The 71,421-nt window shown below is 46.6% G+C and overlaps 1 protein-coding gene across 8 annotated transcripts; it reads left to right on the top strand.

Annotated features, from left to right (window-relative positions):
• Positions 1–34,465: 34,465 nt before the first annotated feature.
• Positions 34,466–70,974, top strand: COPS3 (COP9 signalosome subunit 3). 8 transcript variants are annotated; one of them, XM_055240909.2, is made up of 12 exons: positions 34,466–34,662; positions 39,939–40,068; positions 45,161–45,273; positions 45,362–45,411; positions 48,198–48,290; positions 51,348–51,527; positions 54,525–54,665; positions 56,177–56,350; positions 62,055–62,141; positions 68,769–68,882; positions 70,249–70,329; positions 70,658–70,974. In XM_055240909.2, the coding sequence occupies exons 1-12, from the start codon at positions 34,608–34,610 to the stop codon at positions 70,709–70,711; spliced, it is 1,272 nt and encodes a 423-aa protein (XP_055096884.1). In that variant the 5' UTR covers positions 34,466–34,607; the 3' UTR covers positions 70,712–70,974. The 8 variants fall into 8 exon arrangements, with proteins under 8 accessions (XP_055096884.1, XP_063473859.1, XP_055096886.1 ...); XM_063617788.1 differs by having other exon boundaries at positions 34,538–34,662; positions 39,920–40,068; XM_063617789.1 differs by lacking the exon at positions 62,055–62,141 and having other exon boundaries at positions 34,497–34,662.
• The last annotated feature ends 447 nt before the right edge of the window (positions 70,975–71,421 follow it).

The raw sequence follows: 71,421 nt of genomic DNA, 5'->3' as shown, positions 1-71,421 counted from the left end.
AGTGGACAGGTGGAATAAATAATGGTCCACTCCTACCCTGGAGTATTAAGCAGCCATTATAGTCAATAAATTGGAGCTATTTATTGGATGGCAAGGAAGGATTCCTCCAGGGATCGGGGAGAGAGAACTGTGGAATGCAGAAACATACATGTAGTATATTGATTTCATTTGTGTGAAATAAACAGCCAATCCTTCATCCCTCATTTATGTAAATGCATGTACATGTGTCTGTGAGACTATATACGCACCAACAATATGAAAAGATACATACAGAGTTATTAACATAGATTACTGTGGAGGTGGGGTTGAAGGTTGATGTGGGTGGCAGCGGTTGAGGGGAAAAGAGGAGCCAAGAAAAACAGGAAAGGAACAAAAAGAGTACACACACATTTTAATACTTATACATAAAATTGTGTGAATTGTGTGTGTGTGTGTGTATGAATAAAGAAACTAAACAACAATTTAAGAACCAAAGAATCAATTAATTTGTTGAATACCACATCGACTTCCTAATTAGAAACAGATTGCATGCACTAATATTCTGGCCTGTCAATTTTATGCGATCATAAAATAGATTTTTAATTTACTTTATGCTCAGATAACACTATAACTATACAAATTAAAACTGATAACCAAAAGAAAACATTTTTTAAAAAGGTCAGATCACAGTCCTTTGCAGGAGGTAGTGTCGAATAGCTGGGGGGAGGGCAGAGGCTAACCTGAAGCTGAACTTCCAGCATGAACTTGGAGGGATCCTTCACCCGCCCCTGGTCTTTGTGAGTTTCGGTTTCCTTATCCGTACATTTAGGGTATTAGTATTTATCTGAAGGAGTTTCTTTGAGGAATAAAGGAGATAAAGGGTGGATAAAACACACAGTATGTACCCAATAAACATTTTTTGTTCCTTCCCTCTCCTGTTGGACAATTTTTAATGTTGCCCAACCCTTTATTGCCTGATTTGATTATGGCAGCAAGGCTGCAGACAGGCAGCTGTGTTCTGCTTCCTAAAGCTGAGCTAGAGCAAATGCCTCCTCCCTGCATGCTCCCTGCAAGGCCTCCTTGCTATCTCCACACATCTGACTCATCCCATTTTACAGGTGAGGAAATTGAGGCTCAGGGAGGCTGAGCGACTTACTCAAGGGTGCATGACTAGTAGTAGATGGGGTGTCAGAATGCCCCGCATCCCCAACCCTGTGCCGCCTCTGCATAGATCTTCCCTGGTGAGCAAATCTCTGGTCTCGCTTGACTTGATCAAGCTTACAGAGAAGGTGGGTGCTAGCAGTAGGCCAGTGAATTCAGTCCAAGTCGACTTAGTGGCTGTTCTGGGCCAGGTGTTGTGCTGGGCTCGGGGTGGGGGCAGGATAGGGATTCAGTGATAAGTCAGGAGCCACCTTGGCCTTAAATAAGATACTTAACTTACAGCACCTACACAGGCAATGGTGCTTTTTGTCCTCCACCTCCTAGAGGTGCCTTTGGTGTGTGAGGGGATGGGCAGTTCCCCGGCTGGCTGAGTTCTTTCTCAATAGCTGGGCCTTGGCTGATGCTTCCTCTCTCCCTCCTCCTCTTCTAGGTAAGGGGGTAGGGACTGGGCTGTGGACCTACAGAGGCTTAAACAGTGGCTGGTGTTTGCCCTATCTTCCCACAAGGCCACAAGAATTGCAGCCTTAGTGAGTTCTCTACAGTGAGAATAACCACCCCCCACCCACCCCCAGGAGCAGATCTGCCCGGGCTTGAACCCCAGCCCCACTCCCTACCTGCCTTAGTGTCGCTCTGAGGATTAGAAGACATGATGAAGTTAAGACCCGGCCCCTGGTAAGTCCCCAATACATGTTAGCCTTTGGTGGAATGAGACTGTAAGAGGGTATGTTTTACCCCTAAGCTAGCTCAAGGGGATGACTGCTTAAACTGGTTCTGTTCTGTTCTACAGAACAACAAGAGACTTGACTCAGGGTTTGCGTTGTCATACTTACCTTCTCTAACACCACCAGCACCACCATCACCACCTTCATCATCACCACTCCCACCACCATGACCACCAACACCAACATCCCCACCACTGAAATCACCACCCCTACCACCACCATCACCAACATTATCACTACCACTATCCTTACCATCACCACCACAATCACCAGCACCACACCAACACCCCCACCACCATCATCCCCACCATCACCATCCCCACCACCACCACCATCATCACCACCATTACCACTACCACCATCCCTACCATCACCACCACAATCACCAGGACCACACCAATATCCGCCACCACCATCATCCCCACCATTACCACTACCACCATGACCACCACCACCACCAACACCCCCACCACAGAAATCACTACCCCCACCACCACTACCACCAGCACCATCATCACCACCATTACCACTACCACCATCACTGCCATCACCACCAAAATCACTGCCATCATTACCACCATCACCACCCCCACCCCCACTACCACCACCACCACATCATCACCACCATTACCACTACCACCATCCCTACCGTGACCACCACAATCACCACCATCACCACCATCTGCACCTCCATTACCACCATCACCACCACGACCACCACCACCACCACTACCTCCAGTACCTCCAACACCCCCAGCACCATCACTTCCTTTCCCCCAATCACTCCTCTAGTTCTTTGAAGGGGGTGTTGTACACATGGGTTAAGTTAGACGGGGAGTAAACAAAGTCTTGGGACACACAGACATCATTCAAGCTGGGACAGTCAAAGGACAGATGCACACTGAATGCTGCAGTAGAAGAGTCCTCGCTAGATGCTGACAGAAAGAACAACCAACAGAACACTGATGAGATAACTGAGATAATGAGGCAGCACAGACTTGGATCCCCCCATGGGGCTCCCATGGGGCTCCCTGGGAGGCAGACAGTGCCTGGTCTGCCTTGTGAAGTCTGGACAGCCTCTGGATGCTGCCTCTGCTCCTGTCCACCTAGGCTGTCTCCCTGACCGCGGGGGCCAACCAACAACTCTTCTTCCCCTTCCCTCACCAATATCCTCCTCCAATCTGGTTTTCCCTCTTTCACTTTGTTTTATCCAGAAGCTTTCTCTTTGTCCCTCCTAGTCTCTTGCTTATGGCCTAAACCTCGAGGCTCATTGGCACACTGGAGCTGGCTCATGCTGGCTCTTGAGAGCCGGATATTGAAATTTCAGGAATTTTGCAAGGTGATTGTTAAATATGGCGCTCATCAACAATTAAATTATACGAACTTAAAATTAAGTGAATTATATTGAGAACAAAGGTAATGCATACTGAAAACTCATTCCTTCCAAATTATTTTACTACATTGTCCTAATATCTGTGCTCTTGAGGCACTTACGACCATTTTATCTATATGGTGGACATGCTATAATGCAGTGACCTACCGAACGTCTCTTCCCAACCCTGTGTTAAGTGACTCCCTGTTGGTTGCTTGAAATTGGCCACAGTGGGGGTATTTACGACACGAAAAAAATAAACGTTATAAATTGGGGCTTGATTTATTGTTTTATTGATTGTCTTTTTTGTTGTTGTTTTTTTAAGGTGGGGTCTCACTCTGCCACCCAGGCTGGAGTGCCGTGCTGCAGTCATGGCTTACTGCAGCCTTGACCTGCTGGGGCTTAAGCAATCCTCCCACCTCAGTCTTCCGAGTTGCTGGGACTACTGGTGTATGCCACCATGCCTGGCTAATTATTTTATTTATTTATTTATTTTTGGTAGAGATGGTATCTCATTATGTTGCCCAGGCTTGTCTTGAACTCCTGGGCTCAAGTGATCCTCCTGCCTCAGCCTCCCAAAGTGCTGGAATTACAGGTGTGAGCCACCATGCCCAGCCCTGAATTGCCTCTTTTAGAAGCTAATTCAAGCTGAGTTTCCGTTGCTTGCGACCTAAATGTGCCCATCAATATATCCTGTTACCTAATTCTTGATTTATTTTTCTTCTATCATTGCTGGATATTTTTAGTTTTATTGTAAATGTGTCTTTTATCATAAGCCATTCATGCTTTCTTTTGGAACTGGGAGACAGAAATGGTCATTTTTTTGCAGATATTGCACTGACAGCCAGGATGGCCTCATTGGAACCTGAGAAGCTGCTTCCCCATCTCCTCATTCCAGCCACACTATGTGGGCCCTGCTGGAAGTTCCCAGGCCTCCTCCCCTCACACCTAAACCATCCGCTGACTCTTCCTCATCAGTTTCCAGGCCTGCCCTATTCCCACAGCCTCCACCCTGGCCAGGCCCTTGCAGACTCACCAGCCCATCACCTGGCTGGCTGACCTCAGCAGCTCCCAGCTCCTGCAACAGGAGCTCCAGTAACATCCTGGACTCTTCTTTGTTCTCTGCCTCAAGGTCTTTGGCTGAACCTTGACACCTGTTCTCCATTTGCATCCCCTACCCCCTTTGGTCCAACTCCAGGGCTTAATTTAAGTGAACTTTTACCGAACACTTCCTCTGTGCCAAGTACCATGTTGGCCACCTGCCCTGACTTACCCACTCCTCTCAATAATCCTGCGAGGCTGAACTGGTGCTACTCCCATTTGATAGAAAACCAAAGCTTGGATGGCTGCAACAGCCTGTCCAAAGTCACATGGCTCGTCAGCGATGGAGCCAAGACTTGAAAGCTGGTCTTTCTGATCGGGGAGGCCCTGGTCCTTCCTTGATCCCATGGGGTATCACGTCTGGGGAAGGCAGGTGGGGTGCAAGATGCTGAATCTGTTCCCACATCTCTGACTGTGGGAAATGACTCTTTCTACCCATGAGGCTAGAACTACTTGGCGACCCTTTCCCTTCCTCTTTCCCTTTCCCTCTGTCCTGCCGACCAGAGCTCAGGACTCCTTACATAGACATTCTGACTCCCAGGTGCTGACTCTCCCCATAACTCACCACTGTGCTGGAGTTCCCACAGCCACGCCCTCTCCCCACTCCACCCTCCAGGGTTCTTCCTTCTTTCAAAACCTGAGTCAAAGCACACGCTTTCCAAGAAAACTTCTGTGTGCTAATCCACCCCACCTTGTGGCTCCTGTGCTCCCAGCCCCCCTCAGCCTATGGCACAGAGAAAACTCTGGGCTCTGCAACCCTCCTCCATCATACTGGACAGCCCACGGGCAAGGGTTGTGTCTCCCACATCAGACCAGAGTAATGCTGAGGACTGACTATGTGAAAAACACTTTGTGGACCCCTAGGGCACTATGGAGAGGTATAATCAAGGGTGGGGACACAGATCACAGAGGCAGTGGGAGGGCTGAGAGATGGGGAGAAAGCCAGGTGACCTGAGCTGATGAGGTGGGACTTCCTGGGAGAGGAGAGGTCTGAGTCAACAACATCCCTTACCTGGATATGGCAATTTCTGCCTACTGATCCCCCACACCATGGCAAAATATATTCTGCATGGACACCAGGGCGGCCTTTGTGAAACATCCGACAGCATCACTTGCCAGCTCAGGACCCTTCAGTGGCTCCAGTGTCGTCAGGATAAAGTCTGAGCTTCCCAGCACCTTTATCACCACCTGGCCTAAGGCTCTCACTTTCATCAGGCAGGCCCAGCCTTAAGCTGTGAACACTAGCAACACATAACTGCTTGCAGTTTCCATCAGATCAGTCTTTCACACGTCTGCACTTCACCCGGGTGCTTCCTTGGGCAAATGGGACGTCTATCCCCACTTCCGCTGCTTGCTCAGCCTCTACTCATCTTCAAGGTTCAGATCAGTTAAGAGCTCCTCTAGGATGCTGGCCCCCTCTGTCCCCAGCTGGGCTCGCTGTCCTTTCTCAGTGTTCCACCATCCTTCACCCACCTGCCCACCCACCATCCACCCACCTCCTGTTCATCCCTCTATCCTTTCATCCATTATTATTCCTTCCTTCCATTCATCCATTCATCTACTTCCCTGCCTGACCACACCCCACCCGTTCATCCCTCCACTTTCCCTCCTTCTACCCTTCCTTCCACTCATCTATCCATCTGTCCACCTGCCATCCATCCATCCATCATCCATCCGTCTATATGTCCATTCACCCATGCATCCATCCATCCATCCATCCATCCATCCATCCATCCACCCCTCTTCTACATTCCCTTACCCTCTTCCCTTTCCCTTCTTCCTGCTCTCCCTCCTCCCTCCCTCTCTTTGTCCTCCTCTCCTCCCTCCTCTTACTCTCCCTCCTCCCTCCCTCTGTCCGTCCTTCCTTCATTGAGCACCTACTTTGTGCCACACAGCCTGCAGGAATCTGCATAAACTATATGTGGAACTGAGGCTTGGCCTTAAAGAACGTGAGGGGTTTGGGTAGGAAGAGAGGACATATGTGGAAATTCAGGCAGAGATTGGAAATGGATGGAGATGTGGGGACCAGCAAGGGGACAGGCCTGTTGGGGAGGGGACCCAGTTTACTGTGGGGCCTCATGAGTGATGGGCTGGAGCATTTAAGCTGCATTTTGCCTGAACTGGGAGCTAGCGGCAGGGTTGTAAACTAATCTATTTCTTGCCTTTGGCCACCTGACTGCATTTTTAAAAACCTTAACATGATTCTGGGGTGCAGGCACAGCCGTTTTCACCCCAGGCATATTCTTACTCTGCCTAGCTCAGAACCCTGGGTGATACTTCTGCTGTGTGACCTTGGATATGTTCCTTCCCCTGGCTGGGACTCACATTTTCTATCTGTAAAGTTAAGAGCCTGGTCTAGAGGCTGTTCTTGGCTCTGACTTTTGGGGACTTTCTAGCAGGAGGGGACCTGTCATTAAAAAGTGAGGCTTGCAGCCAGCTGAGCTGGGGTGGAACCCTGAGTGAGCAGCTGGCTTGCTGTGGGCCTTGGGGGAACTGCTCCACCTCTGAGCTTTCTTCTTCCTTGTTTTTTTTTGTTTTTTTTTTTTGAGACGGAGTCTTGCTCTGTCACCCAGCCTGGAGTGCGCTGGCACAATCTCCGCTCACTGTGAGCTCTGCCTCCCAGGTTCACGCCATTCTCCTGCCTCAGCCTCCCGAGTAGCTGGGACTACAGGTGCCTGCCACCACGCCCGGCTAATTTTTTGTGTTTTTAGTAGAGACGGGGTTTCACCGTGTTAGCCAGGATGGTCTCGATCTCCTGACCTCATGATCCACCCGTCTCGGTCTCCCAAAGTGCCGGGATTACAGGCATGAGCCACCATGCCTGGCCTCTTCTTCTATAATGTGGGCTGGCCAAGCTCTGTTGTCAGCCTTGTGGCACAGCTCGGAGGCTCAGACAAGGACACAGACACTGAAACACTGGCTCAGCCCATCTCTTGTGTCAGCCCAGATGGGCAGGCTGGCCTGGGAAATCAGCAGGCAGCATAGCTGTCTGGGGAAAAGGGTACCTCGGGGCCTTGGAAGGTGCTCTAAGCTCCTGCTTTCTGGGGGAAAGGGGACGCTGGGGCCTCGGGAGGTGCTCTAGGCTCCTGCTCCCTTGTCCTGCAATCCTGCCTGCTAGCCGACTCATGGCCTCCACGCAAGCCCTGCCCTCTGGCAGCAGAGGCTGCTCCCTCCCCAGCCCACTGTCTCTGCAAGTGACAGCCCTGAGCTCTAGGAGCTTTACCCACTCTCCACACAGTTTTCTGAGGCTTGGCGGGGAGAGGGATGGGCAAGGTGAAGGGGGTTGGGCTCCTGGAGGGCTGCCTCACCCTGCCCGCTTCACCTGTTTGGATTGGCACGGGGCTCCCCCATGCAGGGTGGTACAGGGAGACTCATTAACTACAAGAGGCCCTGCCCTGGGCTCCTCCTTTACCTCACTCCTTCTGGGGCAGTCTGGAGGGAGGGTCAGGTAATCGCTCACACAAAGGCTGCCTAGAAGTCCAGAGGTCGGGGGTACTCCAGGGGAGGGTGCAGAAGGGCCGAGAGGAGAGGGAGGGGCACAGGACTCTGCCAGGAGGAAAGGAGAAGCTCAGCCCCAGGCAGGTTCGGGGGCCTGGGAATCACAAGGGGGGCTCCAACTTGTTACTTATCTCCGGGCCTTTCTGGACTTAAGACTTCCCATCTGTGACACTAGAGGAGCCAGATTCCCCACTTCTTTCCCCAGGGCTGGTGGGGGCCTAGCAAGGCTGTTGACAATCGTGAGAGAAATATGTGCTATTTCTCCACAATAATACATTGTGAAGGGAAGCCGGCATGGGAGTGTCTCAGGGAAGGGGTCCCCAACTCCTGGGCCACAGACTCTACCAGCTGTGGCCTGTTAGGACCCAGGCCGCACAGCAGGAGGTGAGCTGCTGCTGAATGAGCACTGCCGCCTGAGCTCCACCTCCTGTCACCTGAGCTCCGCCTCCTGTCAGATCAGCAGCGGCATTAGATTCTCATAGGAGCATAAACCCTCTCATGAACTGTGCACATGAGGGATCTAGGTTGTTCTCACTCCTCATGAGAATCTAACTAATGCCTGGTGATCTGAGGAGGAACAGTTTCATCTTGAAACCATCCCCACCCCCAACCCCCTAGATCCATGGAGAAATGGTCTTCCATGAAACCAGTCCCTGGTGCCAAAAAGGTTGGGAACTGCTGTCTTGGGGCACAGAGAGGCTGTGAGGAGGACCAGTCTGGTTTGGGGGCTGGACAAGAGAGCAGGAGAGAGTTCTTTCTCTGGGCTTGGATCTCCCAAAGTCTCTCCTGCAAGCCACAGTCCCTCAAGGAGTTCCTTCAAATGAGGCTCTTAAACTCAGGTTGACGTGAGCTCGTTCCCTCCACTGATGGAGGCAAAATTCAGTGGGTCAGATTTTAAGGAGAAATGGGATTTTTGCAGAGTCTCTAAGTACCTTCCTCAAGGTATTTGTTAATTTCAATGGGAGAAACAGAAACGTGAGAGTAGAGAAATCCAGCAGCACCACCTTAGCCAAGTAAACAAGGCTGACAGCGCCAGCAGTAAGACACACGACATATCTGTCCAACATGCCTGATGGTGCCAGCGGTAAGACACATGACGTATCTGTCCAACATGCCTGACGGGATGCATCCTCATTTCTGTGGTTTTCTTGAGGGAGTGCATAACCTCAGTGTGATCATGAGAAAACATCAGAAAAACCCAAACTGAGGGATATTCTGCAAAATAATTGATCACCCCAGTACTCTTCGAAAGTGTCAAGGTCATGAATGACATGAAAAGACGGAGGAGCTGTCATGGATAGGAGGAGACTAAGGAGACGTGATAGCTAAATGCAATGTGGAGACCGAAATTGGCCCCTGCAGCAGAAATGGAACATTTGTGGAAAAACTGGTGGAAGTTCCAATAAAGCCTTTAGCTCATTAATAGCATTGTGTCGGCTGGGTGTGGTGGCTCATGCCTGGAATCTCAGCACTTTGGGAGGCCGAGGCGGGTGGATCACCTGAGGTCAGGAGTTCGGGACCAGCCAGGCCAACATGGCGAAACCCCGTCTCTACTAAAAATACAAAAAATTACCCGGGCTTCATGGCGAGTGCCTGTAGTCCTAGCTACTCGGGAGGCTGAGGCAAGAGAATCGCTTGAACTTGGGAGGCGGAGGTTGCAGTAAGCCGAGATTGCACCACTGCACTCCAGCCTGGGCAACAAGAGCAAACCTTCATCTCGGGGGAAAAAAAAATAGTATTGTGTCAATGTCAATTTATTGGTTTCAGAAATTGTATGATTCTTATGTAGTATGTTCACATTAGGGGAAGCTGGGTGAAGTATACACAGGATACACAGGAACTCTCTGTACTATTTGATTTGGTAACTTTTTCTTAAAGGCTAACATTATTTCTTTTTTTTTTTTTTTTTGGAGACAGAGTCTTGCTCTGTTGCCCAGGCTGGAGTGCAGTGGTGCGATCTCAGCTCACTGCAACCTCCGCCTCCCGGGTTCAATCACTTTTCCTCCCTCAGCTTCCCGAGTAGCTGAGATTACAGGCGCTCGCCATGATGCTCAGCTAACTTTTTGTATTTTTTAGTAGAGATGGGGTTTCGCCATGTTGGCCAGGCTGATCTCACACTCCTGTCCTCAAGTGATCCGCCCATTTTGGCCTCCCAAAGTGCTGGGATTACAGGTGCGAGCCACTGTACCCAGCCAAGTCTAACATTATTTCAAAATAAAAATTTTAAAAAAAGAAGCTGGGTGTGGTGGCTCATGCCTGTAATGCCAGCAGTTTGGGAGGCTGAGGTGGGAGAATCGTTTGAGCCCAAGAGTTTGAGACCAGCCTGGGCAACATGGTGAGACCTTGTCTCTACAAAGAAGTAAAAACTAGCTGGGCATGGTGGCAGTCCTGGCTACTTGGGAAGCTGAGGTGGGAGGATCCCTTGGGCCCAGGAGATTGAGGCTGCAGTGAGCCGTGATCCCACCACTGGCACTCCAGTCTGGGCAACAGAGGGAGACCCTGTGTCAAAAAAAAAGAAAAGAAATAAAAGCAGATGATGTCAAGTACGGACCCAAGACCCGAGAATTCTGTGGCTCCCTGCCATCCAGTCCCTGGCAACTTGACGTGTCACACTAAAGGCTGTTCCCAGAAGCCTTCCAGATTGGGCCACCCCCACATCTCATCTCAACCATCTCCCACCTAGTTTTTACTATTGCTTTGCAAGGTGACGAGCACCCAGTCTGTTATGTGGTATAGTGGGTCAAACAGGGTTCCCCCAAATCAGGTCCACCTGGGACCTCAGAATGTGCCCTTATTTGGAAATGGGGGTTTTGCAGATGTAAGTAAGGTAAGGTTTGAGATGAGATCCTACTAGATCAGAGTGATTGCTAAATCCAATGAGTGTCCTACAAGAGACTGAAAAGGACAGAGATGAAGGCTGCGCGAAGATGAAGGCAGAGATAGGGCAATGCCAGAAGCTGGAAAAAGCAAGGAAGGGCTCTTCCCCAGAGTTTTCAGAGGGAGTGTGGCCCCGCCAACACCTTGATTCAGGGCTTATGGCTTCCAGAATGTATTCCAGAAATGTGTTCCAGAGAGAATACATTTCTGTTGTTTTTCGTGTGTGTGTTTTTTTGAGATGGAGTCTTGCTCTGTTGCCCACGCTGGAGTGCAGTGGTGCAATCTCGGCTCACCGCAACCTCCGCCTCCCGGATTCAAGTGATTCTTCTGCCTCAGCCTCTCGAGTAGCTGGGACTACAGGTGCCTGCCACCACACCCAGCTAATTTTTGTATTTTTAGTAGAGACGGGGTTTTACCATATTGGCCAGGCTGGTCTTGAACTCCTGACCTCAGGTGATCCACCTGCCTTGGCCTCCCAAAGTGCTGGGATTATAGGCATGAGCCACTGTGCCCAGCCAGTTGTTTCAAGCCATCAGATTTGTGGTAATTTGTTATGGCAACCCTGGGAAACCAATCTCTCTTGTCTGTGCTTTTCTTCTGTTTGCTTGTATGTTAAGTAATGTTGATGTGCATTCCTGCTTCTCTTTCATGCTGGGACCTTCCTACAGGCAGGGATCGTCTCTTCCATTAGGTCGTACACTCCAAGGGCGGGGGCTGTCCTGAGGTCTCCTCCTTCCTTAGGATGCCATCTCCTGGTGCCCAGCACAGTCCTCAGCACACAGTGTGGGCTCTGTGGGGGCTGCCTGGCCCTGCCTGCTTCACCTGTTTGGATTGGCACAGGGCTCCCCCATGCAGGGTGGTGCAGGGAGACTCACTAACCACAAGAGGTTCTTCCCGGGGCTCCTCCTTTACCCCCCTCCTTTTGGGGCAGGCTGGAGGGAGGGTCAGGTAATGATGCTCACACAAAGCCTGCCTAGAAGTCCAGAGGTGGGGAGTACTCTGGGCCTCAGCAGTCAAGACTGGCAACCCTTTAACCCCTAATGTCCCAGAAAATGCCCTCTCTTAAAATTTCTGAGGACCATGCTTCTTCAGCATCAGGGAGGGGACGGGAGTGTGGTGTCCTCTAAGTCTGCTCCCTGCTTGGCCGGGCTGTTTGCAGCTCCTTGGTCACTGAGTCCTTCTCTGTAGGGGAAGAGAGGTTGGCCTCAGGCTCCAGGTTAGGCCACGGTTCTAAGACTGGGTGTGGGGTATCAGGCTTATATTCCATGCTAGGGTTTTGGAGTTGGTGCGTGGGGTTGGGGTGGGGCTGCAGAAGTGCATTTTAAGATTATGTGCATGGACTGATCTGTCATTGGTTCCCTGCCATCTTTATCTTTTGGATTCCCCTCAGAGGAGGGGGAGGAAGGAGTTTCTTTTGGGTTCCATTTAATCAAATGAAAGGGAAAGTAGAGCTGTTCCTATGTCCTGGGCTCCGGAGCTTCTATTCCTGATCCCTGCAGAAGGAGACGGTGGTGGTGGTGGTGGGTGGTGGTGGTGGTGGTGGGTGGGGGTGGCGGGGCACGGAGGAAGCCGGTATTGGGCCCTGCACCCCATTCCCACTCCCAGATCCCTCTGGACACAGCATTTTTCTCCAGTGAGCACAGCCTCCCCTTGCCCCACAGCCAACAGCAACATGCCTCCCAACAAAAGCATCTGTCCCTCAGCCAAAACCCCTGTTGCCTCTCTCTGGGGAAATTGTAGGGCTGGGCCAGGGTGGGGGGACCATTCTCTGCAGGAGATTAGGAGTGTCTGTCAGGGGTGGGTGGAGTGGGGTGGAGCCCTGGCTTACTTACATCCTCAAGAGTCCTTTGCTGGCAGATTTGGGGAGCCCACAGCTCAGGTGTCTGTCTCAGCATTGTCTTCCAAGCTCCCAGGCCACAATAGTGGGGGGCTCCCCTCTCTGGCTTCTTCTTTGGTGATAGTCAAGGTGGGGGTGGGGTGAGAGAGGGTCCTACTTCTCTTCTAGGAGCAGTTGATCCCAGGAAGCGCACTGGAGCCTCCAGCAGGGGCTGCTGGGACCAGTCTGAGGAGATAGGACACGTCAGGCAGCCCCAGACACGACCACATTCCTCCCAACGTGCCTGCCGGGGTCTGTGGAGCCCAGGGGCTGACGGGAGGGTGGGGTGGGGGCCGGAAGGGTCTGCTTTGGGTGGTTGTCTGGGAGATTGCTGAAGTTTTGATATACACACCTCCAAAGCAGGACCAAGTGGACTCCTAGAAATGTCTCCTGACCCTTGGGGCTTCAGGAGTCAGGGACCCTCGTGTCCACCTCAGCCTTGCCCTTGGCACAGCCCGGCACCACTCCAGCCTCTACTCCTCCCCAGAACATCTCCTGGGCCAGTTCCACAAGGGGCTCAAACGAGGGCGCCTGAACCACACTTCTGCCTACACTAGGGATGTTCTGGGGGTCTGAGAGGATATGTGGGGCTGGAAGAAAAAAAGGCCCCCCTAGGCCTGTTCCTGGATGCAGCTCCATCCACTCTGGGGCTAAGCCTGGGCTACAACAATGCCAACCAGGCTTCTTGCCATACTCGGTTTACAAAAGCCTTTCACATACGCTGTCGCATTGGCTTCTCAGATCCGACTGCAGTAGGCAGAGTAGATGGTATGATTCCCACTTTGCAGATGAGAACACTGAGGCTCAGAGAAGTGCCAAGCCCTGGGTCACAGGGGTGTAAATGGCAGAGCCAAGACCCACCTGACTCCAGGCTGTTTCCTGGCCTCCATGAGGCCACTCGCCCTATGGTGTGGTGGATGTGAGATCCTCACCATAGGGAGGAAATTAGGGTCTGTGCCCAGGGCTGGGGAGAGCTGCCTGGATTTCTCTTTGACGGGGATGTTGGGGTGGGAATCACCATACACCTGACTGGCTGAGTGTATTTCAGGGATAGGACAGGCCTCTCAGCACAGCATGGCAGGTCAGGCCTGGGAGGGCCCCCCAGACCTCCTTGTCTCTAACAGCGGGTCATGGTGAGGGAGGCCTCTCTGTGCCCAAGCTGACCTTGCCATGCCGGTGCTCTCCAGCTGGGTATCTGTCCCCTGCAGCGGTGGGCTTCCTCTAAGTGGATGTTAAAGGCCCATCCAGTTCATGGAGAGCTAGCAGGTCACCAGGTTTAAGGTGCAGAGGCCCTGCTCTCTGTCACCCTCGCTGAGCCCAATGTCCGGGTTCCTGAGGGCTGGGACTCCCAGGGCCCGATGGGAAGGTGTAGCCTGCAGGCCCACACCTCCCCCTGTGAATCATGCCTGGTGGGACAAGAAAGCCCAAAACACCCCAAACAATGAGTTTCCAGCAAAATATGACAGACATGATGAGGCGGAGGAGAGGAGGGTCCTGGCTGGGAGTTGGCGCTAGCCTGTGGGTGATGAAAGCCAAGGGGAATGGAAAGTGCCAGGCCCGCCCCCTACCCATGAGTATAAAGCACTCGCATCCCTTTCCAATTTGCCTGAGCACCTTCTCTTCACTCAGCCAACTGCTCGCTCGCTCACCTCCCTCCTGGGCACCATGAGCACCTGCAGCCGCCAGTTCACCTTCTCCAGCTCCATGAAGGGCTCCTGCGTCATCAGGGGCGGCATCGGGGGCGGCTCCAGCCGCATCTCCTCCGCCCTGGCTGGAGGGTCCTGCTGCACCTGCAGCACCTATCGGGGGGCCTGCCTGTCTCCTCCTCCTGCTTCTCCTCTGGGGGAGACTGCGGGCTGGGGGGCGGCTATGACGGTGGCTTCAGCAAAAAAAAAAAAAAAAAATGAGCAACAGATTTGAATAGGCATTCTCCAAAGATACACAGATGGCCAATAAGCACATGGAGAGAAACTCAACATCACTATTAACTAGGGAAATGCAAATCAAAACCACAATGAGATACTACTGCATACCCATTAGGATGGCTATTATAAAAAACCAAAACAAAACAGAAAATAACAAGCATTAGTGAGGATGTGAAGAAATTAAAATCTTTATTCTTTATGCATTCTTAGTGGGAATTGTATACGGTACAGCAACTGGGAAAAACAGCATGATGGTTCCTCAAATAATTAAACATAGAATTACCATTTGATCTAGAAATTCCACTTCTGGGTATATACCCAAAAGAATTGAAAGCAGTCTTGAAGAGATATTTCTATATTTATGTTCATACCAGCATTTTGCACCATAGCCAAGAATTAGAAGCAACCCAGTGTCTATGAATGGATAAACAGATAAACAAAATATGACATACATAATGGAATATTATTTAGACTTAAAATAGAAATGAAATTCTGCCCTCCCTCCCTTCCTTCCTTCCTTCCTCCCTCCCTCTCTTTCTTTCTTTCTTTTCCCTCTGTGGCCCAGGCTGCAATCTACTCGGCTCGCTGCTGTCCCGCACCGCGGACTCCGTGGGACTGCCGGCGCGCGCCACCACCACTGCCTGCTTTTTCTCCTTTGCCTGCAGGCGCGGTTTCGCCATGTTGGCCACGCTGGTCTCCAGCTCCTGACCCCGAGTGCTCTGCCCGCCTCGGCCTCCCGAGGTGCTGGGACTGCAGACGGAGTCTCGCTCACTCGGTGCTCGGTGTTGCCCGGGCTGGAGTGCGGTGGCACGGTCTTGGCTCGCGGCAGCCTCCGCCTCCCAGCCGCCTGCCTTGGCCTACCAGGGTGCTGGGATTGCAGCCCCTGCCCGGCCGCCGCCCCGTCTGGGAGGTGGGGAGCGTCTCTGCTCGGCCGCCCCTCTGCCTGGCCTCCCCATCTGGGAAGTGAGGAGCGCCTCTGCCCGGCCACCCATCGTCTGGGAGGTGAGGAGCTCCTCTGCCCGGCCACCCATCGTCTGGGAAGTGAGGAGCGCCTCTGTCTGGCCGCCCCGTCTGGGAAGAAGTGAGGAGCGCCTCTGCCCGGCCGCCCCGTCTGGGAAGAAGTGAGGAGCGCCTCTGCCCGGCCGCCCCGTCCGGGAAGAAGTGAGGAGCGCCTCTGCCCGGCCGCCCCGTCTGGGAAGTGAGGAGCGCCTCTGCCCGGCCACCCATCGTCTGGGAAGTGAGGAGCGCCTCTGCCCGGCCACCCATCGTCTGGGAAGTGAGGAGTGCCTCTGCCTGGCCACCCATCGTCTGGGAAGTGAGGAGTGCCTCTGCCTGGCCACCCATCGTCTGGGAAGGGAGGAGCGCCTCTGCCGGGCCGCCCATCGTCTGGGAAGTGAGGAGCGCCTCTGCCCGGCCGCCCCGTCTGGGAAGAAGTGAGGAGCGCCTCTGCCCGGCCACCCCGTCTGGGAAGAAGTGAGGAGCGCCTCTGCCCGGCCACCCCGTCTGGGAAGAAGTGAGGAGTGCCTCTGCCCGGCCGCCCCGTCTGGGAAGTGAGGAGCGCCTCTGCCCGGCCACCCATCGTCTGGGAAGTGAGGAGCGCCTCTGCCCGGCCACCCATCGTCTGGGAAGTGAGGAGCACCTCGGCCCGGCCGCCCCATCTGTGAAGAAGTGAGGAGCGTCTCTGCCTGGCCGCCCGGTCTGGGAAGTGAGGAGCGCCTCTGCCCGGCCGCCCCATCTGGGATGTGGGGAGCGCCTCTGCCCGACCGCCCCGTCTGGGAGGTCTACCACGGAGGCCAGAAGCAATGTGGGGGCTGGACGTGGTGGCTCACGCCTGTGGTCCCGGCACTCTGGGAGGCCGAGGCGGGTTGATCACTTCGGGCTAGGAGTTTGAGACCAGTGTGGCCAACATGGCGAAACATATGAAAAATACAACAGACAAACCAACCAACCAACTCAGTGACAACAAAACAGGTCTACCCTGGAGTCATACTCTAATTTTTTCTATTTTCCTCCCTTTCTGATCCTTTATCCCACTTTCTTTTTCTTCCTCTTCCTTCTCCTTCTTCTTTGTCAAATAGAGGATTGAGTTATTATCACTGATCTATATAAAGTCCCTCTCTCATTTATTTTAATTCCCACCCCCCATTTCGATTCCCCGACTTCCCATGTGCAACCTTCCTAATATGTTTGATACGCATCTTTTTGTTTGTATGTATTTTTAGAAAATGTTTATTTTTTGTGTGTGCAAAAATTAATAAAGAAACACCTAGAAAGAAATGAAATTCTGACACATGGTACAACATGGATGAACCTCAAGGATATTATGCTAAGTGAAATTACTCACAAAATGACAAATACTATATGAGTCTTAGATGAGGTATTTAGAGTAGTCAAAGTTATAGAACTAGAAAGTAGAATTGTGGGTCCTAGGAGATGAGGGGAGAGGAAATGGAAAGTTATTTAATGGGTAGAGTTTCAGTTTTGCAAGATGTACTCCAGCCTGGCGACAGAGTGAGACTCCGTCTCAAAAATAAATAAATAAATAAATAAATAGGCTAGGTGTGGTGGCTCACACCTGTAATCCCAGCACTTTGGGAGGCCGAGGCAGGTGAATCACCTGAGGTCAGGAGTTTGAGACTAGCTTGGCCATCATGGTGAAACCCTGTCTCTACTAAAAAAATACAAGAATTAGCTGGGATGGTGGTGGGCACCTGTAATCCCAGCTACTCCAGGGCCTGAGGCAGGAGAATCACTTGAACCTAGGAGGTTGCAGTGAGCCGAGATTGTACCACTGCACTCCGGCAGCCTGGGCAACAGAGAGAGACTCTGTCTCAAAAAACAATTAAAAAATAAATAAAATAACAGTTAGAAATTAGCCAGGCATAGTAGTGTATGCCTGTAGTCCTAGCTACTCAGGGATCTGAGGTGGGAGGATTACTTGAGCCCAGAAATTTGAGGCCATAGAGAGGTATGATCATGCCACTGCCTTCCAGCCTGAGTGACAGAGTGAGACCCTGTTTTTAATAATAATACCAATAATAATAGACTTCAATACCTTCCTTCAATAAGCGGTAGAACAACTAGGCAACAAGGAAATAAAAAACACAAATAATACTAAACCAACTAAACATAATAGACATCTACACCTATAGAACAACGCTCCACCGAACAACAGCAGAATACATGTTCTTCTCAAGCACATATGGGACATTATCCAGGATAGGCCATATGCTAGTCATAAAACCAATCTCCATACATTTTAAAGAACTGAAGTCATACAAAGTAAGTACTCCAACACATTGCTTACACTGGAGAGCAGTAACAGACAAAACTTTGGGGAATTCACTAATATGTGGAATTTTAATTACATACTCCTAAATAATAATGGGTCAAAGGAGCAGCCACAAGAGAAATAAAATCATTGGAAAAAAAAAACGTAAGTGAAAAAACATCATCCCCATATTTACGCAATATAGCCAAAGCAGCACTTAGGAGGAAACTTATAGTTGTAAATGCCTATATTAAATAAGGACCTCAATTAGCAACCTTTCACTTGAAGAATCTAGAAACAACCAAATCCAAAGCAAGCAAAAGGAAAGAATAACAAAGATTAGAACAGAAATACAGGCAACAGAGACTAGAAAAATCAAGGAAACCAGAAGTTGGTTCTTTGAAAAGACCAACACAAATTAATAAACCTTTAGTTAGACTTACTAGGAAACGAAGACAGAGGACTCAAATTACTAAAATCAGGAATGAAAGAGGAACATCCCTACCCACCTTAGAGAAACAAAAATGTATATATATAAAAATATTATGAGCAATTGTATGCCAAAAATTATATAACTTAGATGAAATGAACAAATTACTAGAAAGATACAAACTACCAAAGCCCATGACTCATATTCATATTTTCTTTTTCTATTTCAAGAATAAATAGAAAAAGAAAATAGGAATATACATATAACCACTAAAGAAGATTGAATGAGTAATTTTAAAAAACTTTCCCAAAATAAATGTCTAAGATCAGATGGCTTCACTGGTGAATTGTACCAAATATTTAAGAATAAATAATAGCAATCCTTCACAACTCTCCCAAAAAATTGAACAGAAGGGAACACGTCTCAACACATCCTGTGAGGCCAATTTACTCTGACACCAAACCAGAGAAAGATATCGGAAGAAAAGGAAATCACATAGTAAGATCTCATTTCTAAAAAAAGATTTTTTTGGCCGAGCTTGGTGGCTTATGCCTGTAATCCCAGCACTTTGGGAGGCGGAGACAGGCAGATCACCTGAGCTCAGGAGTTCAAGAGCAGACTGGGCAATATAGTGAAATCCCATTTGTACTAAAAAAATACCAATATTAGCCGGGCATAGTGATGGACGCCTGTAGTCCCAGCTACTCCAGGGGCTGAGGCAGGAGAATTGCTTGAACCTGGGAGACAGAGGTTGCAGTGAGCTGAGATCATGCCACTGCTCTCCAGCCTGGGCGACAGAGGAGATTTTGTCTTAAAAAAAAAAAAAAAAGCTAGGGCACGATGGTTCACGCCTTTAATCCCAGCACTTTGGGAGGCCGAGGCGGGCAGATCACGAGGTCAGAAGATCGAGACCATCCTGGCTAACACAGTGAAACCCCGTCTCTACTAAAAATACAAAAACAAAATTAGCCTGGCGTAGTGGTGGGCGCCTGTAGTCCCAGCTACTCAGGAGACTGAGGCAGGAGAATTGCATGAACCTGGGAGGCGGAGCTTGCAGTGAGCCGAGATCCTGCCACTGCACTCCAGCCTGGGTGACAGAGCAAGACTCCATCTCAAAAAAAAAAAAAAAATTTAATTAGCCAGGTGTGGTGGTGCACACCTGTAGTCCCAGCTACCTGGGAGGCTGAGGTGGGAGAATCACTTGAACCCAGGAATTAGAGGCTGCAGCGAGCTATGATTGTCCCACTGCACTCCAGCCTGGGTGACAGAGCAAGACCCTGTCTCAAAAACAAACAAACAAACAAAAAGGTGCAAGCAACCCAAGTATACACTGATAGATAAATGGATAAATACAAAGTGGTATATACATACTATGGCCTTGAAAAGGAAGGAAATTCTGGCACATGCCACAACATGGGTGGACCTTGAAGATGTTTTGCTAAGTGAAAGAAGCCAGTTACAAAAGCTTACATATTAAAAGATTCTGATTAGCCGGGCGTGGTGGCTCATGCCTGTAATCCCAGCACTTTGGGAGGCCGAGGTGGGTGGATCACCTGAGATCAGGAGTTCGAGACCAGCCTGGCAAACATGGTGAAACCCCGTCTCTACTAAAAATACAAAATTTAGTCAGGCATGGTGGCGTGTGCCTGTAATCTCAGCTACTCGGGGGGCTGAGGCAAGAGGATCGCTTGAACCCGAGAAATGGAGGTTGCAGTGAGCCAAGATCGTGCCACTGCACTCCAGCCTGGGCAACAGGGCGAGACTCCATCTCAAAAGATAAAAAAATAAAGATTCTGTTTATATGAAATGTCCAGAATACAGGCAAATCTATAGAGGCAGAAACTAGATTGGTAGTTGCCAGGTGTTATGGGAAGGGTGAAATTGAAACTAATTGCTAATAGCCTGGACAACATGGTGAAACCTCGTCTCTACAGAAATACAAAAATTAGCCAGGTATGGTGGTGCACACCTGTGGTCCCAGCTACTTGAGAGGCTGAGGAGGTCAAGGCTGCCATGAGCCATGATTGTACTACTGCACTCCAGCCTGAGCAACAGGGTGAGACCCCGCCTCAAAGAAAAAAGAGAAAGAGGCCAGGCACGGTGACTCATGCCTGTAGTCCCAGCACTTTGGGAGGCCGAGGCGGGTGGATCATGAGGTCAGGAGATTGAGACCATCCTGGCTAACACGCTGAAACCCCATCTCCACTAAAAATACAAAAAATTAGCCGGGTGTGGTGGTGGGCACCTGTAGTCTCAGCTGCTCGGGAGGCTGAGGCAGGAGAACGGCATGAACCGAGGAGGCAGAGGTTACAGTGAGCCGAGACAGTGTCACTGCACTCCAGCCTGGGCCACAGAGTTAGTCTCCGCCTCAAAAAAAAAAAAAAAAAAAAAAAATAGGCCGGGCGCTGTGGCTTACGCCTGTAATCCCAGCACCTTGGGAGGCCGAGGCGGGCGGATCACGAGGTCAGGAGATCGAAACCATCCTGGCTAACATGGTGAAACCCCATCTCTACTAAAAATTAAAAAAAAAATTAGCCTGGCGTGGTGGCAGGCACTTGTAGTCTCAGCTACATGGGAGGCTGAGGCAGGAGAATGGCGTGAACCCAGGAGGCAGAGCTTGCAGTGAGCCGAGATCATGCCACTGCACTCCAGCCTGGGCGAGAGAGCGAGACTCCGTCTCAACAGAAAAAAAAAAAAAAAGAAAGAAAGAAAAAAGAGAAGGGGAGGGAAGAGCAGGGGAGAGAAGAGGAGAGCTAATAGGTATACTGTTTCTTTGGCGGGTGATATAAATGCTCTGGAATTAAATGGTGATGGTTGTGCAACACAGCTTTAACATGGGTGAATTGTGTTATGTGAATTATATATTTAAATTTAAATAGTATTGTATTATATGGATGTATATAGTATATTCACACTTTAACATGGTGAATTTTGTTATGTGAATAATATATTTAAAATGACTATAAAAGTGGAATAAAAGGAAACATCCTTTTATAATACATAAAACTGCAAAGGGAAATAGGCAAATTCACAATTACTGTCAAATATTTTAATATTCCAGCCAGGCGCGGTGGCTCACACCTGTTATCCCAGCAGGCCTTTGGGAGGCCGAGGCAGGCAGATCACTTGAGGTCAGGAGTTTGAGATCAATCTGGCCAACATGGCAAACCCTATCTCTACTAAAAATACAAAAATTAGCTGGGCATGGTGGCGCATACCTGTAATCCCAGCTACTCAGGAGGCTGAGGCAGGAGAATCACTTGAGCCTGGGAGGCAGAGGTTGCTGTGAACCGAGATCATGCCACTGCACTGCAGCCTGGGCAACAGGGCAAGACTCTGTCTCAAAAAAAGAAATTAATATTCCTATCTTAATAATAGAACAAGTAGACAGAAAGCAAGTAAGGATATAGAAGCCTCAAAGAACACTGTGAACCCACTTGACCCAATTGACATTTCTATGACATCCATACAACAGCAGAATAGACATTATTTTCCCATGCATATAAAACATTTAAAAAGATAGGCCATACTCTGGGCTGTAAAAATATCCTCAACACATTTTAAAGGATTCAAAGTACACAAAGTATGTTCTTTGATCACAATAGAATTAAATTAGGCATCAATAACAGAAAGGTCTCTGAAAAATTCCCAAATATTTGTAAACTAAAACACACTTCTAAATAACCCATAGATCAAAGAAGAATTTAAAAGAAACATTAGAAGGTGATTTGACTTGAATTAAAATAGAAATACGGAAAAAAAAATAGAAATACGGCAGGGTGCGGTGGCTCACGCCAGTAACCCAGCACTTTGGGAGGCCGAGGCGGGTGGATCACTTGAGGTCAGGAGTTTGAGACCAGCCTGGACAACATGGTGAGACCCCATCTCTACTAAAAATACAAAAATTAGCTGGGCGTGGTGGCGCATGCCTGTAATCCCAGCTACTCAGGAGGCTGAGACATGAGAATTGCTTGAACCCAGGAGGCAGTGTTTGCAGTGAGCCGAGATGGCACCACTGCACTCCAGCCTGGGAGACAGAGTGAGACTCCATTTCAATAAATTAATAAATTAATAAATTAAATAGAAATACAATGCATCAACATTTGTGGGGTATCATTAAAGTGGTGGCAGTTATTTAAACAGACATTTCACCAAAGAAGATGTACACATGGCCAATATGCATATGAAAAGATGCTCAATATCATTAGTCCAAGGAAATGCAAATTAAAACCACAATGTGATACCACTTCACACCTACTAGGAGGATTAAAATTAAAGAGACTGACCATAGAAAATGCTGGCAAAGATGTGGAGGAATTGGAACTCTCACACACAGCTGGTGGGATGAGAAATTAATTGTGCAAACACACTTTAGAACACATTTGGATGGTTTCTTAAAAAGTTGAACCAGGCCAGGTGCGGTGGCTCATACCTGTAATCCTAGCACTTTGGGAGGCTGAGGCGGGCTGATCATGAGGTCAGGAGACCGAGACCATCTTGGCTAACACAGTGAAACCCCGGCTCTACTAAAAGTACAAAAAATCAGCCGGGCGTAGTGGTGGATGCCTGTAGTCCCAGCTACTCAGGAGGCTGAGGCAGGAGAATGGTGTGAACCCGGGAGGCAGAGCTTGCAATGAACCGAGATTGCACCACTGCACTCCAGCCTGGGCGACAGAGCGAGATTCCATCTCAAAAAAAAAAAGTTGAAACATATACCTACTGTATGAGCTGGCTATTCCACTCCTGGATGTGTACCCAAAAGGAAAGAAGATATGTTTATATAGAGACTTGTACACAAATGTCCTTAGAAGCTTCCTTTGTAAGAGCTAAAAGGTAGAACAACCCAACTGTCCATCAGCATGTGATAAACAAATTGTGATACATCCATATAATACAATACTATTTAACAATAAAAAAGGAACAGGCAGCCGGGTGTGGTGGCTCACACTTGTAATCCCAGCACTTTGGGAGGCCGAGGTGGGTGGATCATTTGAGGTCAGGAGTTCAAGACCAGCCTGGCCAACATGGTGAAACCCCGCCTCTACTAAAAATACAAAAATCAGCCAGGCATGGTGGCAGGTGCCTGTAATCTCAACTACCTGGGAGGCTGAGGCAGGAGAATCGCTCGAACCTGGAAGGCAGAGGTTGCCGTGAGCCGAGATTGCACTGCTGCACTCCAGCCTGGGTGAAAGAGTGAGACTCTGTCTCAAAAAAAAGGAAGGCCAGGTGCGGTGGCTCACGCCTGTAATCCCAGAACTTTGGGAGGCCAAGGCGGGCAAATCACAAGGTCTTGGAGTTCGAGACCAGCCTGGCCAACATGGTGAAACCTCATCTCTACTAAAAATACAAAAAATTAGCTGGGCATAGTGGCAGGTACCTCTAATCCCAGCTACTCGGGAGGCTGAGGCAGGAGAATCACTTGAACCCGGGAGGCGGAGGTTGCAGTGAGCCAAGATTGCGCCACTACACTCCAGCCTGGGCGACAGAGTGAGAATCCATCTCAAAAAAAAAAAAAAAAAAGAACAGGCGCGGTGGCTCACACTTGTGATCTCAGCACAGCATTTTGGGAGGTTGAGGCAGGAGGAGTGTTTGAGCCCAGGAGTTCAAGGTTGCAGTGAGCTATGATCGTGCCACTGCACTCCAGCCTGGGTGACAGAGCAAGACCCTGTCTCTAAAGAAAATGAAAAAGAAACAAGGAAAAATGAAGAACATAGATGAGTCTTAAATTAATTATAATGAATGAAATAAACCAGATAAAAAAGAATATCTACAATATGATTCAATTTATATGCATTTCTAGAAAATGTTAACCAATCTATAGTGACTGAAAGCAGATGGGGGATGTGGGGGATGAGAGGTATTTGCAAAGGGGCTGGGGGAACCTTTGAGGAGTGATGGATGTATTCATTACCTTGATAGAGAAGATGGTTTAACAGTGTGTACGTAAGTCAAAATGTATCACATTTTACCAACAATCTATCAAATTTCTATCAAACTTTAAATGTATGCATTTTCTGTTGGTCAATTATGCCTCATTTTAAAAACAGAATTCAGGCCCAGCGCAGTGGCTCACTTTAGGAGGCTGAGGCGTGCGAATCACCTGAGGTCAGGAGTCAAAGACCAGCCTGGCCAACATGGTGAAACCTGTCTCTACTAAAAATACAAAAATTAGCTGGTCATGGTGGTGCACACTCGTAATACCACTACCCGGGAGGCTGAGGCAGGAGAATCACTGGAACCCAGGAGGCAGAGGCTGTAGTGAGCCGAGATCGTGCCACTGTACTCCAGCCTGGGCAACAGAGCAAGACCCCGTCTGAAAAAAAATAAAAAAGTAAAAAATAAAATGATAAAATAAAAACAGGATTCAGCCAGGTGTGGTAGCTCATTCCTGTAATTCTAGCACTTCAGGAGGCTGAGGTGGGAGCATTGCTTGAGTCCAGGAGTTTGAGACCAGCCTGGGCAATACAGGAGACCCCACCTCTACAAAAGAAAAAATTTTTTTTTGATTAGCCAGGCCTAATGGTGTGTGCCTGTAGCACTAGATACTTGGAAGTCTGAGGAAGTCGAGGCTGTAGTGTGCCCTGATGGTGCCACGGCACTCCAGCCCAGGCAGCAGAGTGAGACTCTGTTTCTAAAAACCAAGCAAACAAACAAACAAACAAGAAAACCTCAAAAGTTTTATCCAAGAAACGGAAAGAAAAAAAGACAAGTGAAATTGAGACAGTGTTCAGATTGCTACATTGCCAAATCCATCTTTTCCTGAAGCTGTAGTCCCTGCATTCAGCTTGCCAGTAACATGGGCTGGTAAATTCTCCTTCTAATTAAACCAGTCTAAATTGTGCTTTCTGCCACTTGCAACTGAGAGTCCTGGGCAGTACAGTCCAGATCTCCGAGGGGTTGAGATGGAGGCTAGAATGGAAGTTGTGTGTGGGTGCAAGGAATCAGAGGCTTCACATATCTTTTTTTTTTTTTTTTTTTGAGATGGAGTCTCTCTCTGTCGTCCAGGCTGGAGTGCAGTGGCGCAATCTCGGCTCACTGCAAGCTCCGCCTCCCCAGTTCACGCCATTCTCCTGCCTCAGCCTCTCCGAGTAGCTGGGACTACAGACGCCCGCCACCACGCCCGGCTAATTTTTTTGTATTTTTAGTAGAGACGGGGTTTCACCGTGGTCTCGATCTCCTGACCACGTGATCCGCCCGCCTCGGCCTCCCAAAGTGCTGGGATTACAAGCATGAGCCACTGCGCCCAGCCTTCACATATCTTAAAGGTAGAAGTGGCCGGGCATGGTAGCTCACACCTGTAATCCCAGCAATTTGGGAGGTGGAGGCAGGTGGATCATGAGGTCAGGAGTTCAAGAGCAGCCTGACCAATATGGTGAAACCAGGTCTCTACTAAAAATACAAAAATTAGCCGGGTGTAGTGGCTCACGCCTATAATCCCAGCTACTCAGTAGGCTGAGGCAGAAGAATCGCTTGAACTCAGGAGACAGATGTTGCAGTGAGCCAAGATCGTGCCACTGCACTCCAGCCCAGGAGATAGAGAGAGACTCTGTCTCAAAAAAAAAAAAAGAGGTAGAAGTGGCAGGAAAGGACAGCAGATCCTCCAGACAATAGGGAAAAGGGCTCTTGATTGGCCTCCCAGCTGTGGGCAACGTCCTGCTCATATGGATGCACCAGTGTTGTTGGCCTATGAAGGATGCGGATACCTGCTTGGTTGCCACACGCTGTCATGAAAAGAGGTTTGGATGGGGATGCTGGCAATGTAGTCCTACCTCTGCCACTGGTTGCTGTGTTGACCTTGGGTAAGTTGCAGTCTCTCTGGCCTTGAGGGACTGAACAGTCATAGGAAGGGGTTGACAAATGGCTTCACACACATTGTCACTGGAATGTATCCATCCTCCCAAGAAGCAGATTCTGCATGTGGCTCTGGTTGGAAATATGGACCTGCCAAGCTAATAGAAGAATGATTATGAATATATCTGGGAATGTGGCTATATTTTAGGAAATGATTACAAGATTGTGGGGTCTGTCCTTGTCTATCTCATCCTCTCACCCCACACAGTCAATAGGCCCTATCATATCAAAATGTATCACATTTTATCAACAGCTGCTATGAAGGGTTGCTACTGTCCCATGGACTGAAATTGAATACTTTTTCTATCCTCACATTTCCCAGTCACCCAATACATATAGTGAATAAAAGCTCAGGACCTGGAGGCCAGGCAGGGTGGCTCATGCCTGTAATCCCAGGACTTTGGGAGGCTGACGTGGGTGCATCACTTGAGACCAGGAGTTCAAGACCAGTCTGCTCATGAGCTGAGATGGTGCCACAGCACTCCAGCCTGGGCGACAGAGAGAGACTATACCTAAAAAAAAAACCAAAAACTCAGGCCCTGAAGTCAGACAGATATAGGTTTTAATCCCAGTGCTGCCAGTACCTGGCTATGTATCTTTGGCCAAATCCCTTAATCTTTCTGAGCATCAGTTTCTAAAGGATGGGAGACAAACATTGTGTCAGATGACAGGCTAGGTTATGTTGCAATACCAATGCCAAAATCTCAGTGGCTTAACAATAGTTTATTTCCCACTCATTTTGGTAGGCAGCCTCTAAAATGGCTCCCAGAATCGCTTGAACCCGGGAGGCAGAGGTTGCAGTGAGCCAAGATTGTGCCACTGCACTCCAGCCTGGGTGATAGAGCAAGAGTCAGTCTCAAAATAAAGAAATAGCCTGGCTCATGCTTGTAATCCTGACACTTTGGGAGGCCAAGGCGGGCAGATCACCTGAGGTCAGGAGTTCGAAACCAGCCTGACCAACGTGGAGAAACCCCGTCTCTACTAAAAATACAAAATTAGCCAGGCGTGGTAGCGCATGCCTGTAATCCCAGCTACTCAGGAGGCTGAAGCAGAGAAACGCTTGAACCCAGGAGGTGGAGGTTGCTGTGAGCTGAGATTGCTCCATTGCACTCCAGCCTGGGCAACAAGAGCAAAAACTCCGTAAATAAATATGGTGGCTCACGCCTGTAATCCTGGCACTTTGGGAGGCTGAGGTAGGCGGATTATGAGGTCAGGAGATCGAGACCATCCTAGCTAATATGGTGAAACCCTGTCTCTACTAAAAATACAAAAAAAAAAAAAAATTAGCCAGGCGTGGTGGCACGCACCTGTAGTCCCAGCTACTCAGGAAGCTGAGGCAGGATAATCATCTGAACCCGGGAGGTGGAGGTTACAGTGAGCCGAGATCGTGCCACTGCACTCCAGCCCGGGTGACAGAGCGAGACTCCATCTCAAAAATAAATAAATAAAGAAACAAACAAAATAAAAAATAAAATAAAATGACTCCTAATAAACCCTGCCTCCTGTCATGCTTTTGGAACATCCCTGCTCTTGAGTATCAGCTACACCTAGCTACTCACTTCTAATGGATACACTATGGCAAAAGGGATGGGACATCAATTCCAAGATTAGGTTACAAAAAGCCTATGACTTTAGCATTACTTCTCTTCCCTTTCCCATTCCCTTCGCTATCCTCCTCCCCCTCCCGTCTCCCCCACTCCTCCCCCCTCCTGTTTTTTCTCTCTCTCAGAATCCATCTGCCATGTTCTGAGCTCCCTTATGGAGAAGCCCATGTGGCAAGCAACTGAGCAAGGCCCCTGGCCAATAGCCAGCAAGCAACTGAGCAAGGCCCCTGGCCAATAGCCAGCAAGCAACTGAGCAAGGCCCCTGGCCAATAGCCAGCAAGCAACTGAGCAAGGCCCCTGGCCAACAGACAGCAAGCAACTGAGGTCCTCAGTCAAGCAGCCTATGCATAGCTGAATCATTCCAGTGACCATGTAAATGAACTTGGAAACAGACTATTTCCAGTGAGCTTTCTGATGAGACCACAGCCCTAGATAATACCCAACTGCTGTCTTGTGTGAGACCTTGAGGCAGAGGCACCCAGCTAAGCCATGGCAGAATTCCTGAAACACAGAAATTGTGACATAATAACTGTTTGTGAAATAAAAAATGTTAAGCCTCTATGTTTGGGGGTAATTTGTTTTATTTTATATATATATATATAATTATATATATAAAATAAAACATATATACACAAACATATAAAATAAAACAAATATATTTATACACAAACAGACACACACACATACACATTTCCAATATGGGTTCAGAAGGGTGGTTAGTGGCTTGCCCATCCTATCCTCATGCCCTGACACTTAAAGCTCCCACCCAAAAGTGAAACCTGCCACTTCTACTTGTGTTTCAGTGGCCAAATAAAGTCACACTGCGATAACAAAATTCTAAGGGGGTGAAAGGAAAATAAATGGAATATTTGTGAACAGCCTGGAGGATTCTACAATAGCACCTGCCTGGAAGGATTATTGTGGAGACAAGGCCTACAAACTGCTCTAGAGCCAGGCGCAGTAATTCACACCTGTAATCCCAGCACTTTGGGAGGCCGAGGCAGGCAGATCACTTGAGGCCAGGAGTTTGAGACTAGCCTGGCCAAAATGGCAAAACCCTGTCTCTACTAAAAATACAAAAATTGGCTGGGCATGGTGACTCACACCTATAATCTCAGCACTTTGGGAGGCTGAGGTGGGCAGACTGCCTGCAGTCAGGAGTTTGAGACCAGTCTGGCCAACATGGTGAAACCCCGTCTCTACTAAAAATAAAAAAAGAAATTAGCCAGGCGTGGTGGTGTGTGCCTGTAATCCCAGCTACTTAGGAGGTTGAGGCAGGGGAATTGCTTGAACCAAGGAGGTGGAGGTTGCAGTGAGCCAAGATCGTGCCACTGCACTCCAGCCAGGGTGACAGAGCGAGACCCCATCTCAAAATAAATAAATAAATAGAAATGGAGAATGTGGAAGGTGTTTACAACAGTGCCTGACACTGTTCCTGCCTCTCCCCAAGTGCTATCTACTATTCCTTTTTTACAAGTCATCACTTGAAAAAATTTGCAGACATTACTGAATCCGAAAATGCTTTGCATTTAAAAATCTGGACAAATCTCAGATTGCTATAGACAAGCATTTCTCAAGTGAGACATACCAGGATCCTCCTCACTCACTATATTCTAGCTGCACTGGCATTTTTTTCTTTTCCTGAAACACACCAAGCTTGTTTGGATTTTAAGACCTTCGCCCACCATGCATATCCCTCTGTCTCCAACTCTGGCCCCATATCTCTCTTAACTGGCTCTTTCTCATCCTTGAGGGCTCAGAGAAGCATTTCCTGACCTTCCTATACCCCGATCGCCATGCTTTATTTTCTTCATAACACATATTACTATCCAAATTATGTATTTGCTTGCTTATTGTTTTACTCTCCAAACCAGAACTTCATATGACCCAGGACTTTCTGTCTTGTTCACAGACATATTCCCAGCATCTGGCAAAGCCTCGACACATATTTGATACAAATTAAATGTGTGTTCAAAGAACAAAAGAACAAAAGATTAAATGTATCATATCCACCCACCGCTGAGCCATCATTCCTTGTGAGGCATTCTTATGTAATTGCCAGATTTTACAAAAGTCTGGCTTAAAAAAAACTACAGGTTAGAGGGCTGGGCCTGGTGGCTTACGCCTGTAATACCAGGACTTTGGGAGGCTGAGGCAGGTGGATCACTAGGTCAGGAGATCGAGACCATCTTGCTAACACGGTGAAACCCCGTCTCTACTAAAAATACAAAAAAAAATTAGCCGGGCATGCTTGGGGGGACCTGTAGTCCCAGATACTTGGGAGGCTGAGGCAGGAGAATGACAGGAACCCAGGAGGCGGACCTTGCAGTGAGCCCAGATTGCGCCACTGCACTCCAGCCTGGGTGACAGAGCAAGACTCCATCTCAAAAGAAAAAAAATACGAGTTAGAGGCCAGGCACAGTGGCTCATCCCTGTAATCCCAGCACTTTGGGAGGCTGAGGTGGGCGGATCACCTGAGCTCAGGAGTTTGAGACCAGCCTGGCCAACATGGTGAAACCCATCTCTACTAAAAATACAAAAATTAGCCAGGCATGGTGGCACATGCCTGTAATCCCAGCTACTTGGGAGGCTGAGGCAGGAGAATCACTTGAACCTGGAAGGTAGAGATTGAGATGAGCCAAGATCACGCCACTGCACTCCAGCCTGGGTGACAGCAAGACTCTATAAAAAAACAAAACAAGGCTGGGCAAGGTGGCTCACGCCTGTAATCCCAGTACTTTGGGAGGCCAAGGCAGGCGGATCATGAGGTCAGGAGATCGAGACCATCCTGGCTAACGTGATGAAACCCCGTCTGTACTAAAAATACAAAAAATTAGCCGGGCACGGTGGCAGGCGCCTGTAGTCCCAGCTACTCGGGAGGCTGAGGCAGCAGAATGGCGTGAACCCGGGAGGCGGAGCTTGCAATGAGCCAAGATAGCGCCACTGCAGTCCGGCCTGGGCGAAAGAGTGAAACTCCATCTCAAAAACAAACAAACAAACAAACAAAAAACAAAAAAAAAACAAAGAAAAAACCAAGTTAGAATATATTCAGGTTTATCCCTATAATCATATCTCTTTCAGTCATTTGTTTTTGAGAGGAAAGAGAAGGGTGAAATTACTTTTAGCTGTTTTGAAATGAGTGTTATTTGCACGCTGGCTCACCTGGAGGCCACAGTGCAGATGCTCTCAGAATTTAGCACCATCAGAATTATCTGCAGGCTTGTTAAACTCAGATTTCTGGGAATCACCTTTTTTTTTTTTCAAGACAGGGTCTCACTCTCTTGCTGAGACTGGAGCGCAGTGGCACGATTTCAGCTCACCACATCCTTCACCTCCCAGGCTCAAGCGACTCTCCTGCCTCAGACTCCCAGGTAGCTGGGATTACAGGTGTGAGCCACTACTGCCTGGCTAATTTTTGTATAGGCGTGAGCATCTGTGCCCGGTTTCAGAGCTCTTGATATAGGAAGTCTACAGTGGGGTCCAAGAATGTGCGTTTCCAAGAAGATCCCAAATGACGCTGATGCTGCTGATTAGTGGAGTCACACTTTGAGAGCAGCTGCCACAACCTAAATAGGCAATAATAAATAAATAATCAAAGTATTATTAGTAGCTGTGGCTACTTTGAACTATTGTAGTGCTTTACTTATCTTCAACATTTTTGGCTTTCACCAAAATCCATGTATATCCATGGAAATGTGTCCCATAAGTCAAAATGTCTGTCTTGTGTGTTGCAAATGATCAAAGATTAAGGACCAACTGCTTCCATAGAATAATCAGGAGCATTTCCATCTTAGAGTACAAGTGCTACAGTCATTCATCTAAACATGTCTCAAGTTCACCAATTTATCCTGGTGAATTTATCTACACTTTTGAGAGAATTATTATTATTTATTTTAAAGAAACAGGGTCTTACTCTGTCACCCAGGCTGGGGTGCAGTGGCGAGACCATAGCTCAATGCAGCCTCAAATTCCTGGGCTCAAGTGGTCCTCCCACCTCAGCCTCCAGAGTAGCTGAGACAACAGGCATGCACCACCCCAACCAGCTAGTTTTTAAAATTTTTTTTGTAAAGACAAAGTCTGTTGTCTAGGCTGGTCTCAAACTCCTGGCAAGAGTATAACTATTAGCATTCAAGGTATAATTATTTAAAGTATAATTATTATTATTATATTTTATGTTGACTATTGCAATAGCTTCCTGTCTCCCAAGTTATCCACATGAAGCCAGATGAATCTTTTTAAAATGCAATTTTTGTTGTTGTTTTGTTTTTTTGAAGTTGAGTCTCTTTTTGTTGCCCAGTCTGGAGTGCAGTGGCCTGATCTCAGTTCACTGCAACCTCCAACTCCCGGGTTCAAGCGATTCTCCTGCTTCAGCTCCTGAGTAGCTGGGATTACAAGCACGCGCCACCACATGTGGCTATCGTTCGTATTTTTAGTAGAGACAGGATTTCATCTTACTGGCCAGGCTGCTCTCGAACTCCTGACCTCGTGATCCACCCACCTCAGCCTCTCAAAGTGCTGGGATTACAGGCGTGAGCCACCGCACCCGGTCCTAAAATGCAAATTTGATCCTACCACCTGCTTGCATAAAACTCTCCAGTCCTCCCAATCTTCTCAGGAAAAAGTTCAGTACCTTTAACACAGCTTACATGATCCGGCCCCTGTCCACCTTACAAACCACTCCCCTCCAACCACAAGGACATTCTTTCAGTTCTTCATTCTCAACTAGCATGCTCCTTTCACATGCAGGGTCTTAGCACCATACTGTCCTCTCACTCAGAAATTTTCTTCACCCTTATCTTATTAACTCTTCCTCTTTCTTTGTTGCTCAGTTTATGCCATTTCCTCAAGAAAGCCTTCCCTGTTTCGCCCAAGCCAGGTCAATCTCCTCTGTGACATCATTTTATAGAACCATGTTCCATTCCTTCAGACCACTAACTCCTTTTATCTAGGGTCTTCATGTGTTATCTGCAGGAGAGAAGGACCGAAACTGTTTTGTTTTGTTTTGTTTTGTTTTGTTTTGTTTGAGACAGATTCTTACTCTGTCGCCCAGGCTGGAGCACAGTGGTGCCATCTCGGCTCACTGCACCTCCACTTCCTGGGTTCAAGAGATTCTCCCACCTCAGCCTCCCGAGTAGTTGGGACTACAGGTACCCATCACCAAGCCCGGCTAATTTTGTAGTATTTTTAGTAGAGATGGCTTTTCACCATGTTGGCCAGGCTGGTGTCCAACTCCTGACCTCAAGTGATCCACTTGCTTCAGTCTCCCAAAGTGCTGGATTACAAGCATGAGCGACTGCACCAGGCCCCAAGACTGTTTTTACTACTAGTGTATTTCTAGTGCCTGGTACAATACATTGTAAGTGTCAGTAAACATACGTTGGATAAAATTTTAAAATGCATGTTTATTTTCTCAGTCCCTACTATGCAGCAAATCCTATGCTGGGCCCTAAAGGGGAATCAAAGTTAGTAAGAGAGATGCTTGACCTTAAGGAACTCCATGCCAGTTAGAAGCAATGAATCCGTAAACCAAAAGTATCTGAGACCAGTCTCAATCAATAGAGAAAGTTTATATTGCCAAGGTGAAGGATGCGATGATAACATGGCCTCAGGAGCTCCTCGGGACATGTGCCCAAGGTGGTCGGGTACAGTTTGGTTTTATACATTTTAGGGAGACATGAGTCATCAATCAATACATGTAAGATGTACATTGGTTAGTTCTGGAAAGACGGGCTAACTTGGGGCAGTTGGGGGGCTTCTACCTTATAGGTAGGCTTAAAGATTTTTTGATTGGTAATTGGTTGAAAGAGTTATTATCTAAAGACCTGGAAGTAAATAGAAAGGAATATCTGGGTTACGATTATAAGGGGTTGTGGAGACCAAGGTTTTACCATGCAGATGAGGCTTCCAGGTAGCAGGATTCAGACAGAATAGATTGTAAATATTTCTTATCAGTCTTGAGTCTACCAGTCCTAAGGTCTCTGTGTTGATGTTTGTGAGGCATGTCTGACTACCACTTCCCATCATGGCCTGAACTAGTTTTTCAGGATAAATTGGAATGTCCTTGGCTTCGGATAGGGTCCACCAGTCAGTTTGGGGGCTTAGACTTTTATTATTGGTTTACAGATATGACATGGACTATAGAGACACATTTCTGTAACAGAGTAGAAGTGCAACATGAGAAGAACAAAGTGCTTCAGGCGACAAGCGGAGGAGGGAGACATCAATCCCAGATGGGAAAAATCAATTCACTTTCTTTTTGTGTGTGGTGTTATTTATTTATTTATTTATTGCGGGGAAGGGATCGATTCATTCAACGTACATCTTGAATGAATAACTATAGTTCTTCCTATGTGCTATGCGCTGTCCTAAGTGTTTTATGTGGTTAAGGACACTAAGATTTTACAGATGGGGAAAACAATGCACACGACGGTCAAGTGACTCGCTCAAAGAGTCACACAGCTACTAAGTGGTAGAAAAGGCAGTTGAACCCAGGCTGCTTGGCTCCAGAGTCTAGTATCACGGAGAAACCCTCATGGGAGACGTGGCAACGAAGTCGTGCTTCATTTAAGTATCTGTCCAGGTGGAAAACCGCAGGGCCTCTCTAGCAAAATCCAGAACCAGAAAATACTTGCTTAATTATGAGTTTCGTTCCTTCCTTTGCCCACTATCCCCATTTAACGTGCGGAGGGATTTCAGAAGTGCAGTGAATAAAGAAGCCGGGGACTATGGAACGCTAATCTCCGGGTACGGCGAATTGAGGCTGTTTCCATGGAAACAGTAACGGGTTGGCAGCTAGGTATATTCTCGCGGTGCTTGAACCAGCGGAAGTGACGTCGCCGCTCCGAGGACCTCAGGTGGATCGCTGCGGCCCCTCCTCCCAGAGCGGCAGCCTTTTCCCGCGCGTGCTGTCTTCGCCGCTCAGGCAGCCGGGGGGGAAAACATGGCGTCTGCCCTGGAGCAGTTCGTGAACAGTGTCCGACAGCTCTCGGCTCAAGGTGAGGCCCTAGGCCGCCGGACTGGGCATGGGCGGGTACCGGAGGCGGGCCTGGATCCCCAGGCGCCAGCACGGACGGCTGGGACAGCCCTTTTAGTCCTGAGACTCTTCTCCGGGGCCGGGCTCGGGGTTGCGGCGTTTAGATCAGGGAAGGATCGAGTGCGGCCGAGTGTAGGCAGCCCCCTCGCGCTCCGCTGTCCTCGCCGGCCGGCCTCCCCTCCGTCGGGCCGCCGGGAGCCCCCTCCCCCCGGTCTGGGCCCCTTCCACCGGGCGCTTTGCTTGACAGTTTGGGGGCGTGACTTCCGCCAGGAGCCATCTCGGGCGACTATTGGTTCCTTCTGTCTCTCTTGCCTTCGGTGATTGGCGTACCGCCATGTCATCTTTGCCGCTGCTCCGCCGCTTGCTGACTAGGCCGCCTGGAGCGGGAGGGAGTCCATTCTGGGTGCCTTGGCTCTGCGGCTCGCCTCGGCCAGCTCCTCCGCTGCCAGGCGGCGCACGCTCGGGAACCTGTGCGCCTATTTTGGTCCTACAGAATGCTGCGGAAGCTCTCGCTCGTAGGACTCCATTTCTTTGTGTTTTTTAGCCGAGGCTGGAGTGCAGTGGCGCGATCTCGGCTCACTGCAACCTCAGCCTCCCGGCTTCAAGCGATTCTCCCGTCTCAGCCTCCCGAGTAGCTGCGATTACAGGCGCCCGCCAGCTCACACGGCTTTTTTTTTTTTTTTTTTTTTTTTGAGACGGAGTCTCACTCTGTCTCCAACGCTGGAGTGCAGTGGCGCGATCTCGGCTCACCTCAACCTCCGCCTCCGAGGTTCAAGCGACTCTCCTGCCTCAGCCTCCCGAGTAGCTGGGATTACAGGCGCCTGCCTGGCTGATTTTTGTATTTTTAGTGGAGACAGGGTTTCACCATGTTGGCCTGGCTGCTCTCGAACTCTTGACCTCAGGTGATCCACTGGCCTCGGCCTCCCAAAATGCTGGGATTACAGGCATGAGCCACCGCGGCCAGCCCACGCGGCTGATTTTTTCATATTTTTAGTAGAGATGGGGTTTTTACCATGTTGGCCAGGCTGGTTTCGAACTCCTTACCTGAAGTGATCCGCCTACCTCGTCTTCCCAAAGTGCTAGGATTACAGGCGTGAGCCACTGCGCCCGGCCAAGACTCCATTTCTAGGGGTAGAGTTGTGATGATTTTGCTCTCACTTTCCAGGTTGTTTGGTTCATTCATTGCATATGAATGTACCGAATTCTGGACCTGAAATTAGAATGATTAGATGCTGGCTGTGAAGGCCCCTTTAACTATCCCGTGCTTCAGTTTCTTCGTCTGCAAAATAAGTCCCTAGTTTATATAGAGTTGTGAAGATTCAACGAGAGGAACCATGTAAAAGCACTTGGAACAGTGCCTGTCATAAGGGGTGCAATAAATACAGCTGCAAATTATTGTTACCGTCATTAATTGTGAAGTTCTAGGAGCTGCATGACCTTGGACAAATCACCTTTAATCTCTGAGTCTTTTGCATCTCCGTTGTAAAAATGGAGGGGTGCTTTTACCTCACTGGTGTAAGACAAATGATCTGATAATGGAGCTGCACTTAATAAGAATTCTTCCTCTTTTTCCTTTTTATTAATAGAAATTAGGTTCACAGGGAAGGCACAGGCTTGCCTCTTCTATGACTAAAGGAACCACTGGTTTGTTAATTTATGCCACAAATACTTAGTGTTCTCCTTCCTGGGGTGTAGTGTAGTTAGAAGCTTCAGGTTGAAATCCTGTCTCGGTCACTTCTTGTGTGAGCCACTTAATTTCCCTGGGCCAATTTTCTTAATTACAAAACAGAACTAGCTGTTGTGGGCATCAGGTTATAGGATGCTATAGGAACAGTCTGCTAGACAGAGATAAATATGGTAACTTTCATTACCTCACACTCACTGGATAGGAAATCTTTGAGTTTCAGGCCAGGCGCAGTGGCTCACTCCTGTAATTCCAGCACTTTGGGAGGCCAAGGCGGGCGGATCATCTGAGGTCAGGAGTTCTAGACCAGCCTGGCCAACATGGCGAAACCCCGTCTCTACTAAAAATGCAAAATTAGCCAGGCATGGTGGCAGGCGCCTGTAATCTCGGCTACTCGGGAGGCTGAGGAAGGAGAACTGCTTGAACCTGGGAGGTGGAGGTTGCGGTGAGCTGAGATTGTGCCACTGCACTCCAGCCTGGGCAACAAGAGCGAAACTCTGTTTCAAAAAAATTTTTTAAAAAAGTAAAAATCAAAAAAGGAAATCTTTGAGTTCCTGTTTTCTCTGCTCTTCTTCAGAATTTTCTAATGTAAACCTCAAGAGAATATTATAATATTCAGCTTTTTCTAATTAGAATTTTATTGGCCCTCACGCCTGTAATCCCAGCACTTTGGGAGGCTGAGGCGGGCGGATCACGAGGTCAGGAGATCGAGACCATCCTGGCTAACACGGTGAAACCCCATCTCTACTAAAAGTACAAAAAATTAGCCAGGCGCGGTGGCGGGCGCCTGTAGTCCCAGCTACTCGGGAGGCTGAGGCAGGAGAATGGCATGAACCCGGGAGGTGGAGCTTGCAGTGAGCCAAGATGGCGCCGCTGCACTGCAGGCTGGGTGACAGAGCAAGACTCCTTCTCAAAAAAAAAAAAAGAATTTCATTGGCATCTCTGGTTGCACTGATTTCAAATGCACTCTGTGACACTTAAGCTTTTTTTTTTCACTCTGCCCTTGGCCCTGCACTAATTAATTATCTGGTGATTTCATAGTGACCCAGCTTTTATTTCAGTCTCAACTTGGCACTGGTTGTTAAGTAGTAGAGAACTAATGGATTGCAATGCTTATTTCTGGGTGTTACAAATTATTGTTAATATATTTAGAGTAGTGGGTTACAAAGGCAAATTATTCAACTGGAAGTTACTTCATACCTACCAGTGAGATCTGTAATACAATGATGATGAGTTGGTATTTTCCAGTTAAATCTGTGTGATCTCAAGAGGTGACACCTGATAAGATCACAGCTGTTTTATTCTTGTTTTGTAATGCATGTATAATAATGATATATTTCCTTTGCTTTCAGTAAAACGTATCAAATTGAAAAGTGTTAAATTATCAAAAGTACCTAGCTACAGTCACTTGTATTTTAAGCATTATACTATGTTGTATTCTTTTAGTAAGGAAAAGATTATGCAGTTGCTCTGTAGAAATAGAGAAGTTGGAAACTTGAGGTTAATGCCCATGGACTTAAATATATCCTCACTGTTACCAGAAAGACAGCTAGAGTGTGACCATGGTATCTGTCATGACAGTAATTGTCAAAATTGATGGGTCTACTTCAAGGTACCAATTCAGGCCTATTTTTTTTTCCCCCAAGGCGGAGTCTTGCTCTGTTGCCCAGGCTGGAGTACAGTGGCACAATCTCAGCTCACTGCAACCTCCGTCTCCCGGGTTCAAGGATTGTCCCAGGTTAAAGGATTCTCCCACCTCAGCCTCCCGAGTAGCTGAGATTACAGGTGTGTGCCACCACACCCAGCTAATTTTTGTATTTTTAGTAGAGACAGGGTTTCACCATGTTGGCCAGCCTGGTCTTGAACTCCTGACCTCGAGAGATCTGCCCACCTTATCCTCCCAGAGTGCTGGGATTACAGGTGTGAGCCACAGCACCTGGCTGAGGCCTAATTATTAATAGATTCTGTGCCTTAGTTGTTAAAATGTAGCATTGCAGGCTGAGTGTGGTGGCTCATGCCTCTAATCTCAGCACTTTGGGAGGCCAAGGCGGGAAGATTGCTTGAGCCCAGGAGTTAGAGACCAGACTGGGCAACATAGCGAGACCCCTGTCTCTACAAAAAACTTAAAAAATAAGATGGGCACGGTGACGTACACCTGTAGTTCCAGCTACTCGGGAGGCTAAGGTGGGAGGATTGCTTGAGCCCAGGAGATGGAGGCTGTGTCAAGCTGTGATCACACCACTGCATTGCAGCCTGGGCGACAGAATGAGACCCTATCTCAAAAAACAAAACAAAACAAACATAGTATTGCAGTATAGGGGAAAAATAGATCAATTAGGAGATTAATTCAACAAGTAGCTGCTTGATGAACTGCTAAGCAGGTGATGTATTCTAGAGCTGGAGAAAGGGACAATCCCTCCACCTTAGTTTACTGAATTACCTAACCACTACAGTCCCATGCGAGGCAGAGAGGGCAGATACCCAGCTTAGCCATGGGGAAGGGAGCTGAGATGAGGGTCTAGAGACGCCACAAGTTGATTGCTGAATGCTGGATGAGGCTCAGTCAGGTAGCAGAGGATGTGGGGGAGAAGGACAGAGAACAGCATGTGTAGAAGCATAAAGGAGAGAAGATAGAATGTAGACTTTCTGAGCTTGCTGTGATCGAAGAGTAGGTGTGTGAGGGGAAGTAGCAGGAGATAAAGCTGGAAAGGTAGCAGGGACCAGTTACTGAAGGGCCTTAGTCCAGGCTGAGGCGTTCGCACTTCTTAAAGTCATTGGAATAACTCGATTGAATGCACAGTTTAGAACAGACAGTACTAATATGGAGTGCGGGTTGTAGGAGAGAAAGATCACAGTAGGCAGACCGTTTAGAAGATTTATGATGTAGGCTGGGCGTGGTGGATCACGAGGTCAGAAGTTCAAGACCAGCCTGGCCAAGAAGGTGAAACCCATCTCTACTAAAAATACAAAAAAATTAGCCAGGTGCAGTGGCAGGCACCTGTAATCCCAGCTACTTGGGAGGCTGAGGCAGGAGAATTGCTTGAATTCGGAGGGCAGAGGTTGCAGTGAGCCGAGATCGCGCCACTGCACTCCAGCCTGGGCAACAGAGTGAAACTCCGTCTTAAAAAAAAAAAAAAAAAAGCTTTCTGATGCAGTCCAGACAAAAAATGATGAGGATCTGAATTAGGGCAGAGAGGGGAGAGAGAAAGAAACGGAGCTGAGAGACTTAGGAAGTAAAACTAAATCATTTGGATGCAGAGAGCTGTTAATAGTAATGTGCGTTTCTGGCTTGGGAGACTAGAAAACAAAATGGAGAAAAAGGTGAAACATTCAGGGTCAGAGAGAAGTGGGAGGTCCAGTGTAATCTAATTTGTTTTGAGACCACAAACAGGTTGTTTCACTCCTCTGGTCCTTCTGGATCCTCATCCGAAGTGAAGGAGATTAAGAATCATTTTGGGGAACTTCAGGCTCTGAAGTACAAAGTTGTGGTTAGAGTTCCATTAGTTTGGTTAGTGCTGTAGCTGAAATGCAATAGTGTTGTTCCTGTTTTCTAGGGCAAATGACACAGCTTTGTGAACTGATCAACAAGAGTGGGGAACTCCTTGCGAAGAACTTATCCCATCTGGACACTGTGCTCGGGGCTCTGGATGTACAAGAACACTCCTTGGGCGTCCTTGCTGTTTTGTAAGGGGCATCTTCTTTTATAGTTTTGTGCTTGTTAAAACGGAACACTCTGCACTTTCTGACTTTATTTTTATTTATTTATATTTTTTGAGATGGAGTTTCACTCTGTCGCCCAGGCTGGAGTGCGGTGGCGCAATCTCAGCACACTGCAAGCTCCGCCTCCCGGGTTCACGCCATTCTCTTGCCTCAGCCTCTTGAGTAGCTGGAACTACAGGCACTCGCCACCCGCCCCAGCTAATTTTTGTATTTTTAGTAGAGACAGGGTTTCACCGTGTTAGCCAGGATGATCTTGATCTCCTGACCTTGTGATCCGCCCACCTTGGCCTCCCAAAGTGCTGGGATTACAGGTGTGAGCCACCACGCCCAGCCCTGGCTTTATTTTTATTTATTTATTTTTTGGTGTAGAAAGTAAACCATTGTAAATAACATTGAACTCTTTTGCAAAACTGAAGTTATAGCAGTTACAGTTTATTCATTCCAGCTAATCATTGCTTGTTATATTTTGTTCAATTTTATCATTTTTAAAAACACGGTGGCTCACGCCTATAATCCCAGTACTTTGGGAGGCCAAGGCGGGTGGATCACCTGAGGTCAGGATTTCAAGACCAGCCTGACCAATCGGGTGAAACCCCGTCTCTACTAAAAATGCAAAAATTAGCCGGGCGTGGTGGCGGGTGCCTGTAATCCCACCTATTTGGGAGGCTGAGACAGGAGAATTGCTTGAACCCAGGAGGCAGAGGTTGCAGTGAGCTGAGATCGTGCCACTGCACTCCAGCCCAGGTGACAGAGTGAGACTCTGTCTCAAAAAAAAAAAAAAACTCCTTTATGTTTATACAAATCCTGAAAATTTGTTTTAAACAATGGCCATCTCAATTGTGGGGACTATAGTTTGCATTTATCTGAGTACTTTTTTCCATGTAATCCATAGGATTGTCCACATTTTCCAAATTAAAAAGAAGTTCAGAAGAGTACTGCCACAGGGCATGGCAAAATACATTGAATGAAAATATCGGCTGGGCACAGTTGCTCATAATCCCAACACTTTGGGAGGCCAAGGTCGGAGCATCATTTGAGGCCAGGAGTTTGAGACCAGCCTAGGCAACATAATAAGGCCCTATCTCTGCAAAGAATAAAAAGATTAGCTGGGTGTAGTGGTACATGCCTGTAGTCCTAGCTTCTCAAGATGCTGAGGTGGGAGGATTGCTTGAGCCCAGGAGTTCAAGGCTTCAGGAAGCTACAATTAAGCCATTGCACTCCAGCCTGCATGACAAAATGAGACCTTTTCTCAAAAAAAGTATCAAAGATCCAAAGCAACATTGCTTAGAATTCCCTTCAAACAAATTTAAGCTATTTAAGACCAAATTAAATAGACCTTATTTTAATTGGGGTTCCTTGTAACTGTGTACTTGACAGTAGAATTCTTTTTTTCTTGATGTTATAGTATTATAAATTGGGATATTGTGGTTGTCATGACATTTGAAATGATATAAATAAACTGAGAAGAAACTGACTTAAAGTGAGAGTCTGGCTTCACTTACGCTGGGATTCCTGAGACAAAGGTATGTGTCCGGAGCAGAGTTTAGAGAAGAAGCTTTGTCAGAATGGAAGGATCTAGAGTTATGCTCTGCAGTATGGTGGCCACTAGCCATATGCAGCTATTTAAATTAAAATTAAAGATTCAGGTGCACTTGCCATGTTTCAAGTACTCAGTAGCCACATGTGGTCACATGTCCTTGTCTTAGCACAGGTTTGTAACATTTTCACCACTGCAGATAGTTCTATTGGACAGTGCTGGTAAGGATTTCTACTGTCTGTATTTTCTTATTTATATGAAAGAGCAGATGCTGGGCACAGTGGCTCACACCTGTAATCCTAGCACTTTGGGAGGCTCTGTTTGAGACCATCCTGGGAAACATAGCAAAACCCCATCTCTACAGAAAAAAAAAGTGACCAGGTATGGTGGCTTATGCCTGTAATCCCAGGACTTTGGGAGGCTGAGATGGGCAGATTGCTTGAGCTCAGGAGTTCAAGACCAGCCTGGGAAACATGGTGAAACCCTGTCTTTACAAAAAAACCACAAAAATTAGGCGGGCGTGGTGTTGTACACCTGTGGTCCTGGCTACTCAGGAGGCTGAGGTTGGAAGATCACTTGAGTCCAGGAGATTGAAGCTGCAGTGAGCTGTGCTCCTGCCACTGAACTCCTGACTGATGACAGAACAAGACCTTGTCCCCCCAAAAGAAAAAAAGTTAGCCGGGTGTGGTGGCACATGGCCGTGGTCCCAGCTACCCAGGAGGCTGAAGTGGAAGGATTGCTTGCGCCTGGGAGTTCGAGGCTACAGTGAGCTATGCTTGCACCACTGCACTTCAGCCTAAGTGACATCAAGATCCTATCTCAAAAAAGAACAGAGAGCATGCATGTTTTATACACACATAAACTCACATATACATGTATATCAGGTGAGTAATGGACATGAAAGCATTTTGAAGCTATAAGGTGTTTACCGTTGTATATGTTAGATAAGGTATGGAAAGAACCCTGAGCTTCTGGCTGAGGACCCTGGTTTTGAATCTACATATTCTTCCAATTTTGGGTTGTGGGGCCCTGAGCTTCTTCATATTTGTATTTATAAACTGGCAGTCACAATTCCTCACTGACCTATTGTGAACCCCAAATGAAATTGTTTCTGACATGTCTTGATAATTACAAAGTGTAAATACAGATGTATGGTGACATTGTTAAGTCAAATAATACAGTATAGATGGAAGCAGATAAACCAAAAGATGTAGCAGAAATTATGATTAGATAATATCCATTTAGTTTAGTTTTTTTTTTTTTTTTTTTTGAGAGAGTCTCACTCTGTCACCCAGACTGGAGTGCAGTGGTGTTGTCTCAGCTCACTGCAACCTCCACCTCCCAGGTTCAAACGATTCTCCCACCTCAGCCTCCCGCGTAGCTGGGACTACAGGTGCATGCCACCACACCCGGCTAATTTTTGTATTTTTAGTAGGCATGGGGTCTCACTAGGTTGGCCAGGCTGATCTTGAACTCCTGAACTCGTGATCCGCCCGCCTTGGCCTCCCAAAGTGCTGGGATTACAGATGTGAGCCACTGTGTCTGGCCTAATTTTCCTTGAAATTACATTTCAATAGTGCTTTTTTTTTTTCTTAAGAATTTGAAATTTACTTACAACCAATGCCTTAATAGTGCTAGTTTACATGATTTCTCCCCTAAAACCTATCACCAGTGCCTTCTCGGAGTGTTTCTCATGGCAGTCTGAGTTACTTGGGAAGGATCACCTGAGTCCTCCCTCTTCTCACCCCTCCACTCCTCCTGTCCTGCCCATCAGTTGTTCTGTCAGTGTTATTCTCAGACCACACAGCTGGTGGCAGCATCTTCAACCTAAGCTGCTGCCCACCTCCAGCCAGCCCATAGCTCTCACTCTTGGTCCCCCTTAGTATGTTCTCAAAGCAGGAAAAGCAACAACTGATTTTTTTTTTTTTTTTTTTTTTTTTTTTTTTTTGAGAGTCTCCCTCTGTCGCCCAGGCTGGAGTGCAGTGGTGCAATCTTGGCTCACTGCAACCTCTGCCTTCCAGGCTCAAGCAATTCTCATGCCTCAGCCACCTGAGTAGCTGGGACTACAGGCGTGCGCCACCACCCCCAGCTAATTTTTGTATTAGTAGAGACAGGGTTTCACCAGTTGGCCAGGCAGGTCTGGAGCTCCTGGCCCCAAGTGATCCACCTGCCTCTGCCTCCCAAAGTGTTGGGATTACAGGTGGGAGCCACTGTGCCCAGCTGCAACAACTGATTTTTTTTTTTTTTTTTTTTTTTTGAGACAGTCTTGCTCTGTCGCCTAGGCTGGAGTACAGTGGCGCGATCTCGGCTCACTGCAACCTCCGCCTCCTGGGTTCAAGCAATTCTGCTGCCTCAGTCTCCCAAGTAGCTGGGACTACAGGCATGTGCCACCATGCCTGGCCAATTTTTGTATTTTTAGCAGAGATGGGGTTTCACCATATTGGCTAGGCTGGTCTCGAACTCCTGACCTTGTGATCTGCCCATCTGCCCACCTTGGCCTCCCAAAGTGCTGGGATTACAGGCTTGAGCCACCATGCCCAGCCTATTTGGCTTCATTTAGTGGAATTTTTCATCTTGAAAGTTGTTCCTTATTAAACATATATATGTATAAAACATATATATGTTTAATATATGTTTATTATTTAATATATATATTATTATATATATATAATTAAACATATATATATTTTTTTTTTTTTTTTATTTTGAGACAGAGTCTTGCTCTTGTTGCCCAGGCTGGAGTGCAGTGGCGCTATCTCAGCTCAACGCAACCTCCGCCTCCCGGGTTCAAGCGATTCCTCAGCCTCCCGAGTAGCTGGGGTTATAGACATGCATGCACCACCATGCCCGGCTAATTTTTTTGTATTTTTAGTAGAGACGAGGTTTTTCCATGTTGATCAGGCTGGTCTCGAACTCCCGACCTCAGGTGATCCGCCCGCCTTGGCCTCCCAAAGTGCTGGGATTATAGGCGTGAGCCGCTGCACCAGGCCTAAACATATTTTTTTTAACCCTTATTTGTGTCCGTTCTGTATCTTGATTGTGCAAAATAACCAGGTCAGGAAAATCTCATGGATTCTAGTTCTTATTTATTTGTTTTTTGAGACTGGATCTTGCTCTGTCACCCAGGCTGGAGTGCAGTGGCACGATCATAGCTCACTGCAGCCTCAACCTTCTAGGCACAAGTGATCCTCTAGCCTCAGCCTCCCAAGTATCTGCAACTACAAGCATGTACCCCCACGCCTGGCTAATTTATTTTTTGTAGTAGAGACAGTGTCTCACCCTGTTGCTCAGACTGGTCTCAAACTCCTGGCCTTAAGCAGTCCTCCTGCCTCAGCCTCCCAAAGTGCTTGGATTACAGGCATGAGCCACTGTCCTGGCCTAGTTCTTAATTCTAAAAAATACTGTTGCTCATTTAATTTTACAGAGTATTAGAGGCAGGGGGGATTTCTTGCATATGTTGCTTCTGTATTTTATCTCATGAACTATCAGGGTAATTTGATTCTTTTCTCCTTATTCTAGGTTTGTGAAGTTTTCTATGCCCAGTGTTCCTGACTTCGAAACGCTATTCTCACAGGTTCAGCTCTTCATCAGTACTTGTAATGGGGAGCACATTCGATATGCAACAGACACTTGTAAGCTAAGTAACATTTTATTCTCCATTGAAAATATTTTGCCCTTGTGGTTATATTTATATTTTGAATATTTTGTTATTGTATCTAGTTGCTGGGCTTTGCCATCAGCTAACAAATGCACTTGTGGAAAGAAAACAGGTAAGAAATACTATTCAAGTATTCCTAGTTTTGTTATAATATGTAACTAGCTTACACAATGAATTACTTTATTAAGATTCCAGTTAGTACTGAGCATCCACCACCTAGATATCTGTGGTCACTTGTGAGCACTCACAGCCATTGCTGTAAGCACAAGCAGCCCCCGTGTCCCCTGAATGAGGTGGGGGCACAGGGTGTTTGGCGCCTCAGGGAGGCTGCTGCTGGAACTACCAAGTAGTTGGAATTACCAAGCCAGTACCCTTTATGTTGTAATATGCTGGGTTTTATCTGTTACATTTTTTCTTTTAACTTTTAATTAGAACATTATTTTAGCCTTACAAAAAGCTTCAAAGATAATATAAAAAATTCTCATACATTTCACCTAGATTTTCCAAATGTTAACATTTTACCACATTCTTTTTTTTTTTCTCTTCCTCTTTTATTCTGAGCCATTGTAAAGTAAATTGCAGATTTGCTATTGCTGTTCTGTATCCCTAAGTACTTCAGTGGGTAAAGCCTAAAAATTAGGACATTCTCTTACATAGCACAGTGTAATGGTCAGCATCCAGAAATGAACTCTTTTTTTTTTTTTTTTTGGAGACAGAGTCTCGATTTGATGCCTGGAGTGCAGTGGTGCCATCTCTGCTCACTGCAACCTCCGCCTTCCAGGTTCAAGCAATTCTCCTGCCTCAGCCTCCTGAGTAGCTGGGGGCTACAGGTGCATGCTGCCACACCCAGCTAATTTTTTGTATTTTAGTAGAGACGGGGTTTCACCATGTTGCCAGGCTGGTCTCGAACTCCTGAGCTCAGGCAATCCTCCCCCCTTGGCCTCCCAAAGTTACAGGCGTGAGCCACCACGCCCGGCCCAGAAATGAACATTAATATAATGCATCAACAAATTGACAGACCCCATTTAGATTTTCTACCAGTGAAAAGGACTGTCTTTTGCTATAAAAGGACATTAGCTGTTTGGACAGTGTACTATATAGCAAAAGAAAACCGTGGACCATGGATTGCATTACATTGCTTTGTCTCTTTAGTGTCCCTTAATTTGAACAGTTATTTCATTCTTTATCTTTTATAATACTGACACAATTTATAACGTGGATTTTTAAAAAATTTATTTAGTTATTTATTTTTTTTGAAATGGAGTCTCATTCTGTTGCCTAGGCTGGAGTGCAGTGGTGTGATCTCAGCTCACTGCAACCTCCACCTCCCGGCTTCAGGCGATTCTCGTGCCTCAGCCTCCTGAGTAGCTGGGACTACAGGCGCATGTCACCTTTCCCAGCTGATTTTTGTTTTGTTTTGTTTTTTGAGATAGAGTCTCGCTCTGTCACCCAGGCTGGAGTGCAGTGGTGCGATCTCGGCTCACTGCAACCTCTGCCTCCTGGGTTCAAGCAATTATCCTGCCTCAGCCTCCCAAGTAGCTGAGATTACAGGTGCCTGACACCATGCCCGGCTAATTTTTGTATTTTTAGTAGAGACAGGGTTTCACCATGTTGGCCAGGCTGGTCTCGAACTCCTGACCTCAGGCGATCCACCTGCCTCGGCCTCCCAGTGATTTTCGTATTTTTAATAGAGGTAAGGTTTTGCCATGTTGGCCAGGCTAGTCTCTAGAATCCTGACCTCTGGTGATCTGCCTGCTTCAGCCTCCCAAAGGGCTGAGATTACAGGTGTGAGCCACTTCACCCAGCCAGGTGTTTCTTTTTAATTTGAAAGTAAATTTAAAATTAGTGGTTTGAAAGAGGCTGAAAATAGGACCAGTTGTTATTTTGTAGTACTAAGTAACCGTGTTTGAAAGAGATGGTTAAGAAAAATCACTAGTTTTTGAAAAAGCTGTAAGTTATTGAGCTGTTTTTAGTCTCTTCTTCATATATATTATATATATATATATATATATATATATATATATATATATATATATTTTTTTTTTTTTTTTTTTTTCGAGATGGGGTCTCGCTCTGTTGCCCAGGCTGGAGTGCAGTGGCATGATCTCAGCTCACTGCAACCTCCACCTCCCAGGTTCAAGCGATTCTCCTGGCTCAGCCTCCTGAGTAGCTGGGACCACAGGCACATGCCACCATGCCCGGCTAATTTTTGTATTTTTAGTAGAGACGGGGTTTTGCCATGTTGGCCAGGATGGTCTCGATCTCCTGACCTCGTGATCCACCCACCTTGGCCTCCCAAAATGCTGGGATTACAGGTGTGAGCCACCATGCCCAGCAATTTTGGAAGAGACTATGTTTTAGTCTTCCAAAAACTGATTATGCCTCACTTGACACTTGGTCTTGTTATTTATAATCAGGGCAGGAAACAGTCCTTTTGAAATCTATGGTGTTAGTTTTGGTAGTAATTTACTACCAAGTAAGGCATAAACTGCCTTATGGGAAAATGCCAACACCCTTAGCCACAAGTAATTTTCCTAAGTATAGGCTGTTGTCTCTTGTATAATAAGTGATTTGGAAAGTTTTCATTTGTTTAGATGTTAATATAATGAACTGTTGAGAAAGTAATACTGTTTTTGATTATTGATCTTCATTGTAAAAATAAAAGCTTTTTATGATTTAAAAAATGGTGCTGAGTTATCTAAAAATTCCAAGAAACAGCTTAAGAAAAGTTTTCTGACTTAAATGGGACAGAAATTTCCTGAAACAGTATGGAAACCTCATATTGCTATTTAAAGGAACCTATCAATTAGTGTTATTTTTTATTTGTAAGTGACAACATAAGATCCAATGTGCTGCCATCTTTGAGAACTTATCTGAAAGAGATGTCATTTCTGACAGCCCCTGCGAGGAATTGGCATCCTTAAGCAAGCCATAGACAAGATGCAGATGAATACAAACCAGCTGACCTCAATACATGCTGATCTCTGCCAGGTAAGCAACCAAAGTGTGTGATTCACAGCAAGTCAGAGGTGTAGGTTGTTTATGGGCTTGCTCAACATTGGGTTTGATAAACGAAGGCAAGTTGGCAGATATTGTGGTGTGTTATGGAAGTTGGAATATGTCGGTACATCTATTACATTCAGGTGGGTGCTGGATGCAAACGCTAGGATGGGGCTCAACTGGTAAGCTTGTCGAACAGATAGGGTAATTAATAGTTGTAACTTTTTTTTTTTTTTTTTTTTTTGAGACAGTCTCGCTTTGTCGCCCATGCTGGAGTGCAGTGGCACAATCTCAGCTCACTGCAACCTCTGCCTCCTGGGTTCAAGCAATTCTCCTGCCTCAGCCTCTCGCGTAGCTGAAACTACAGGCACCCACCACCAAGCCTAGCTAATTTTTGTATTTTTAGTAGAACAGGGTTTCACCATGTTGGCCAGGCTGGCGTTGAACTCCTGACCTCATGATCCACCCACCTCAGCCTCCCAAAGTGCTGGGATTACAGGTGTGAGCCACCACACCCGGCGCTAGTTGTAACTTTTTTTTTTTTTTTTTGAGATGGAGTCTTGCTCTGTCGCCCAGGCTGACGCGATCTCAGCTCACTGCAAGCTCCGCCTCCCGGGTTCACACCATTCTCCTGCCTCAGCCTCCCGAGTAGCTGGGACTACAGGCACCGGCTATCACGCCTGGCTAATTTTTTTGTATTTTTAGTAGAGACGGGGTTTTACTGTGTTAGCCATAATGGTCTCGATCTCCTGACCTCGTGATCCACTCGCCTCGGCCTCCCAAAGTGCTGGGATTACAGGTGTGAGCCACCGCTCCCGGCCTGTAACTTTTTTTAAAATCCCGAATCATTGTTTTAAAATTGTGGAGCCTGCCAGGTGCAGTGGCTCACGCCTATAATCCCAACACTTTGGGAGGCTGAGGCGGGTGGATCACCTGAGGTCTGGAGTTCCAGACCAGCCTGACCAACATGGAGAAACCCCGTCTCTACTAAAAAAAATTGTGGAACCTGAGACTTAACACCTAACTTCTTACACCTTAAAATGTTATTCATTTATCTTTTTCTTTTTTTTTTTTTGAAACGGAGTTTTGCTCTGTTGCCCAGGCCGGAGTGCAGTGGCATGATCTAGGCTCACTGCAAGCTCCGCCTCCCAGGTTCAAGCAATTCTCCTGCCTCAGCCTCCTGAGTAGCTGGGATTACGGACGTGTACCACTACACCCGGCTAATTTTTGTATTTTTAGTGGAGATGGGGTTTCACCATTTTGGCCAGGCTGGTCTTGAACTCCCAACTTCAAGTGATCCACCCACCTCAGCCTCCCAAAGTGCTGGGATTACAGGTGTGAACCACCATGACTGGCCTCATTTATTTATCTTATTTTGCGATGTTCGAAGTCCAGAAGGCAAAAGGGCAGGTATATAATGAAGTCTCCTTCCCATTCTGTTTGCTAGCCATCTATTTCTTCTCTCCAAAGGAAACTATGTTAGTTAATTCTCATGTATCCTTCCAAAGACTTTTTATGGACATAAAAGCAAATATGAATATTTTCTCATTTCTTACACAAATTTTAATAATCTATGCATACTCTTATGTAGCTTGCTTTTTGTATTTAACATATCTTGGAGATGATTCTGTAGTGGTACTCTACAGGTACGGAGTATTCTATAATATGAGTATGCATATTTTAGAATACAGGTTTGAGTATGCAGGTTTTAGAAGTCTGCATGGGATATTTACATTGTTCAAGAATAACATGGTATGTGGATTATTTCAAAAAATGTTCTAGTTTCATATGAAGATGTGCTTTTTAATGTTTTAAAAAAATTGTGATTGAGGTACAACATACAGACAGTAAAATACTAAAGTGTATAGCTCAGTGAATGAAATAACTTCAGATTAAGGGACACTAAAGAGACAAAGCAATGTAATGCAATCCATGGTCCACGGTTTTCTTTTGCTATATAGTACACTGTCCAAACAGCTAATGTCCTTTTATAGCAAAAGACAGTCCTTTTCACTGGTGTATGCATGTCTACACTGGGTCTCCATTAGCTAGATAACTGTTCTAAGGGCTTGCTTTCTTGAGTTGCACAATTCCCTATATTTACCTATAGGATTAATTAAAGGAACCACTTCTACTTTTATCACACCATGCTGGTCTCTTTCCATTCCACTAGTTCAGTAAAGAGAAAGAGGACACACTCTTTTTCCCTCTAATCAGATGGGTAGGGATAGGTTAAGGGATAAGTGAGTCTTGTCTGTAGAGTTCTCTATTCTCAATCATCTATAGCATGCTTGGCCTTATAGCTGTTTAGCTTTTTATAAAGAAATGCTCCCTCAGGTGAGGTGACTCATGCCTGTAATCCCAGCACATTCGGAGGCCAAGGTGGACGGATCACTTGAGGTCAGGAGTTCGAGACCAGCCTGGCCAATGTGGTGAAACCCTGTCTCTACTAAAAATATAAAAATTAGCTGGGTGTGGTGGTGCACACCTGTAATCCCAGCTACTCGGGAGGCTAATGCAGGGGAATCACTTGAACCCAGGAGGCGGGCGGAGGTTGTAGTGAGCTGAGATCACGCCACTGCACTCCAGCCTGTGTGACAGAGTGAGACTCCGTTTCAAAAAAAAAAAAAAAAGTAATGCTGTTTTCTTCTGAATGGCTAAGAAAATGGAGTACAGGTTGAGTATTCCTAATCCGAAAATTTGAAACCCAATCCAAAAATTTGAAACCCAAAATGCTCCAAAATCTGAAATCTTTAGAATGCCAACTTGGCACTCAAAGTGCTCATTGGAGCAACTGGATTTCAAGTTTTCAGATTAGGGATGCTTAACTGGTATGTATTCTGCAAATATTCCAAAATTTGAAACACTTGTGGTCCTAAGCATTTCAGATAGCAGATACATGAAATGTGTTGACATTTAGATAATTTTAGTCAATAAAATATAAAACACAATTACATTATTTGGAAATTTCTGGAATCTATGAATTTTCTCCTTCTGCTATTACCTAAGTAAAATTAAAGTGATGATTTAATATCAATTTGTTCACAGCTTTGTTTGCTAGCAAAATGCTTTAAGCCTGCCCTTCCATATCTTGACGTGGATATGATGGATATCTGTAAAGAGAATGGAGCCTATGATGCAAAGCACTTTTTATGTTACTATTATTATGGAGGGATGATCTATACTGGGCTGAAGAACTTTGAAAGAGCTCTCTACTTTTATGAACAGGTAATCTTCTCTCTAAAAATTAGCTGAGGTTCTTCTGAACTTGTGTGATCCAAAAAGTGCTCCCATAGGTTTGTGGCTAGAGTGGACTGATCCCAGGGCCTCCGTTTCAGGTGGTGGTCCTTTCAGAGACTCCTTCTCTGTGATCATGTAAATGGTGGTAACCTGATCCCTAAGTTGAGGAGCAGTGCCAGTGCATAGAAGAGCGCTTGTCGGGGGGTTCCAATCTCGGCTTGCACTTATACCTTATCTGATTTGGAATAAGTTATGACATCTCTTGACCTTTATAGCTTCCTTTGCATATAAGGAAGAGATTGAACTGAGTGATCTTGGGTATGTCTTATTCTAAAACCATGTGTGGTATTTTGTTAAGTTTTATTTAATCAGTGAAACATTCTCTTGATTCAAAATTTAAAGGGTATAAAAGAGTACACAGTAAAAGTCCCTCCCACCCTTTGTCTGTGTAATGAAACACAGTACACAATTTGGTAGAATATTCTGGAGGTTTACTCAGACTCTGAAAAAGAGATACACATGGCCGGGCGCGGTGGCTCACGCTTGTAATCCCAGCACTTTGGGAGGCCGAGGCGGGCGGATCACGAGGTCAGGAGATTGAGACCACGGTGAAACCCCGTCTCTACTAAAAATACAAAAAAATTAGCCGGGCGTGGTGGCGGGCGCCTGTAGTCCCAGCTGCTAGGAGAGGCTGAGGCAGGAGAATGGCGTGAACCCGGGAGGCGGAGCTTGCAGTGAGCCGAGATTGCGCCACTGCACTCCAGCCTGGGCGACAGAGCGAGACTCCGTCTCAAAAAAAAAAAAAAAAGAAAAAGAGATACACAATATTATTGATAAACTACTTGTCTTAAGGTAAATTAGATGTTCGTAAGTTCCTATTTAGTTCATAGCATGTATTAAGTAATAAAGGATATTTAAAACCTTCAGAGAGCTCAGTTTAGTTGGAATTCTAATACATAATACACACACACGTATACACATCCGTGGCTCTGAACCATACCACAATGAGTGGTTGATGTGCCCTGTTGAGGGGACCTGAGGAGGGCCACCATAAGGTGCTGGTAGGCAGAGATGGTGTCATTAAAGCACGCGTCTAGTCAGGTTAAATCTTCAAGGTGACTTCTCTTTAAGACTACGCATTCAGAAAATTATAAAAATGCACTTCATAGCCACTGGATGCATTATCATTGCTGTAGCCAAATATAATAACTCATGAGCAAACTTGATCTTGAAATATCAAGATGATGTGGGTGTTAAAAAGGTAAGAGGCGGCCGAGTGCGGTGGCTCACACCTGTAATCCCAGCACTTTGGGAGGCTGAGGCTGGCGGATCACCTGAGGTCGGGAGTTCGAGACCAGCCTGACCAACGTGGAGAAACCCCATCTCTACTAAAAATACAAAATAGCTGGGCATGGTGGTGCATGCCTATAATCCTAGCTGAGCTGCTCAGGAGGCTGAGGCAGGAGAATTGCTTGAACCCAGGAGGCAGAGGTTGCAGTGAGCCGAGATCGCGCCATTGCACTCCAGCTTGGGCAACAAGAGCAAAACTCCATCTCAAAAAAAAAAAAAGAAAAGGCAAGAGACTGGGCGAGGTGGCTCACACCTGTAATCCCAGCACGTTGGGAGGCCGAGGCAGGCAAATCGCTTGAGGTCAGGAATTCAAGACCAGCCTGGCCAACATGGTGAAAATGTCTCTAATAAAAATGCAAAAATTAGCTGGGCCTGGCAGCAGGCGCCTGTAATCCCAGCTACTCGGGAGACTGAGGCAGGAGAATCTCTTTTTTTTTTTTTTTTTTTTTTTTTTTTTTTTTTGAGATGGAGTCTTGCTCTGTCGCCCAGGCTGGAGTGCAGTGGCACGATCTCGGCTCACTGCAAGCTCCGCCTCCCAGGTTCACGCCATTCTCCTGCCTCAGCCTCCCGACTAGCTGGGACTACAGGCACCCACCACCACGCCCGGCTAATTTTTTGTATTTTTAGTAGAGATGGCGTTTCACCATGTTAGCCAGGATGGTCTTGATCTCCTGACCTCTTGATCTGCCCGCCTTGGCCTCCCAAATTGCTGGGATTACAGGCGTGAGCCACCACGCCCAGCCAGGAGAATCTTGAACCAGGAGATGGAGGTTGCAGTGAGCCAAGATCGCACCATTGCACTCCAGCCTTGGTGACAGAGCAAGACTCCTTAAAAATAAAAAGGCAAGAAAGTGGCCAGGCATGGTGGCTCATGCCAGTAATCCCAGCACTTTGGGATGCTGAAGTGGGAGGATTGCTTGAGCTCAACAGTTCAAGACTGAACAACATAGTGAGCAACATAAACATAGTGAGACTCCATCTCTACAAAAAAAATTTTTTTTTTTTTTTTTGAGACAGAGTCTTGCTTTGTTGCCCAGGCTGGAGTGCAGTGGCGTGATCCCGGCTCACTGCAAGCTCCGCCTCCCTGGTTCACGCCATTCTTCTGCCTCAGCCTCCCGAGTAGCTGGGACTACAGGCACCCACCACCACACCCAGCTAATTTTTTTGTATTTTTAGTAGAGACGGGGTTTCACTGTGTTAGCCAGGATGGTCTCAATCTCCTGACCTTGTGATCCGCCCGCCTCGGCCTCCCAAAGTGCTGGGATTACAGGCGTGAGCCACCGCACCTGGCCTCTACAAAAAATTTTAAAATTAGTCAAGCATGGTGGCCCACGCCTATAGTCCCAGGTACTCAGCAGGCTGAGGCAGGAAGATTGCTTGAACCCAAGGAGTTTGAGGGTACAGTGAGCCATAATTACATCACTGTGCTCCAGCCTAGATGACAGAGAGTGAGACCCTGTCTCTCAAAAATGCATAAATAAAAATAAAATGAATTCTATCTCAATAAGGCTGTTATAAAAATAATGGGACATTTAAAAAGTATTATTGACGTATAATTAATGTGATAGATGTGGTTGGTTGCTGTTTGCTACTGTGGTATGTTCTCTTTACAGTAAGCATTCTTCTCTTGCCTAGGCTATAACTACTCCTGCCATGGCGGTCAGTCATATCATGTTGGAATCATATAAAAAGTATATTTTAGTGTCTTTGATATTACTTGGCAAAGTACAACAGCTACCAAAATATACATCTCAAATTGTGGGTAGATTCATTAAGGTAAGTTTTTTACATAAAACTGATTTCTTACGTGAGCATGTTGAGTATATAAAGAAATCGCAATGATACAGTTCTGTAACTTGGTTTTATAATGATTTCGCTCTCCTAACAGCTTCAGGTGAGCAGACATTTATTGAATGTCTCCTACACATTCTCGTTAGCTAATTGGGATGGAATATTTCTCAGGAACCCATTTTCAAACTTGTGCTCTAGATACTTACAGCTATAGGTGTTTAAGCTCCTATAACAGTTGATTTTTTTTTTTTTCCCCAGAGACAGAGTCTCGCTATGTTGGCCAGGTTGGTCTTGAACTCCTGGCCTCAAGCAGGCCTCAAGCAGTCCTTCTGCCTCTGCCTCCCAGAGTGCTGGGATTACAGGTGTGTGCCACTGAGCCTGGCCTTTATTTTGTTTTGTTATATTTCTTTTTATTTTATTTAATTTATTTATTTATTTATTTATTTATTTATTCTGAGGCAGAGTCTCGCTCTGTCGCCGAGGCTGGAATGCAGTGGCGTGATCTCAGCTCACTGCAACCTCTGCCTCCCGGGTTCAAGCGATTCTCCTGCCTTAGCCTCTCGAGTAGCTGGGACTACAGGCGTGTGCCACCATGCCCAGCTAATTTTTTGTATTTTTAGTGGAGATGTGGTTTCACTGTGTTAGCCAGGATTGTCTCGATCTCCTGACCTCGTGATCCACCTGCCTCGGCCTCCCAAAGTGCTGGGATTACAGGCATGAGTCACCATGCCTGGCCCTGTCTTCCTTCTTGCTAGCAGAAGTAGCAGATTGTCCCATTGCATCTGGTGAGGTGTGAGAAAGAGAGAGGGAGAGTTGGGAATGATGAATATTTTGATTCTTCTCTATATGATTTATCAGTAGAAAAACAGAACCACGATGAAGACGTGTGCCTTCACTAAATTCAGTGGGTTTTCACCTGCTGTGTTATTACTTGGTCTGTACTACAAAATTTTGTGGAAAATGAATTACTCCATAGTGACTTTCTATCCCTGGTCTTAAAGACCAGGCATTTGCTTTGGGTAAATTATAATTTGTAGGGTAACAGTATGTTGTTACCTGACAATATGGGATATACTTGCTTAAAAAATAGTATGTAAGTGTGTTTTTGCTTCCTATACACATTTGAGTCTTCTGAAGTTTGTTTGTTTTGTTTGTTTGTTTGTTTTTTGAGACGGAGTTTTGCTTTGTTGCCCAGGCTGGAGTGCACTGGCATGATCTTGGCTCACCGCAACCTCCACCTCCCGGGTTCAAGCGATTCTCTTGCCTCAGCCTCCCAAGTAGCTGGGATTACAGGCATGTGCTACCACTCCCGGTTAATTTTGTATTTTTAGTAGAGACGGGGTTTCTTCATGTTGGTCAGGCTGGTCTTTAACCCCTGACCTCAGGTGATTTGTCCACCTCGGCCTCCCAAAATGTTGAGATTACAGGCGTGAGCCCCCATGCCTGGCCTCTTCTGAAGTTTTAATCTTAATTTTTTCCTTCCTTTGCATCTTTAGCCTCTTAGCAATGCATACCACGAGTTAGCACAAGTGTATTCAACCAACAACCCCTCAGAACTCCGAAACCTGGTGAATAAGCACAGTGAAACCTTCACTCGCGATAACAACATGGGGCTGGTGAAGCAATGCTTGTCATCTCTTTATAAGAAGAATATTCAGAGGCTAACAAAGGTGAGGAAAGCGCCACCTTCACAGGGCAGCTCCTGACCCCCTGGGAGCCGTGTTTCCCTTTCTCTCCTTTTTCAGAGCTGAGGAAGCAGGTACAGGGATAAAGCATGGCAGGAATTCTGTGCTGAGAGAGAACTCTCTTGTGATTGGCTTCTTAGAAAGAATTTGATTTATACCTTTGGTCTTTTCAGGGCTAGAGCAGGGTATTTGGAGCAGGTGAAGAGGAAGAAAGGTAGGAGACAAGGCTACATTGGGAGGCAGTGAAAGGCAGCCTCAGAGAGGTCAGCAGCTCCAGCAGGGCAGATGAGGGATGCTAATGATGCAGACCTCGGTGCATTGTCACCAGCCTTGCAACCTGTCTGTCTGTGCTGATCTCTATTAGAACATCTTTTTTTTTTTTTTTCTCTTGACACAGTGCCTTGCTCTGTTGCCCAGGCTGGAGTGCAGTGGCATGATCTCAGCTCATTGCACCCTCTGCCTCCTGAGCTCAAGTGATCTACCCACCTCAGCCTCCCAAGCAGCTGGGACCACAGGTGTGAGCCACCACGCCCAGCTAATTTTTTGTATTTTTTGTAGAGACAAGGTTTCGCTTTGTTGGCCAGGCGGTCTCGAACCCCTGTCCTCATGTGATCCACCTGCCTTGGCCTCCCAAAGTGCTGGGATTACAGACATGAACCACCGCACCCAGCCAATGAGAACATCTTATGTGAACATAGTACTACTGGGACATTACCATTTAGGCCAGGGTTGTACAAACTTTGTGCAATTGACTTCTAGGATGTAAGCCAATTATACAATTTTTATTTTCTTCTAGGATGTAAGCCAATTCTATAATTTTTATTTTCAAGATGAAAATAACCTGCTGGGTTTTGACTATAGAAAATATGCTTAAAATCAAACGTTCAAACAGTACAGAAAAATAATGAAAAATGAAATCTTTTGTGTTTTAGGAAGGTATAGGCTGCAAGTTACACAAATCCTGTAGCTCAACAAATATAGGATTGCTTTTTTCTCTTGGGAAGTCTGGCCAGAGATGCATAGTTCACAGCTGCTGAGAACACAGTGCATCTGTTCCTGTGCACATCCTTTGGCTTGTGTCAGCCATGGTGATGGATGGTTGGGGACGAGCCAAGGAACCAGAATAGAGTAGCTGTTTGTTGCTAGGCTACCCAGCAATGGAAAAGGCTGATGGATTTGGCTATGTGAGGACTTAGGGGAGAGGTGACTTCCCCTAGCCCAATGGAGAAGCTAGAGAAGAGAGGTGGGTCGGGGTGGCTGTTGAGGTGGGCAGACCTCATACAAGGATAAAGGATCCTAAGGAGAAGAGGAAGGAAGGTGAGGAGAGGGTCAGTGGGCAAGAAAAAGAATCCTTCCAAATACTCTAGAAAGACTAGCCATAGCTTCTAGAATAGAAGGAAATCAGTAGTGAATTTGTAAAAAGTTAACTTTTATGAGAAAAATGAAGAACGTGAAAGAGAAATCAACTCAAAAATCAAAACTAGTGTAACTTGTGAGCCAGAAAAACCAGCTTGACCTACAGGTTTAAAAGACCAGGATCTAAGAGACTTAAATAACAAGCAGCCTAATTCTCTCCATAAAATTTTCTTTTTGGCCCAAGTGCCAACAGAACCATTCTAAGTAAATTTCTGTCTTTCGCCATCAAGAGGTAGCCATTAAAAAACAGCTGCACTCTGTTTGTGACTAGTAATTGAGGTTTAGATAAAAGAACCCAAATGCTAACAAACATAAAAGATAGTACATGTTACAAAAGGTGTTAAATTGCAAAATAACAAGTGAAAATTAAATAACGGTTTCAAAAATTAGTTGGGCGTGGTGGCACATACCTGTAATCCCAGCTACTTGGAAGGCTGAGGCAGGAGAATCATTTGAACCCAGGAGATAGAGGTTGCTGTGAGCCGAGATTGCGCCACTGCACTCCAGTCTGGGCGACAAAGCGAGACTCCATCTCAAAAAAAAAAAAATTTTTTTTTTGATCAAACAGGAAGAGTCTCAACTTGAAATGGTCTTTCCAGGGCTGGGGCAGTGACTCACAAAGTCATCAAGGTCCTGGGTCTTTCGTGTGTTGACACAAAGTGGTGGACTGTGGTACACTGAGCTCACAAGCACTGCCTGCCAGAGGGACCTGGGGAGGGCTACCATAAGGTATGGTGGGCAGGAACCGTGTCTTTAAAGGACATAGCTAGTCAGAAGGTTACATCTGTGATAGTGGCTGCTCCATTTTTGGCATGATGTCCCAGTGCTAAAATGAAAAGAAGGGGGAAACATCAAAGGATTTTTCCAGCCAAGTTTTTCTTACTAGAAAATCCAAAGAAGTCTCAATAGGTAGACTGTATCAGTAGGTGATGGCATGGCTGGGATGGAAGGCAGCTAGGGATGGGTTAAATCTGCCACTTCTCCCATTGAAATATTACTTTGTGTTAACATTTTAGTAGATGTTTTTTTCTTTTTTTATTTTTTTGAGACGGAGTCTTGCTCTGTCACCCAGGCTGAAGTGCAGTGTCACGATCTTGGCTCACTGCAAGCTCCGCCTCCCAGGTTCACGCCATTCTCCTGCCTCAGCCTCCCAAGTAGCTGGGACTACAGGTGCCCGCCACCACACCCGGCTAATTTTTTGTATTTTCAATAGAGACGGGGTTTCACCGTGTTAGCCAGGATGGTCTCGATCTCCTGACCTCGTGATCCGCCCGCCTCGGCCTCCCAAAGTGCTGGGATTACAAGCGTGAGCCACCGCGCCCGGCCTAGTAGATGTTTTCCTAGGTTCCTCTTCTCTGTTTCTTTTCTATGTGTATGCATAGACTCTCCCAGTTATATGTAATTGGGGTCATACTCTACGTGCTATTCTTGACCCTGCTTTTTTGTTTGTTTGGTATTTTTTCTTTTTCTTTTTTTTTTTTTTTTTTTTATGTGAGACTGAGTCTCACTCTGTTGTCCAGGCTGGAGTGCAGTGGTGCAATCTTTGCTCACTGCAGCCTCTGCCTCCTGGGTTCAAGCGATTCTCCTGCCTCAACCTCCTGAGTAGCTGGGACTACAGGTGCACACCACCACACCTGGCTAATTTTTGTATTTTTAGTAGACATGGGGTTTCGCCATGTTGGCCAGGCTGGTCTCAAACTCCTGACTTTAAGTGATCCGCCCACTTTGGCCTCCCAAAGTGCTAAGATTACAGGCATGAGCCACTGCGCCTGGCCTACTTTTACATTTTTTGTAGAGATGGGATCCCACTGTGTTGGCCAGGCTAGAATGTTGACTTTTGAGTCTTCGTTTGTATTAAACTACTTGTGTACTTCTTAAAGATAGCAGTAATTTCAATTTCTTGGGTACTGTTCTCTGAACTAAAGTATATGTAGGTTTTAAAACTATTGGCTCATCAAGAATTTATGGCCAGGCACAGTGGCTTACCCCCTGTACTTCCAGCACTTTGGGGAGCTGAGGCAGGAGGATAGCTTGAAACCAGGAGCTTGAAACCAGTCTGGGCAACTAAGTAAGATCCCACCTCTACAAAAAATAAAAAAAATAAAATTAGCTGGGCACAGTGGTGCACACCTGTAGTCTCAGCTACTCAGGAGGCTGAAACAGGAGGTTCCCTTGAGCTGCTATGAACTATGATTGCGCCTCTGCACTCTAGCCTGGGCAACAGAGCAAGACTCCATCTCAAAAAAAAAAAAAAAAAGGAATTTTCAAGATGAGAGTTTTAATATGCCCAGCTCTGAAAATGCCATTGTTGTAAATATTGCCAGCTGCCATTAAGAATAGAGCTCTTTTAATGTGTTTCTGAAAGGGGCCATTTTCGTCAGATCCCAAGAGAGCAGTGGTAAACACTGGTTTCCCTCATGTATCACAAGTGTGTAGCCTCTTTTATTTAACTCCCCCATTTGTTTAAAAATGTTAACTTTGGCCGGGTGCGGTGGCTCAAGCCTGTAATCCCAGCACCTTGGGAGGCTGAGGCGGGCAGATCACGAGGTCAGGAGATCGAGACCATCCTGGCTAACACGGTGAAACCCCGTCTCTACTAAAAAGATACAAAAAATTAGCCGGGCGCGGTGGCAGGCGCCTGTAGTCCCAGCTACTCGGGAGGCTGAGGCAGGAGAATGGCGTGAACCCGGGAGGCGGAGCTTGCAGTGAGCCGAGGTCATGCCACTGCACTCCAGCCTGGGGGACAGAGCAAGACTCTGTCTCAAAAAAAAAAAAAAAAAAAAAAAAAAAAAAAATTTTAAATGTTAACTTTGAATTTTGAATGATGAATGTTATTTTTTCAACTATATTTAATAATTATACATTTATACTACAAAATTCAAAAGATGAAAATCTTCATAATGATGTGCATACCTTGGATTCCTTTTCAGTTTACATATATATAAAATTCTTTTTCATTACTCCTCAAGGAAATTGATGACAAACCACTGGGTTTATCAGTTTTTATTTTTTTATTTTTTTTTTTGTGACAGAGTCTTGCTCATTTGCCCAGGCTGGAGTGCAGTTGTGCGATCTTGGCTCACTGCAAGCTCTGCCTCTTGGGTTCATGCCATTCTCCTGCCTCAGCCTCCCAAGTAGCTGGGACTACAGGTGCCCACCACCACGCCCAGCTAATTTTTTTTTCTTTTTGGATTTTTAGTAGAGACAGGGTTTCACCATGTTAGCCAGGATGGTCTCAATCTCCTGACCTCGTGATCCACCCGCCTGGGCCTCCCAAAGTGCTGGGATTACAGGCATTGAGCCACCATGCCCGGCCTATCAGTCATTTATGTATGTATGTATGTATGTATGTATGTTGAGATAGAGTCTCACTCTGTTGCCCAGGCTGGAGTGCAGTCATACGATCTCGGCTCGCTGCAACCTCCACCTCCCAACTTTAAGTGATTATCCTGCCTCAGCCTCCCGAGCAGCTGGGATTACAGGTGCCTGCCACCATGCCCGGCACATTTCTGCGTTTTTAGTAGAGGTGGAGTTTCGTCATATTGGCCAGGCTGGTCTGGAACTCTTGACCTCAATTGATCCACCCACCTTGGCCTCCCAAAGTGCTGGGATTACAGGTGTGAGCCACCACGCCCAGCCCATCAGTTTTAAGTCATCTACACAAATTTATTCTGTACATCAATGGGAAGAGCTCTGTAAACATTTTTTTTTTTTTTTTTTTTTTTTGAGATAGAGTCTTGCTCTGTCATCCAGACTGGAGAGCAGTGGCGTGGTCTCAGCTCACTGCAACCTCCATCTCCTGGGTTCAAGCAGTTCTCTGATTCTCTTGCCTCAGCCTCCCAAGTAGCTGGGACTACAGACGCGTGCCACCACGCCTGGCTAATTCTTTTTTGTTTTTTTGTTTTTTGTTTTTTGTTTTGAGACAGAGTCTCACTTTGTCACCCAGGCTGGAGTCCAGTGGCTCAATCTCCACTCACTGCAACCTCCGCCTCCTGGGTTCAAGCGATTCTCATGTCTCAGCCTCCAAAGTAGCTGGGACTACAGGCGTGCACCACCATGCCAGCTAATTTTTTGTATTTTTAGTAGAGACAGGGTTTCACCATGTTAGCCAAGATGGTCTCAATCTCCTGACCTCATGATCTGCCCACCTCAGCCTCCCAAAGTGCTGGGATTACAGACATGAGCCACCACGCCTGGTCGCTCTGTACACATTTAATAAAATGTCCTTCCTTGGTTGTTCCTACCTGTGACTAATTCTGCTTCTGACTTTCAGACCTTTTTAACTCTATCATTACAAGATATGGCAAGTCGTGTGCAGTTATCTGGACCTCAGGAGGCAGAAAAATATGTTCTGCACATGGTAAGTGGATTTTCTTTTTCTTTTTCTTTTTTTTTCTTTTTGAGATGGAGTCTCGCTCTGTCACCAGGCTGGAGTGTAGTGGCGCAGTCTTGGCTCACTGCAACCTCCCCCTCCCGGATTCAAGTGATTCTCTTGCCTCAGCCTCCCGAGAGCTGGGACTACAGGCATGCGCCACCATGCCCAGGTAATTTTTTGTATTTTTAGTAGAGATGGGGTTTCACCATGTTGGTCAGGCTGGTCTCGAACTCCTGACCACGTGATCTGCCCCCCTTGGCCTCCCAAAGTGCTGGGATTATAGGCATGAGCCACTGTGCCTGGCCTGGATTTTCATTTGTTTTAAAATTAATTACTGGATTTTTGTTACTGTAAGAGTAACAGATGTTCATTGTGGAAAATATTAAAAAGGAGAAAAGCAGGGGGAGCCTCCAAAGTCTACCACTATTGACAATTTGGTCTATTTCCTTATAGTCCATATGGTTTCTAGTTTTGGCGTGCTCATATGATATACACATCAGGCTTGCGTCCTATTTGTGTTTTTTTTTTTTTTTTTTTTTTTTTTTTGAGATGGCTTCATCTTGTTGCCCAGGCTGGTGTGCAGTGGTGCAATCTCGGCTCACTGCAGCCTCAATTCCCTGGGTTCAAGTAATCCGCCTACCTCAGCCTCCCAAGTAGGTGGGACTACAGGCATGTGTCACCATGCCTGACTAATTTTTGTATTTTTTTGAAGAGATGGGGTTTCTCCATGTTGCCCAGGCTGGGCTTGAACTCCTAGGCTCAGTCTGCCCTCCTGGGCCTCCCAAATTGTTGGGATTACATACGTGAGCCACTGCGCCCAGCCCTATACTCCTTATTATTTTCTTTTCTTTTATTTTGAGGTGGACTCTCGCTCTGTTGCCCAGGCTGGAGTGCAGTGGTGTGATCTCAGCTCACTGCAACCCCCACCTCCAGGGTTCAAACAATTCTCCTGCCTCAGCCTCCCGAATAGCTGGTATTACAGGCGGCTATATTTACATATTTTCTTTTTTTTTTTTTTTTTGAGACAGAGTCTCGCTGTCGCCCAGGCTGGAGTGCAGTGGCACGATCTCGGCTCACTGCAGGCTCCGCCCCCCGGGGTTCACGCCATTCTCCTGCCTCAGCCTCCCGAGTAGCTGGGACTACAGGCGCCTGCCACCTCGCCCGGCTAATTTTTTGTATTTTTAGTAGAGACGGGGTTTCACTGTGTTAGCCAGGATGGTCTCGATCTCCTGACCTTGTGATCCGCCCGCCTCGGCCTCCCAAAGTGCTGGGATTACAGGTGTGAGCCACCGTGCCCGGCCTACATATTTTCATTATCAGAATTTTTGTAAACCTCATAACACTCATAAAATATTTTGGGTATACAAAGAGGTATAAGGTAGCACTACTTTCTCTGCTTATCTGTGATGAGATCACAGCTTTTGCCAGTACGTACATCAAGCAACTGCTGCAGCAAGAAACCTTGCTGAACAATGTTTGCTGAACTACACAGTGTGCTTAGTGACATCATTGACTGACATTCTGACTCAGCCTCTTCCCTCACTGAGGGTTTTGGTCAATAAGCAGCACTGACATAAAGGAGGCCAGAGCACACACTCACGGACTTAGCACCCAGCTTAGGAAATGAAATAGCACCAGTGCCCTGACACTTAAACCTCCCAGTTGCGTTTCCCCACTCTCAGCCCCACCCCAACCAGGCAACCACTCCTGATTTGGATAAGCATCATTTAAATGACTATATGATAACCCACCACATTGATATATTGTAATCTACCTGCCTATTCAGTTACATAAGTACATAGTTCTGATCTGGTTTTAGTTCACTGAAAACCTGTGTCCTCAGCTCAGGACAGGCAAAGCTTCATATGACCCCCTGTATGATTTCAGAATTAGGAGTATTTTGATTGATTGATTGATTGATTGATTGAGACAAGGTCTTGCTGTGTTGCCCAGGCTGGAGTGCAGTGGTGTAATCATGGCTCACTGCAGCCTTGACTGCCTAGGCTTAAATGATCCTCTCACCTCAGCCTCCCAAGTAGCTGGGACTACAGATGTGTACCACCACACCTGGCTAATTTTTAAATTTTTTGTAGAGGCAGGGTCTCTTTATGTTGGTCAGGCATAACTTGAGACTTCTGGCCTCAAGTGACCTTCCCACCTTGGCCTCCCAAAGTGCTGGGATTACAGCTGGATACAGCCACTGCACCTAGCTGAGTATTTCATTTTGATAGTTCAATTTACAAGTGTTCTAAAGGGTTTTTTGCTTCAACCTACCGTTCAAAACAGGCACACACCAAACAAAACCATACCTCTATGACTTGTGTCTGCTAAGAGCATCTTGGTAACCCCACAGGGGTTACACAGAATGAATAAGCTATAGATGCTTTCCCCAAGAAATTCCCCCTTCAGTGGTGAGTGAGAAGAAATACATGAGTGGTTATGACACCAGACAGGACATACTAGCTAGCAGCACGTTGAGAGGGCAAAGTGGGTGTGAGTTTTGAACCCTGCTTAACCAGCCCAGACACCCTGACAGGCTCCGGAGCAGTGGTTCTCCTCTGAGGGTGATTTTGTCTGCCAGGAGACATTAGGCAACGTCTGGAAGCAGTTTTGGTTTTCACAGATGGGGGTGCTACTGGCATCTAATGGGTACAGGCCAGGGATGCTGCTGAATGTTCTACAGTACCCAGGACAGCCCACACACCAAAGCATTATCTGCCCCCAAATGTCAGGACTGCCAGGCTTGAGAAACCCTTCTGGAATGAAAGGTCTGTGAGACCAGGGTTTTGTTTTTTTTTTTAAAGTAAACATTGGAAAAGTACACTAAAGTGTATGGCTAAACACATTTTCACAAAAATTCTAACACCTAGAAGAAGGAACAGATTATGACCAGCACCTGGAAAATATCCCTTGGGCCTGCTTCCAGCCCTGTTCCTCTCTAGAAAGGTTGTTCCCATCCTGACTTCTTTTTTTTTGAGACAGAGTCTGGCTCTGTTGCCCAGGCTTGGATTGCAGTGGTGCGATCTCGGCTCACTGCAAGCTCCACCTCCTGGGTTCACGCCATTCTCCTTCCTCAGCCTGCCTCAGCCTCCCAAGTAGCTGGGACTACAGGCACCCGCCACTACTCCCGGCTAATTTTTTGTATTTTTAGTAGAGATGGGGTTTCACCGTGTTAGCCAGGATGGTCTTGATCTCCTGACCTTGGCCTCCCAAAGTGCTGGGATTACAGGCGTGAGCCACCGTGCCCAGCCTCCCATCCTGACTTCTAACATCCTATTTTAGTTCTGTTTGTTTCTGAGCTTGATGTAGAAGGAAACACACAGCACATTCTTTCTGGGAATCTGGTTTTTTGGCTCAGCATTGTGAGAGTCATGCGTGATGCTGTATGTAGCCATAGTTCATTCGTTTTCAGGGCTACAATGTTCCAGTGTTTGATACACCTTTTCATTTTAATTAGTTGGACAGGCTGGGCGTGGTGCCTGTAATCCCAGCACTTTGGGAGGCTGAGGCAGGCGGCTCACCTGAGGTCAGGAGTTCAAGAGCAGCCTGGCCAACATGGTGAAACCCCGTCTCTACTAAAAATACAAAAAAAATTAGCTAGGCGTGATGGCGGGTGCCTGTAATCCCAGCTACTTGGGAGGCTGAGACTGGAGAATCGCTCGAACCCAGGAGGCGGAGGTTGCGGTGACTGGAGATCACACCATTGCACTCCAGCTTGGGTGACAAGAGTGAAACTCCGTCTCTAAAAAAATAAATAGGCCGGATATGGTGGCTCACACCTGTCATTCCAGCACTTTGGGAGGCTGAGGCAGGCAGATCATGAGGTCAGGAGATTGAGACCATCCTGGCTAACACAGTGAAACCTTGTCTCTACTAAAAGTACAAAAAATTAGCCGGGCGTGGTGGTGGGTGCCTGTAGTCCCAGCTACTCGGGAGGCTGAGGCAGGAGAATGGCATGAACCTGGGAGGTGGAGCTTGCAGTGAGCCGAGATCACGCCACTGCACTCCAGCCTGGGCAACAGTGCAAGACTCTTGTCTCAAATAATGTAAAAAATAAATAGTTGGACATTGGGGTTGTTTCCAGTTCTGGTTTATTTATTATGAATAGTGCTGCTATGGTGAAGGTAGGTCCAAATTTTGCTTAGATACATTCCATCTGCTTAAAGAGGCAGCTCTCTGTGATCACATAGAGAACTATGCATTTTGTATAATATGTATTAGGCTGGTTGCTGTTTCACTAAATAGCATCTATCCCTTCCAAAGCTAGAGAGAGTAGGCCAGCAGTTTCACTGCTAACAAATGGACAAGTTATTATCACCGTGTGGAACATCTTGTTAGGAATAAAATACCTGTTTTGTACTTTTATTGGTATCTCACTTTTTAACTTCATGGGCAGGATTTGGCTTTGAGGATCAGTCAAATAATTCCCCAGTAACTAATGCAAATAAATAATATATAGACCTTGAATCTATCTTGGAATCCCCAGTGGTAGTAAAGTTTTCTTGAATCAGAAGATAGTTTCCACTGGGATGAAAATGTGTTAGGCTTTACTTTTTAAAATACAGTGGCTCAGCCTGGCCAACATGGCAAAACATTGTCTCTACTAAAAATAAAAAAAATTAGCTGGGCATGGTGGTGCACACCTCTAGTCCCAGCTACTTAGGAGGCTGAGGCAGGAGAATTCCCTGAACCCAGGAGGTGGAGGTTGCAGTGAGCAGAGATCAAGCCACTGCACTCCAGCCTAGGCAACAGAGCGAGACCCTGTCTCAAAAAAAAAAAAAAAAAAAGGCAATGTAAGTTATATTTCTGTGCAGTTGATGTTGAAAAATGCAGGGACACCTCAAACACATCATGCTAAGGGAAGCCAGACCACAAAAGATTACATAGTATATGATTCCATTCATATATCCAGAAAAGGCAAATCCATAAGAGACAACAACAGATTGGTGGTTTCCAGGGGCTGGGAGGAGAAGGAGGGAATGGGGAGGGACTGCTAATGGGCCTAGGGCCTCTTTCTGGAGTGACGAAAATGCTCCAGAACTATGTGGTGGCACCAATGTGGTGGTGGCACAACATTGTAGAATGCATTAAATGCCAATTAATTGCTCACTTTAAAAAGGTAGGCCAGGCGCGGTGGCCCATGCCTGTAATCCCAGCATTTTGGGAGGCCGAGGCGGGTGGATCATTTGAGGTTAAGAGTTCGAAACCAGCCTGGCCAACATGGTGAAACCCCGTGTTTATTAAAAATACAAAAAAATGGCTGGACGCGGTGTCTCACGCCTGTAATCCCAGCACTTTGGGAGGCCGAGGCGGGTGGATCACCTGAGGTCGGGAGTTGGAGACCAGCCTGACCAACATGGAGAAACCCTGTCTCTACTAAAAATACAAAATTAGCCGGGCGTGGTGGCGCATGCCTGTAATCCCAGCTACTCGGGAGGCTGAAGCAGGAGAATTGCTTGAACTCGGGAGGCGGAGGTTGCAGTGAGCCAAGATTGTGCCATTACACTCCAGCCTGGGCAACAAGAGTGAAACTCCATCTCAAAAAAAACAGGCTAGGCTGGGCGCGGTGGCTCACGCTTGTAATCCCAGCACTTTGGGAGGCCGAGGCGGGCGGATCACAAGGTCAGGAGATCGAGACCACGGTGAAACCCCGTCTCTACTAAAAACACAAAAAAATTAGCCGGGCGTGGTGGCGGGCGCCTGTAGTCCCAGCTACTCGGAGAGGCTGAGGCAGGAGAATGGCGTGAACCCGAGAGGCGGAGCTTGCAGTGAGCCGAGATTGCGCCACTGCACTCCAACCTGGGCGACAGAGCGAGACTCCGTCTCAAAAAAAAAAAAAAAAAAAAAAAAAAAAACAGGCTGGGTGCAGTGGCTCACGCCTGTAATCCCAGCACTTTGGGAGGCCGAGGCGGGCGGATCACGAGGTCAGGAGATCGAGACCATCCTGGCTAACACAGCGAAACCCCATCTCTACTAAAAATACAAAAAATTAGCCGGGCGTGGTGGCGGGCGCCTGTAGTCCCAGCTACTTGGGAGGCTGAGGCAGGAGAATGGTGTGAATCCAGGAGGCGGAGCTTGCAGTGAGCTGAGATCTCGCCACTGCACTCCAGCCTGGGTGATAAAGCAAGACTCCGTCTCAAAAAAAAAAAAACCAACAAAAAAATTAGCCTGGTGTGGTGGCGGGCACCTGTAATCCCAGTTACGGGGAGGCTGAGGCAGGAGAATTGCTTGAACCCTGAAGGCGGAGGTTGCAGTGAGCCGAGAACGCACCACTGCACTCCAGCCTGGGGGATAGCGAGACTCCATCTCAAATAAATAAATAAATAAATTAAATAAAATGGTTAATTATGTTGTGTGGACTTCACCTCAATAACAAAAACGCAAGGGCAGGGATTTTGTGCGTATCAGTTTTACACCTCTTAGCATCTATAATGGTGCCTAGCAAATAGTAGGTATTTAATAAATACTTGGATAAACAGATGGCGCTTAAAAATATACAAGTTTGTTTATATCCATGTTGCCTTCCGTGCTTTTCTGTGATTATACTGGATGACTATTCATATAGCATTCAGGTCTAAACTGCTTTCCTGATTTGTTTTTTTCTTTCTGTAGATAGAAGATGGTGAGATTTTTGCAAGTATTAACCAGAAGGACGGTATGGTCAGTTTCCATGATAACCCTGAAAAATATAATAACCCAGCCATGCTTCATAACATTGATCAGGAGGTAAACATGAATGCCAGGTTTTTATTTTTTTAATTGATGGTTGGATGTATTTGAAAATTGCTCCTATGTTCCAGGATAATTTTAGTTTTAAGTACAGGTAGTTCCCAGTCTGTGAACATCTTAGTTACTAGAAAGTTAATTTCAAAATGGGCTGCTTAAGGAGAGTTGCTTGAACCCTGGAGACTGGTTACAGTGAGCCGAGATTGTGCCACTGCCCTCCACCTTGGGTGACAGAGCAAGACTCTGTCTCAAGAAAAGCAACAACAACAACAAAAGAAACCTAGAATGGGCTGCTTAAAACTCTTCCAGGCTAGGTGTGGTGGCTCATGCTTATAACTCCCACACTTTGGGAGGCTGAGGTGGGTGGATCACCTGAGGTCAGGAGTTCAAGACCAGCCTGCCCAACATGGCAAAACCCCGTCTCTACTGAAAAAAGTAAAATAAAAAATTAGCCGTGTGTGGTGGTGCACGCCTGTAATCCCAGCTACTCTGGAGGCTGAGGCAGGAAAATCTCTTAGAACCTGGGAGGCAGGTGTTGTAGTAAGCTGAGATCACGCCACTGCACTCCAGCCTGGGCAACAGAGGAAGACTCTGTCTCAGAAAAAACAAAACTCTCTCAGACTGTGTGGCTATAAATAAATGGTGGGTTAGATATCCCAGCTAGCTCATCAAAACCTCCCTTAACTGTGAAAACACTTAAAGGGCCTAGTACAACTTTATCTATTCCCAGCTGCCACTTACAACATAGAGCCTTGTGTTTTTGCTGAAATGTCTGTGGAGTTCCAGGTTAGGAGGTCAGGAAACATCTCTCCCTGTGTGAGAAGCAGAGTCGGGGTGGCTGGAGGAGAAGAGCAAAGCCCTCCCTGACAGTCCCCTTTAGGCAACAGCCTGGCTGCAGCTGCAGCAGCCACCTCTGTGTCTCCTAAGGGCATGCTGCCCCTGATTCTGGGGGCTGAAGGGGGCGTTTTGTGGGTGGTCTGTGTTTCTTACCTCTGAGCAGGGAAGTGAACTGAATATTAAATCTCAGAAAACTATGTTTTTTTGTAACTAATGGCAAAGTGTCACCTGAAATGGTGTCTAGTCTTCATTTATCTCAGTGTGAATATACTCAGTTTCACTGCAAAAGATACTATGTGTTTGATTATGAGGTTTGCCTAGATCCTGCTGGGTGGGATATTGGGTATTATAGGATAGATGTATTAGCTTTCTGAGTCCAAAATACTCTGGCTCCAAAACCCATGTGGCCCCAGGGGTTTCAGATCAAGAGATTGTGAACCTGTAGCACCCTTGTGAACAGTGTAAGTTAGAAAGGATGCAGCTGACCTAAACCTGCCGCTGACCACCTTCTAATGTGCCTGTCATGCAGATGCTGAAGTGCATTGAGCTGGATGAGCGGCTGAAAGCCATGGACCAGGAGATCACAGTGAACCCTCAGTTTGTACAAAAGGTGATGAGGGTTCCCTTATTATAAGAAGTAGGCTGGGTGGAGAAGGAGGGGTGTTGTCACATCAGGCACGGGAACTAAGTTTCAGGTTATTAAATATTTCTTGGAAACCTTGCCAGTACGGTCATGGAGAAATACTAGTTGAGAGCATTTTCAAATGATGGCCTGGAAGTACACTTAGGGATGCTTAGAGTGGTTCCTGGAATTGCCTGTCCTTGTTCACAGGGGCCTTTGTTCTGGGAGGGACAGGGTAACTGGTGTGCTTATTGGGCTGCCAGGGAACTCTTGATAAAAGCAGACATAAATACATAACTTCACTTTACCTTTACAGAGTATGGGCTCACAAGAAGATGATTCAGGAAACAAACCATCCAGTTATTCTTGAAACTAACATCCATCCTGAGCTAAACAAGAGAAACTACCATCTTGGCCAGTGACAAGTGTTTGGAGGGCAGCAGAGAGGACCAAGCCTGTGTCACCTGGAGACTAAGAAATAAAGTTTTGTTTTGACATCTTCAGTCCTGTGTGCTTTCAGAAAACCATTCTCTCTGCAAAGAAAGGAAACAGATTTGCAAACTTTAAAGTCTGTCGTGGATTTATTTATCCTCAGATTATTGTTATTGCATTAAATCTACCTTTTTGTTTTAAGTTGCTTGAACATTAATGTGTCTTCTGTATCACTTTTTCCTCCTCTGAAGTTTTTAATAAGCACATTCATTGTGAACAGAAATAGCTGGATTTTAGGAATTTTTGGAAGATTTGAATCTGAAAGATTTTTATTTATTGACAAATTTGTATCTAAAAAAAAATCTAAAAGTTGTAATCAGTGTCTTCAGAAAATAAAAAGAAAAGAAAGGCGAGACAGACACAGTGGCTCACACCTGTAATATCCTAGCACTTTGGGAGGCCGAGGCAGGATTGCTTGAGGCCAGGAATTCAGACCACCTTGGCCAACATAGTGAGACCCTGTCTCTGTTTACAAAAAAAAAAAGGGGTAAGAGCATCCCTGAGGCATAAGCTAATTTTTAAAATTAAAATTAACATGCATATTAGTGAGAGTATGAGTTGTGGATTATGAAATGCCATTGGTGCTTC

This window comes from Symphalangus syndactylus, chromosome 14, assembly GCF_028878055.3.
Source record: "Symphalangus syndactylus isolate Jambi chromosome 14, NHGRI_mSymSyn1-v2.1_pri, whole genome shotgun sequence".
Classification (NCBI taxonomy): Eukaryota; Metazoa; Chordata; class Mammalia; order Primates; family Hylobatidae; genus Symphalangus; species Symphalangus syndactylus.
This window is presented reverse-complemented; position numbering and strand designations above follow the sequence as displayed.

Coding starts and splice junctions, on each gene's coding strand:
- COPS3 (XM_055240909.2), top strand. CDS start 34,608: ATGGCGTCTGCCCTGGAGCAGTTCGTGAACAGTGTCCGACAGCTCTCG. Junction 45,412..48,197: donor CACTTGTGGAAAGAAAACAG/GTAAGAAATACT, acceptor CATTTCTGACAG/CCCCTGCGAGGAATTGGCAT. Junction 54,666..56,176: donor TTGTGGGTAGATTCATTAAG/GTAAGTTTTTTA, acceptor TTGCATCTTTAG/CCTCTTAGCAATGCATACCA.